At 35.6% G+C, this 72,089-nt stretch overlaps 2 protein-coding genes across 3 annotated transcripts; one reads left to right on the forward strand and one right to left on the reverse strand.

Annotated features, from left to right (window-relative positions):
- Positions 1–6,942: 6,942 nt before the first annotated feature.
- LOC138699530 (bromodomain-containing protein 7-like) lies at positions 6,943–28,378 on the reverse strand. 2 transcript variants are annotated; one of them, XM_069825492.1, is made up of 11 exons: positions 27,950–28,378; positions 27,391–27,692; positions 27,031–27,229; positions 23,938–24,197; positions 22,625–22,950; positions 17,857–17,971; positions 17,579–17,762; positions 13,107–13,242; positions 12,128–12,426; positions 10,591–10,770; positions 6,943–7,650 (listed from the first exon to the last, which is right to left on the reverse strand). In XM_069825492.1, the coding sequence occupies exons 1-11, from the start codon at positions 28,002–28,004 to the stop codon at positions 7,175–7,177; spliced, it is 2,532 nt and encodes an 843-aa protein (XP_069681593.1). In that variant the 5' UTR covers positions 28,005–28,378; the 3' UTR covers positions 6,943–7,174. The 2 variants fall into 2 exon arrangements, with proteins under 2 accessions (XP_069681593.1, XP_069681594.1); XM_069825493.1 differs by having other exon boundaries at positions 7,027–7,650; positions 27,391–27,545; positions 27,950–28,147.
- Positions 28,379–29,649: 1,271 nt separating this feature from the next.
- On the forward strand, positions 29,650–52,401 carry Ctu2 (Cytosolic thiouridylase subunit 2). The gene is made up of 9 exons (XM_069825494.1): positions 29,650–29,839; positions 30,749–30,823; positions 35,122–35,321; positions 35,432–35,684; positions 36,415–36,550; positions 43,111–43,242; positions 45,373–45,531; positions 49,259–49,603; positions 50,965–52,401. The coding sequence occupies exons 1-9, from the start codon at positions 29,769–29,771 to the stop codon at positions 51,061–51,063; spliced, it is 1,470 nt and encodes a 489-aa protein (XP_069681595.1). The 5' UTR covers positions 29,650–29,768; the 3' UTR covers positions 51,064–52,401.
- Positions 52,402–72,089: the final 19,688 nt, after the last annotated feature.

Below are 72,089 nucleotides of genomic sequence, written 5' to 3' on the forward strand. Positions count from 1 at the left end.
AAATACGCTCACAAAGTCACTTTTCCCAAATCAAGGAAAGCTTCAATGATTCCAAATAACAGAAGACCGATTAGTCTACTGAACATTCAAGGAAAAATTCTAGAGAAAATTATTGCAATTAGTTTTCTACCAATTCTTCAAATTCCATCAAGAGTACAAAAGCCTCAAACTAGGAAGCTGCCTGGAGAGGAGAAGTAGTAGAGCTAACGGAGGGGGCCCACCTAGGCTCCGATACTCAGGTATAGTCATATTATCTGAAAAGTTGACCTCTTGACAATGTATTCAAGATGTACCCTCCCTATGCAGCCTTCTCAACTGTTATTAGAACTGAGCTGTACCGTTCTAGTCCACAGTGCACAGCAGTAGGCGGACAGTGGTAGGGGAGAAGTGCTCTATGCGCCTGCGCGAACAAGACAGCTTGCTAGTTTGAGGCATCTGTACATCACGAACAGTTCGGCTTCAAGAAACATCATTCAACAATTCATCAACTTAAAAGAATCAAAACCCATATTACAAATAACTTTCAAGCCGACCAACATAAATAGCTACATTTCTTGATATAGCATATGCTTTTGACACAGTTTGGCACTCGGGTCTTTTATTCAAATTAATTAAACTGCCAATAGATGATAGCCTTATTCACCTAATACATAGTTTCTTAACAGATAGAACTTTTCCAGTCAAAATGGATAGCACATTATCAACAATCAAGAATATCAAAGCCGGAGTTCCACAGGGTTCCATCTTAGCACCACATTTATATTCAGTTTATGTACATGATATTCCATTGATTGCTGAATTCAATATGGGATTATACGCAGATGACACCACCTACTTCACCAGTGACACTTCAATCAACATTGCACAATGTACTATGCAAAAACAACTTAAAATATTGGAAATGTGGCTAAGAAACTGGAGAATAAAAGTAAATATAAGTAAAACTCAAGCCATCATTTTTACCAGAAGAAAGCCAAAAATGCCAGATCACCTCAATCTCTTCTCCGAAGATATGTACTATAAACAATCTGTCAAATATCTCGGCATTACACTTGATAAACAACTTCGATTTCATCACCATGTTGAAGCAGCTCGTAACAAAGCATTAGCCAGATTCATTTATCTATATCCATTGTTGAAGTCACCTTACATCAAAACTTCCCTTGAAAAAAATCCTTTACACTTCTGTTATAAGATCTCAAATGACCTATGGCTGCGAAATCTGGAGCAATGCAAAATTCCAAATTGTCAGACGTCTTCATGCTATACAGAGAAAAGTATCCCTAACTATCAATGGTGCAGACTATAGAACCACCAATAAACAACTACAAGACATCCTTGAAATAGAATCATTCTACGACATTATACAGAAATTTACAGAAAACTTTCATAAAGACTTGCTGTGCCACCCCAACAAGAGTATAAAATAACAACTACTGTCAAGATCGGTCACTTCAAATAAAAATATAAATGTTCCTGCTTGTTAACTATCTCTGTTAAAGTAAAAGCCTTTTCAGTTGACACTTATGTACCATACATGTTCCTGTAAAAAAAAATAAATAAATAAAATAAATATATACAACTCTGAACAGGTCTAGTTGGTCTATATCGATTATTTCGTTTGTATAGACTGTCGACAACTGATGACCATGATAAATATATTATAGGCCTTACGACCTTGACAAGTTCGGAACAAGGCAGCTAATTATAGTTGCCACGTGGGCAAAGTGAAGAGATAAGATAAATCACACCTTTCTATTGAATAGAATTCAGTCTCTCGGCCACTGACTGGCCAGACAAAATCTCTTCTGTTTTTATATATTATTTTGTCGTGAATATTATTTATTTTATCAACTGAGTGTATAACATAATTTATCCGTTAATTGATATTTTACCGATGATAAATCTAAAGAACAATGGAAAATAAGGGACTAAACACTGAAAAATAAATAAAATAAAAAGAGAATTTGACGTTCATAATTATAATATGTTGTCGGAGTTTTATTATACTTTACTTTGAATTATTTTAACTTGCACCACAAAAACGTATGAAAATTAATGTTAACATTACCTATTTAGTTATGATAGTAGTATATTGGAAAATTTGTGCATATAGCCTGATTACAATATATGTTGTTGTTGTTGTTTTCTAATGCCAGGCGTTTGACAAAGTCATTTGACCTCTTGCACTCCAATATTTTTCAAAGATATTATCATGACCAGCCACTGAAGCACAGATTTTGAGGTGTTCCGAATCCATTTCTTGGTTTGAGTTGCACAATGGGCAGTTAGGGGACTGATATATTCCAATTCTATGCAGGTGTTTTGCCAAACAATCATGGCCTGTTGCCAATCTAAATGCAGCTATAGACAATTTTCGTGGTAAATCGGGAATTAACTGTGGATTTTGATGCAGAGAGTTCCATTTTTTCCCTTGGGATTGAGTTATCAAATTTTGTTTGTTGAAGTCTAAGTATGTAGATTTAATAAATGTCTTCACAGAGTAATACGTAGATTTAGTAACAGGTCTGTAAGTAGCAGTGCTGCCCTTCTTTGCTAAAGCATCCGCATTCTCGTTTCCCAGGATTCCACAATGGGATGGTACCCATTGGAATACAATATATAAGTAATCCTATCCTATCCTAAGCAATGGTAGTCTTGTTTATTTCATACTTACATGTTCGTACAATTATACAAAAACAATAATAATCTAGTTTGCAGCCTGTGATATTGTCTCGTATAGGCCTACTTATGAACAAAGAAGACTACACTGGAAAAAACTAATGTTTTCCTTGGAAATAACCATGTAACTGAGCTTAAATCTGACTTCACAGATTCATTATATATACAAATAAAAACCGCGAGAAAGAAAATTCCCCTGATCTCATCCAATCCAACGCTTTCAATAAATTTTCGTAAATTAATCCCAGTGCTTTTTTTTAGTGGGTTATTTTACGACACTTTATCAACATCTTAGGTTATTTAGTGTCTGAATGAGATGGTGATAATGCCGGTGAAATGAGTCCAGCGTCCAGCACCGAAAGTTACCCAGCATTTGCTCATATTGGGTTGAGGGAAAACCCCGGAAAAAAACCTCAACCAGGTAACTTGTTCCAACTGGGAATCGAACCCAGGCCGCCTGGTTTCGCGGCCAGACACGCTAACCGTTACTCCACAAGTGTGGACAATCCCAGTGCTCCAAGGTTGCCCGCAGGATCCAATCTCAGTGGTAGCAAGATGGTTAGAAAATTAGAGGAAACGGATGGACGAGGAGAGAGAAAATTGAACATGAAAAATAGCCAGTTCTGAAATCTGCTACCACTGGTTACCCCCTGTGGGCGCCCTTGCAGTGCTCCCATTCTAAAAGCCTTACCCAAAACTCACAAGAACCCATTAACTATGAGACTCATAGCAAACAGTCACAATATACCTAATCGAAAAATTAATAAATTTCTACATAACTTCATAAAACAACATATTTCATTGGAAAATACATTTACCATTAAAAACACAAAATATTTAGTAAAATTGCTAACAAAATTAAAACCTTCAAACAAAACCAAAATGTTTTCACTTGATGTTTCAAATTTGTATATCAACATTGACAAAACTTTGATCATAACATGAACAAAACTTATGGCTCATTCACAATGAAAATTAAACATAACGTAAGCGTTAACTTAAGAATATAAACGTTACAGTAAAATCAATAAGTCATAAGGCTCATTCACAATGAACATTAAACATAACCGTAACATAAACACAGAAGTTTGCGCCCAGGCTACCAAATGGGACCATTCACAATGATTCACATAAGCATTGACATAAACATTACCGTAAGATGTTAACATGAAAGTTTGCAAACTCCAAACTTTCATGCTTATGCTTACGTGATTTGCAAACAGAACACAATCGTGAAGCGCTGAAGTATACGACAATATGGGGAAATGGCGTTGTTGTTATGTTTCCATGGTTACCAAGTATGTTTGCGGTTATGTTTATGTTCCCATCGTGAATGATGGTATGACTTCTTGATTTTACTGTAATGTTAAGTTAAAGTTTACGTTATGTTTAATTTTCATTGTGAATGAGCCTTAAGTCATAAGGCTCATTCACAATGAACATTAAACATAACCGTAACATAAACACAGAAGTTTACGCCCAGGCTACCAAATGGGATCATTCACAATGATTCACATAAGCATTGACATAAACATTACCGTAAGACGTTAACATGAAAGTTTGCATACTCCAAACTTTCATGCTTATGCTTACGTGATTTGCAAACAGAACACAATCGTGGAGTGCTGAAGTATACGACAGAATATGAGGAAATGGCGTTGTTGTTATGTTTCCATGGTTACCAAGTATGTTTGCGGTTATGTTTATGTTCCTATCGTGAATGATGGTATGACTTCTTGATTTTAATGTAACGTTTATATTCTTAAGTTAACGCTTACGTTATGTTTAATTTTCATTGTGAATGAGCCTATACTATCATTCACGATGGGAACATAAACATAACAGCAAACATACTTGGTAACCATGAAACATAACAACGACGCCATTTCCTCATTCTGTCATATACTTCAGCGCTCCACGATTGTGTTCTGTTTGCAAATCACATAAGCATAAGCATGAAAGTTTGGAGTTTGCAAACTTTCATGTTAACGTCTTACGGTAATGTTTATGTGAATCATTGTGAATGATCCCATTTGGTAGCCTGGGTGCAAACTTCTGTGTTTATGTTACGGTTATGTTTAATTTTCATTGTGAATGGGCCTTTACTGACACCCAGTTAAACCCAAAGTTGATAAATCAAACAATTCATTTATTGAATGTTTGATAGAATCCTATACTCAGTAACATAAGTTTCAAGATAATGTGTACATTTTCTTTAAAAAAGCTCTTCATATCTTTACTATTTATCTTTTACTTTAGTTTCCAACATTTCTTTCAGTGCGACGAAAGGATTCCCAATTCTGCTTTCAAACAGTGGCGCCAACTTATATGGGCTCGTGTGGTCCAAGCCCATCCAATAATTTATCGTGTTATCATTATACTTATGATATTTAACCCTAGATCAGGGATTTAACTTATACTGTACCTCAAATGTTTGAGCCCACCCAGTGCATTCCATAAGTTGTCGCCACTGCTTCCAATAGTGCCACACTCACCACTGCAATAAAACAGCTTAAATTTATCACTTACCAACTCACTACTACATTCCACGTTCCAATCCTCAATCTTCTTTTCTTCTCTGTTGGGTTGCTTCATAATGTGTCCTTTCCCAGCAATCCCCTCCTGGATATCCGAATGGGGGAATAGTTATTGTACAGAATCTTTTACCATGGAAAGACTCATCATGCCGTGTTTGCAGTTTTTCTTAGGAAAGATAAATGCAGTAGCTTCCCGTTGCTTTCCGCACACCACTCTCTCTTTTGCAATCTTAAAATAACACAGGGAGCCACAGTGTGGAGGTGAGGAGAGTGGATATGACTAATTACGCCCTCCGGAATTTTCACCACAAGGATTAAATATCAGTTCTATCAGGGTTTTTGACCTGATCAGAGACTGGGAAATCGCAATTAGTTTTTGCCCCCCCCTCCCCTCCCCGAGCCAGGAGTAGATGTTTTAATTTCAGAGTTGTACAGGCAGATACACTTTCCCGAATAATGCCTTTGTTTTTGTCAGTGTTTTGTTTTACCTTTATAAGGTTCGTTCCAACAACAGTCAGGAACCGTCCGTAACTATCGTGAGCATGTGCAGTACAGAAAAAGCGTTCCAACACAATCCGAACCAGTCCTGAACCGGAAACATGTACTGCAGTCGGGCGTCCCAACAAACTTTTGACACGGGTTCGGAACGGTCAGAAATACTCAGTGCACTGAGGCATGTACGGAAGAGTACGTCAGACGCGCATGCGCATAAGCTAACCATCTCCTGGACACTGAAGAAAGACATGATCGACTGTTCACATCAGTGAGGTTAAGATGAAAAGTGACACTGCAGGCGAATAATAAAACTAGAGATTTATTTAAATTCTCGCCAAAAAGAAAGAGAATGGAAGTTATTTGGATATTGAAATAGTTAATTACAATTTCAACATGCAGCTTTGATTAAAAGTATAATAAATAACGTATATAAATTAATAATTAAAACAAAAAGAATCATTTTTAGATGAGAATCCCCCAGTACACGACATTGAATTATCAGAATTCTTGCCTTCCATATTTTTTGTCATCTTTTTATAGAAAATGATCGAAATTCTATTTTCTGCAATTAGAATTAGCTGCGAAACGATAATAATTAAGCATCCCGTTCTTAGCAAAGATGATCACAGTTATGGCATCTCTGGATTTAGTACATAACGATCCATGAAAGCGTTCCAACAGCGTCCAGTCCAGTTTCAATCCCATAGCAGATGCTCAACTAGCGCACGCGCATAAGATGGTACAGGAACCGTACATGAACTGATCCATGAACCACTTGTTGGAACAAACTTATAGTAAATCTTTATTTCAGTTTTCAGAAGGTTTGTGTTTTTCTTATCTCCTTAGGAACAATCAAAGAATAAAGTTCTAAACCCTATTTTATATACACACTTCTGTGGTTTGAATTCTTTATTTAACATCCTTTTGAACAAAGAAATCTGTTCAGACATGATGAGACATGGCAACAACGAAGCAATGCTGAAATAAAAATGGTACGGAAAAGTCTTAGTATTCGAAGAAAGCACAGTCACTACACCAAAAATCACATAGAAATGATGGGGATCAAATCCCAGTCCTTCTGGTTAGAAACCGTCAGCAAAATGACTAAGCATGATTAGCCCAATTTTGGCTTGGAGCCTTTAGAAATTATAACCACAGATTTTAGCACAACGTAATGTGGAACAAACGAAAATTAAAATGGGCAGAGTTCATCTCATATTTCCCATTATGTTAGTTACAAACATTAAACATTTTATTCGAGATTCTAGAACTCATGTCCATCTCGGAATTAAAATTTTTTAACATTTCCTTTAAAAATGAAATAAAAATCACGGTCACCTGTTATATACACATATCAGACTTCTGTCTTCGAGAAAAAATGCAAGAAAAACACAATACCAAGCCTTCAAACAAGGTACAATGCCCATCGGAATGAGGTGAAATTACTAAGTTCAGTTAATTCAGGATTCTGAGAGTATTTCTTCTATAGTCCTGTCGTCTTGTAATGGCGAATTACTAAGAGCAGGTTCACTTTCTAGAAATTCACGTAATTCTGATTCAAGATCAGGAACTTCTGGTTCTTCCTCTGCCTCAGCTTGGGAAGACGTACCCTCAACGTCAACTTCTTCTACCATAGGCTCACTTGGTGTAGATTCATTAAGAATTCCAGACACTTCTGTATTTGAAGTGTTTCCAGGTCCATTTTCACAGGTTGATGTCACTCCATCAGTTGTGTTAGTGCCAGAATTCTGTCGCTGTTCCCCATCATCATGATTGACATCTCCTGGTGATGTCTCTGCATCTACAACTTCTGCAGGGGAAGAAGGCGATGCTGCAGGTAAAATTCCCATAGCCTTTCTCAAGGACTGAACTGGAGCAATTATGACTGGGTCCACCTTCTTGGCCATATCCTTGAGGCTTTCAGTAATCTTCTCCGCTAGAAACAGGAAATACATATTTCAGTTACCTTCGTTCATAGAATATGCACATCAGAGGTCTGCATCGGACGTTTTCGCTCGAGCGCCAAGTAGTTCATAGCATAATCCGATAGGTAGCGCACATGCATGATGGGTAAAATTGTCGCGAGTGATAAATCCTCGAACGGTATAAGCCGAGCATTAGACATTTGTTCTTGTTACAGTGATGAACTGAGTAGTAACATCATAGATGTTTATCATTTCAAAACTTTGCAGTGTTTAACTAACCTCTCCATAGTACAACTACAAAACTTGCTTTAAAATGTAATATAAATGTTGTACGTAAATGTTTTTTTTTCCACACAGGAGTGATTTTGTTTTTGCCACATCTGATAGATGTTATTGGATGTAAATGTAATTATTATAAACGGAGAACACAATCACGATAATGCAAGAAATGTATAAAGTTTTCTAGTAATAATAATAATAATAATAATAATAATAATAATAATAATAATAATAATCTCTAATAATTAGTTGTATCAAACTTTGCGTCTGTAACAGTTGTGCAGCATGATTATTCGTTTTATTCTATTTTCTGTGACGTTATCTCTGTACTAATATTATTAATTTACTGCTATATAATAATATTTTGTAAAATGTTTCTACATTGTCGCAGTATATAGGCAGAACACTATGTATGGACCTATCATATTATACATGTGGTAAATCAAATATTGAATAATTATTAATTAGGAATAATAACTGTATATCGAAGTTTTTCATACTATTTTATTTACAACTTCATGTTACTGTTTTGGTACGTTCCATTAGACATTTGTCATAAACGCAAAAAATAAAGCCTTATTTTTACCGTGTGAGCAAAACATATGTGTATCTTATCTGTCGCCTTCCATACAAGATAAGACATGTCGGTGAGATGACCTTGTACTGTGCTTCTATTTATTGCGAGTGTATCACGACCGATCGTATCTCACTCGAGGGTGCGACATTCGACCAAGTTCAAGCGAGCGATTTAACTCCAATGCAGCACTCTGATGCACATAAATACCAACCTTTTTCTGAAACCAGACATTCACCTCATGGTTGGAGAAAACCTCGGGAAAAAACCCAACCAGGTATCAGTTTAAGCGGGAATCGAATCCACGCCTGAATACAACTCCAAATCGGCAGACAAGCACCTCAGCCAATTGAGCTACGCAGATGGCTGGCTGTCTTATTCTGGTCCTAGGTGTTAACGTAGAATTTATATATTTTTGTTACACTATGCCAAAGCAAGTGAAATTACATTTATTACAACAGTGGATTGGAAATGATTCCATCTTTACCTTACTCACGACTTTTACGGAACCCAGAGGTTCACTGCCGCCCTCACGTAAGCCCGACATTGGTCCCTACTCTGAGAAAGATTAATCCAGTCCCTACCATCAAATCCCACCTTCCTCAAATCCATTTTAATATTATCCTCCCTTCTACGTCTCGGACTCCCCAAAGATCCTTTCCCTCCGGCCTCCCAACTATATGGGCTATTCAAATTGACCGAAATATAGAGAAAATTGACCTTGCAATTTTTAAATACAATGAAACTTTTCCTGTCCGCAGACAACTGTGATATAATGCTTTGTGCGAAGTTTGAGGCATCAGAACTTAATAGTGTTTAAATTAATAATATTTAAATTTATCGTATTTTCATAAAATTAGCAACTTTAAACTATTGTGGCTCCGAAACCCTTTCACCCAATGATCAAAATCATGGTTTATTTTGATGCTGAGAAGTTAAACTTTATATTGACATGTAAACAGTTTTTCTTACTTTTTATGGAAATGGAGAAATTTAGATTTTTCTTCATTAAGATGCCTTTGGCCACGAAAAAATATTTTTAAAATATATGGTTAGATTCTGCATTGAAAGTACAAATAAACACATATTTTTTACTGGTGGTACGTTGATAAGAAAGTATTGAAAATATCAAATAAAGAAAATAAATAGTATGCGTGTGAACTAACCAGATGACTGTGAGTCGGGATGTAGTCGAGATAAGCAAGGCCAGGAGACAAACACGTGATGTGTCGTCTAGCAGTCATGGCTGGGCTAGCTTTATCACAAGTTTTCATAAACACAGGAGTAAAATGACGCCCAATGCTCGCTTATCTTCAGCTCTCGGCCATTGCATGCGATACTGTGCCGTTCAAGTCTAGGCATGTGAAAATAATTTATTTAATACCCTCGAAACTTATTGCCAAGCCACTAAGCAAACAATGCCAAATCCCTCTTAATAATGCAAGGTTTTTTCTCAATATTTTTTTACATTTTTACAAATGACCAAAAAGCCTAAAAGCAAGTAAAATCAGATTATCTGTATCTCTGTGTACAATAAAAATAAGGATTACTTCATAACCTAACCTACCAAATGTCAGCTTCAAAATAAGCTCTCGTTCAATGTTCTGCAGTAAATGGTTCCAGAGTTCTGAGCGCTGAAAGAGGCTTGTTTTTATAAAATACGCTAAATTTGTCACTCAATAATACAAAAACCGTTTGACTTTCGATAGTATATTTTTGAAAATCCACTCCCCTCAGCATATAGTATAAGTAGGGAAAAAATTAGAGTATAAAAATGCGAGGTTTTTTACTGATTGATTTCATATGGAATAGCCCATATGCATTTCTGGTTTCGCCCATACATGCTACATGCCCTGCCCATCTTCCATCTTTACCATCGAGGGAAAAGTTATTTAAAACTGACTGCAAGCATACATTTTTAACAATGAGGCAATTTTTGCGATCCCTTTCACAGTTCGAAAAAAAAAAAAAAAAAAAAACCTATTTCAATAACCTACAATGGGCTAGTTACAAACCTAAAAATCCGGTCTCTGGTCATTACACACAAGAACTATTTGCCAAAAGAATAAAAATTTGAGTTGCCTGCTCATTAACTCACCAAGCTGCACTTCACTGTCGGACGGCTGTGCCACGTGCGACAGGTGAGCTGGTGGAGTGAGACTAAGTCTATCACTCTGCACCTGCTGCAACTTTTGTAATAATGCTGATGTCTGGTCTAGCCGGACTTGCATTGCTTCCTCTGCAGCTCTCTGCTCATCTTTTACTTGGATGTCTTGTTCTGGAATGTAAAAATTTTTCAACTAGGCACAAAAGTAAGAAGTTCTGTACATACTGTACAAATCATCTCTTTAAATGACAATCCGTGGTGAGAATAAACATGAGTATATAGTATATACTGGACTTTTTTAAATATATACTCTTGTTAGTAAGAATAAAAACATTTGAGTACCTACTCATTTTTTATTACATACTCATAACATGGAGGCATAGTAGAGTATACTCAAGTGTCCATCTTGTACAGAATATATATACTCATGCTTGATAAGAATAAAAGCTAGTATATTCTCATATTTATAAGTTCGTTCTCATGTTATTCTGAGTATGGTTTGTAGCAGGCTCAATTCTGAATATTTGTTGATCTGTGTTCAGTTTAAAGTTAAATACAAAAAAATGGCAGAATTTATGAACGATGTAGTACCTCATGGAGAAATATAGAAAAAAGACGTGAACTTCAGAAGCCTTTAACACTTCACAAAAGTGAATGTGAAAAAGGTTAAACACGTATTTGTTATTCATAAAAAAACATAGCCTATAAAAATATGAATGGCTAACAAATTATAAGATTAGACTGTATTGTTAAATATAATTAACAATTACAGTTTATTTTGTAAAATTTGAATTGTAAAATGCAATTACTTGTAACTTTAAATTATATATATAACTCTCTATAATAAAAAATAGAATTAGCATAACTGGAATTCTAGAAATGGATTGTAATCTCTATCTAACATCCCGTAATGACGATTTCCCAGTACTATTTTCTTGTTTCCTGTTTATTAACATCACTTATCTGATTCACTCTCTCTTTCATGTTTATTTATTTATTTATTTATTCATTTATTTATTTACTTATTTATTTTATTAATTAATTAATTAATTAGTTTATTTATTTATTTATAAAAAGCAAAACACAAACCACTACAGCATGCGGATAGCATGCGAAAAAAAAAAAAACTGAGCATCACGGTACAATGTGGTCAAAGAGGATAGGTAATTCGAGTACATACTAACTTTTAAACTATCAAGAAGGCTGTAGAGATAAGTATATATTCGAGTTAGGTAGAATGTCTTTATTCTTACGAATATGAGTATGTTCTAGTGGTTACGAGTATATAATCACAGGAAGTGCTCATACTCAAAAGTATAAACCTTGAGAAAGTACTTAAGCTCTATTCTTACTACCCAATAAGTTTTGTTTGGTGACAAAAGGACGTAGTACAATAAAACTCAATTTAATGACACACAAATATTATTAGTGATGATGGCATGGAGAGTTTCAGTTGCTACAGAAATATTAAAACAAATTTTAACAATAACATAAAGCTCAAGTTGTCTAACACAGGTACATAACTTACCCACTATATCAAGGAATTTTGTATCAATTCCAAGTTCAGAAAGAGACTTAAGTGCTCCAAAGTCCACTTTAATATCCTGTTGAAAATTTGGCATTTGATGCATCTTGTCATCATGCACACCCTGCATGGCAACAGGTTTGCCTTCGAGCAGCTGTCTAATTCGCTCTTCCTCCTCACGCAATCTCCGTCTCTCCTCCAATATACGTTTTGTTTTGCGATGCTCTCCTCCCGTCAGAAGATCCAACAAATTATCCACCATTGTGAGGGTGTAATCACAATCTTTGGAGAAGTCCAAAATACTGCAAATTAAAATTCAAAATGTATTAATAACTTCTATGGGGGAAATCAATATTTTGTGTTAACGAAAAAACCATTACAATCGCAATCTCATTTCTAACTTCATGTAGAATTCATCATCATCATCAGTATGCGTAGACACACCTGATTTTCACGAATTTCTGCTAATTGAGTAAGAGGGTTACAGGTATGAACGAGACTTGTTCTGTAGACATGTTTCATGATCGCAATTTGTCGCGAATTTTGCTCGTTCTTACCATTTTTTTTTAAATATAATTTGGCAATTTTCTATTAAACACGATTTATTCACGAATATATTTAATCAAACACGATTTCTTTATGAATATTGTTGAATCATACATTTTCATCCGTCAAGAAATTCCATTATTATATTTTCAACAATGAAACATTCGAAATAAACACGAAACTGGGTTTGTCTTTCATGTTTTATCATCTGTAAAGCATGGGTGTTCAACTATGAACAATGAAAATCTGTGTGTTGCACACTGAGACAAGAATAAATATGTGTAAAATATATTTACCACATTTTCAGCTAGAGTACGCAATGCAGACTAAGAAATAAAGTCGAAAAATGAATGTTTTATTACCAGTATTGGAAACTGTTCATACAATTTCCGCATTAACATATATTCAGTAGACATGGCCTAATAACTGGTCTTACCTTTCAGCATATTGAACACATGTTTCATCGCCATACGTCTGGTACACCAGATCTGATTCTTCTTTTGTCAGATTAGCAAAAGTAGAATCATAAGATGGAGCATATGAGCCAAAAGCACCATAATACAGTGGTTTAACTGTGAAGAAGAAATAGCAAAATATAACAACATTCTGATTTCAGTACGATCTCCTCCAGATATTTTACAATTATTATCTTTTTAGCCAAAAAATCTGGTGTTTTATTTCCTTTATACTGTATATACTCGCGTAATTTTCGAACCATAATTTTTAAACATCAATTTTGGACTTCATTTTTTTCCCCACGTAATTTTCTCATTCAAATATTTAAGTCCTATTTAAATTTTCTTTTTACTTCCATTTTAACTGGTCATTCCAGTACCAGGAGGGATGTTTTGCAAAGCAATGCACCAGGTCGTCTTTTTCACACCTTTTCAACCCAATCCAACATTAACTCGCAATTCATCCACCCTTTTTCCTGGCTACCACATGTAATAATAATAATAATAATAATAATAATAATAATAATGTTTTATTTTCGCTGGCAGAGTTAAGGCCATAAGGCCTTCTCTTCCACTCAACCCGCCTTAATCACTACAATACATATTTAAATTACGAATATTTACACTACACTTGAAAGGTTCTCCAGCAATATTCTTCAGTTAAGTTTTAACGACTAGTAGACTACATATTTATTTAAATTTAGATAAACCTATAAGGTAAAATAGTAACTTAATTTATGAGCTAATTTAATTCAATCAATTATAATTAATTTGAGATTTGAGATAGCTAGTAAAATGATGAAAATTAATTTAATATAAGCTTACTGGAACTATGTTACAGGGAGAAAAAAAATATATATATATAAATCTAAAATATATTTCTATAATGAGAATATTAATGTAATTGCCATTAGAGGTTTTGTAAATCTATTTAGAGAAATTAATGATAATAATAAGAATGGACAGATGTTAGTTTCATTATATGTAATAAATATTAATCAGCAATTAATTTGTTAAGTAAGAATTTATGTAATTTTGACCTAAATGAAGTTATTGTCCAACAACCCCTTACATCACTCAGTTCCAATTTCTAGCAACTGGAACTGTATAAGATGAAGAATATAAAGATGTCTTGTGGTAGGGTATAATGAGTAAATTTTTATGAGATCTTGTACTTAGCTGATAATATGCGGATAAATTTTGAAAACGAGAAGCCAAATAGATTGAGGTAACAGTGCGCAAAATTTGAAATAAGAGAACAAGAGAATGCAGGGCTCGTCAATCGCTTAGCCTTACACCAGCAGGAAACCTGACTCCATTTGGAATGGTCTTCCTTTGGAAAATGATATATGGCAGCCTATGAGGGTGATTTCTGAGGCAAGATTTATCAGCAGTCATTCTAAAATGAGTTTAAAGAAATTTATTTAGAAATACGCAAAATTACGGTAGAACTTAACGCCGATCTTTTCTTATTTGTTTAAGAAAATCGCGATTTTTCCGCAGTTGCTTTGGGTTTTTATTCGTTCTTAATCATACCAGTGCAGCCCTTTGAAATAAAATACTGTTCTTCATAATGTCATGTCATTTTTTATTTCCTCGCATAATTTACGCACCCTTACTTAGGAATGGATTTTTTCTCCCAAAAAAGTGCGAAAAATAAATACGCTATTTTTTTTCTGTAGTTTAGTTAGGTAATAGATCATTTTCTTACAATCTTCAATTTTAGCCCCTTTTCTACACTGTTATGAAATATTATAACTTGTATGGCTGCCCCAATCTGATAATATGACAACATTTTGGAATTGATTTAATCCATATGAGAGATTTTGCAAATATATATAAATAGCAATAACTTCTCCTTCAAAATTGCTGTATATTATCCTACAGAATGGTAAACTGAAAAGAGAGGACATGTTACCCCCAGCTCTTCCTCCTCTTAGGCCCAATTGTATAAAACTCCCTGACTAAAGATAAACTTTGATCGAAGATCAGAAAATGAACCGAGTTCAGACACTTCTCCTATTGTATAAAACTTTTCTGCGATCAAATTACCTTGGTTCAAATGCAATTTAAGTTCACGTGAAAAGGATTTGGCAACATCGCATGAACAGGTGAAGTATGTGCTGCGCGGATCATGTTGTACAAGTTTGTTCAGTGTTGCCAATCTACCAACTTTAACTCTTTTTCAACGACAATTTCTTTTAACTTTTATATTGCTTAAACAGGGATTTAGTGACCTTTTTAGCACCCCATAGTGACAAAATTTAATATTTCTTTGTTGAAAATGAGAAATCTAGCAACTTTCCAACTACTTTTTGGCGACTTTCCGTACACTTTGTTGGAGACACTGGTTTGTTTTGTGCATTGTAAATGATGACAATAAGAAGAAGGTTGACTGTTCTCCAAATTGTTATCATGTTATGGTGTTTGATACTGCTAAACATAATAAAGCTTTATAAACGACAATTTTCGTTTAGTAATACAGTTAATTGAAAATTTATGAATGTACCATCATATCCATTAATAATTGATGGTTGTTATAAACATAATATAATTATAGGTTATGTTATTTGAGACTGCTGAACATGATAGAGCCTTATAAAATATAAGAATGTTTGTGTATTAACGCAAGAAATTGAAAAAAAAATATATATAAATGTACCTTCCATATCTATTAATATTAATAATAATAACGGATATTTTATTTGCACAATCTGTCACTCGTATATTTCAAACAGAAAAGAAATAACTGAACTTGGATCATCTAACTTAATCGGAGAAATTTCTTCAGTCAAAGTTGACTTTAGTTTAAGACAAATTAATCTCAGATTAGACTTTATACAACACAAAATTCCAAGTTCAGCGAGAACGAGGATCAATTTAACGTCTGATCTAAGATTAAATGGTTTATACAATCGGCCCTTAATGTGATATAAGGGATCCATCTGTATAAATTTCTGACCACTCCTTATGTGGGTACCTTGTCTCAATAAAATTGTTTCTACAGCCAGAGTCTTCAGAACTATTTATTTTTAACATCGTCCATGAGGGCCAAACTGTGTTCTATATGAATAGTATTTAATGTGTTGTCTTTCATTAATAAATTTTCTTTCCTTTGAGGAATACTTAAGCGGCCGAGATGTAGATGGGAGGATAATATTAAAATAGATTTGAGGGAGGTGGGATATGATGGTAGGGACTGCATTAATCTTGCTCAGGATAGGGACCAATGGCGGGCTTATGTGAGGGCGGCAATGAACTTCCAGGTTCTCTAAAAACCATTTGCAAGTGATTTTATAAAACTTTACTGTGTTTTTTATCTATCCACAGTTTGGATACATATTTTTATGCTTGACCATGCCGAAATGTAGTAATTATACACCTGGTAGCAGCCCTTTAATGGACCTCATTAAAGTACACCTATTCATTAAAGGTCAGGTGTTCCACCAATCAGAAAATACCATTGTAGCAATATGAAAGCGCAAGTATCGATTATTCTCGGATATGCAATCGAAAGACAACTAGTTCTGTTACTATAATAATTAGCGTTAATTGTAAATAATATTCAAATGCGGATGCTTTAGCAAAGAAGGGCAGCACTGCTACTTACAGACCTGTTACTAAATCTACGTATTACTCTGTGAAAAGATTTATTAAATCTACATACTTAGACTTCAACAAACAAAATTTGATAACACAATCCCATGGGAAAAAATGGAACTCTCTGCATCAAAATCCACAGTTAATTCCCGATTTACCACGAAAATCGTCTGTAGCTGCATTTAGATTGGCAACAGGCCATGATTGTTTGGCCAAACACCTGCATAGAATTGGAATATATCAGTCCCCTAACTGTCCATTGTGCAACTCAAACCAAGAAATGGATTCGGAACACCTCAAAATCTGTGCTTCAGTGGCTGGTCATGATAATATCTTTGAAAAATATTGGAGTGCAAGAGGTCAAATGACTTTATTGTCAAACGCCTGGCATTAGAAAACAACAACAAATAATATTCAAATAAATTCAATTTGTCATCTCGTTTTTCAATGTCTAATTCAATTTCAAGGTTATATCAAGATTAATGTTTATTTTACTCTCTAGATTATATCACGGTCAATGTCGACATTTGTTTCTCGGAAAAAATCAATACTTTCGCGTCTGCGCACATCTCACAATTTACGAGGTATAGCACAAGGTCAGTTCCGCTCCTCAGTCAGATAAGAATAACATGAATACTTATGAATAATTTCAAGTTAGAAATATGGTCGAGCATAAAAAGTCGTATGAAACTTGACTATACTGGTAATTAAGATGCTCATATGAAAATTATGAAACTTGCTTGCGCTCGTTTCATAAACATACTCGCGTCTTAATTACTACCATTATAGGCTCATTGCATAATGTACTATTATAGTTGGGGTCAAAAGGAATTATATAAATGATGAGTGTTACCTGTTTTGGCAACATTACGTCTGTCCTCTCGGAATCCCTGAAGTTGACCAGTTCCATGTGTGAGCTTTCCAGTCAACATGCCAAGTGAAATAGGCCGTTCATTTGTTCCTGGCGTCACTCCATCACCAGGAACGAGAATTGACAGAGATGTGCTACCATCTTTACGTTGTCTCAGAAAACCCAGCTACAAAGAAGAAAGAGATTATGATCAACTCTGTAATTCAAGTAATCTGAAAAAAGTAAGTAATCAAAATATATAATGAAAAACATGCACATACATTTGTATTCGGTCGTTTCAATGTCAGACGCTCAGCAGCTGCCTGGGCTGCTCTCTGTGCTTGTTCCAGGATTTCTTCTGGAGTTAGATCATCAGGAATAGCCTCAAACTTCCCACTGGATATAAAAGAATACACTGGCTATAACCAAAGGAATCATATCACAATTAAGAGAGGAGATAGGTGAAATTTTGATCATTTTCAGTCAAAAGTCGTATTTTAGTTTTTTTTTGTGAAAAATATATCAGTAATCTCTTATTTACTTATATGTAGAACAAATATCAGTGCTGTGTGGCACTTGGAAAGAAAAATTACGTCATAATTAAATGGCTGCATCTTTGAATTTGAATTCCATGCAAACATTACAGGCTCTTTTCTCACACATTTTTTTTTTCAGCACATTTCATGTTCAAAGTGTAATGGCTCTTACAATTTTCATGGTAAGAACATGACATTTTTACTACATGTTCTACATACAGCTTCTATATACTGTGGTTAACGAAACACAGTAATTTTTTTGATAAACTAAATACTTTCGAGATTAAAAAATAAAATGCGCCTATTTAGTGAACACTAAAAATTTAAATTTTGAAGATACCCATAAAAAAATTATCTCCACTTATAGATGTAAATTACAAATTCTGGACACTTAATTCTTTTCTAATCATATCAGAGATGTTGTACAAAATACTTATGCATGAATTAAATTTTGCAAAGAGGATATAAATTTTGAAAATATGCCATTTTTTAAAATTTGAATAACCCAAAAACCATTCATCTTATCATAATGAAACCTATACGTAAAAATACTTACAGCTAGGGGATGAAGTGTACAAAATATGAAATTTCTACCTTAAAAATCATAGAAAATATAAATTCCACCCACCATCCCCCTGAAGCTATATCTTTGATGACTTGATGAATGGACAGGCCTGTCTTGAATTTTGCTGAATGACGTTTGAAGGTTTGATCAGCAATTTACAGGCCATCTTGAATGGTTTACCAAGTTAAATTATTTCAACTTGTCTGGATCTTAATGACATCTCCTTTTGAAGAACCTCGTAATGTCTTATTGCATTTCTTTATCATCATCATATCCCTCACGTATTAGACCCTACAGGATCTGTTACGGTCTCATGCCAGCACTTTCGTGGTCTTCCCAATTTCCTCTTTCCTCTTGGTACATAAGTAAGAATCTGTTTAGGCCATCTAGTGCGATCCATCCTTTCGACATGTTTTTTTCCACTGAAGTCGATATTGTTGAACAAAATTAACTATAGGATCCATTTTGAGTTCCTGCAATATGTCCACATTTTTACGGTATTCCAGCAAAGAGCATCCCGCTGTTCATCTCATGAACCTCATTTCCGCTGTCGTTAGCCTTTGCTCATCAGCTTTTCTGATTGTCCATGCCTCGCTACCGTAAGTGAGGACCAGTCGAGCTAGTGTTTTATATACCTTTAGCCTTGTATGTTTCTGAACATGGGAGGATTTGAAGACGGCATTAATGACGCCAGTGATTTCTTTATATATGCATTTCTTTATATATGCTAAAAATCTGATTGCTAGCCAGTGAGGGTGACTCGCCCTTCCCAGTTCCGAAGCCTCATTTCTATCCATGACTCTCTCTCCTTCACTATTAGTATATGTTGCTGTTGTTTAGTCAACTATCCCAAGAAAGGTTTGAACCTCAAACATGTGATACCAACATGGCACAAATTATGAGAACAATTGTTTACATAGACCACCTATGAGGCAACTAGGCCCCCTTCATTGCATACGTTGCCGATTAGCTACATATTCCACTAATCAGACTTCAGATTTAGACAAACAAATGTTTTTCCTCTGACACATATCGTCAAGTGAGATGTACGCCTGATAATATGGTATACGAGGTCTGTCTAAAAAGTATCGGACCTTAAATTTTCCCGCGCAAAGTAGTGATTCTAAGGCGGCGCCACTGTGCATGGTGGAAGGAGGAACTGTAATGCGCATGCTTGAATTTTTTCACTGCATTCGCTTGTGCCAGTCACTGGCTGGTGGTCGCCAAGTAAGGTGCTGTTCTAAGTGTTTGTCGGATTTAGTTTTCTCGCAAGATGACTGAACGAATTGAGCAAAGATACTGCATCAAATTTTGTCAAAAGCTTGGTGATTCTCAAAGTCAAACAATTCGTAAGATTCAGCAGGTGTTTGGGGAAGATGCGATGGGTGTAACACAAATTAAAGAGTGGTTCAACCGATTCAAAGATGGCCGCACATCAGCGGAGAGTGAGCAGCGTTGTGGCAGGCCCCAAACTGCTCGGAGTGCAGCTGTTGTTGAGAGGGTGCGAAATTTGGTGATGGCAGATCGTTGTTTGACTGTGTGGGAGATTGCCGAAGAGGTTGGAGTGAGTAAAGATTCTGCACATGCAATTTTGCGTGATGATTTGAACATGAACCGAGTGGCTGCGAAATTCGTGCCCAAGTTGTTGTCCCCGGAACAAAAAGACCTCCGTCGTGACGTTGCACAGGACCTTCTGGACTCCGCCAACACTGATCCTGGGTTTCTGAACACTGTGATAACTGGAGATGAGTCATGGGTGTATGGGTACGACCCAGAAACAAAAAGACAGTCGTCGCAATGGAAGCATCCCGAGTCTCCAAGGCCGAAGAAAGCGCGGCAGGTGCGAAGCAAAATCAAGGTGATGCTGACTGTTTTCTTTGATGTCCGTGGAATTGTGCATCACGAATACGCACTGGAAGGACAAACGGTGACATAGGAGTACTATCACGATGTTCTCCGGCGACTCCGTGATGCAGTTCGGCGCAAAAGACCAGACATGTGGACGGCGAACAACTGGCACTTGCATCACGACAATGCCCCCGCACATTCATCCCAATTGATCCACACTTTCTTGGCCAAAGATGGAATTACAACCATTCGCCAACCTCCCTACTCTCCAGACCTGGCTCCTTGCGACTTCTGGTTGTTTCCAAAATTGAAGACACCACTGAAAGGATCCCATTTTGAGAGTAGAGAAGAGATAATGCGGAACGTGACGACGGAGCTGAACACCATTCCAAAAGAAGACTTCCAGAGGTGTTTCCGGCAGTGGAAGGATCGGTGGGCTAAGTGTGTGCAAGCACAAGGGGCCTACTTTGAAGGGGATTAGGGTCCCAACCCCGTCAGGTATTTGAAATATTTTTTCTGGCTAAAGGTCGGATACTTTTTAGACAGGCCTCGTATGTTATGGTCTGTAAATTTTTGTTTACTATTATAATAAGTTAAAATGTCTTCAAATACATTTTCAAGGATGTTGTATATTTTATGTTCTGATTTTCCATTATTTTTTTATATGCTCACTAAGGACTTTCCTCAATTTTTTCAGTAGTATTGAAAATAGACAAAAAGAAAAGGGGAAGTTCTATATGCGAATTTATATGGTTAAGTATAAATTTTCCTATTCATTTCAGAATGACCATTAATCAGTCGAAAACTAAATACATGGCTTGTGCAAAGGCAATCCTCAAGAATATACATATATATATATATATATTTTATCCAATGCCACCAGGTTGTCTTTTCGACATTTCTGGTCTTCTCTCCTGGCCGTGGCTTAGTTGTAACCCACTTCTGAGGTTGGGGCGCCTGGAAGGCGGAGTTACATTACCCCGATGATGTGATAGGATGATTATGATAATGTGGTGCCAGGAGAGGTCTTAAATCTAAACTTAACCTAAATTCCAGACCATGGACGAACACAGCAATAATCCCCTTTAAGGAAAAATTCCTGTGCTCTAACCGGGAATCGAACCCGGGACCTCATGAACTATAGTCAGAAGCTCTGACCACTAGACCATGAGGCTGGTCACCCTCAAGAATATGCCATCCTCAATAACAATAGGCAGATATGACTTCGAGAGAGTGGATGAATTTAAATACCTGGGATCAACAGTTACTCATTTTAATGATATTTCTTATGAAATAAAGCAGAGGTTAATGGCTGCCAATAGAGCTTACTTCGCCTTAAGAAAATTACTTTGTTCAAGAATTTTATCTCGTACCACAAAGATAACTATCTATAAAACACTTATAAGACCTGTACTAGCATATGCTGCTGAGACGAGGTCCCTAACAAAAAAGGATGCTGGAAATTTAGATGCCTTTGAGAGGAAGATACTCCGTAAAATAATTGGTCCAGTATTCGAGAGGGGAAGATGGAGGAGGTGATATAATAATGAGTTATATTCCATCTATAAAGATCCGCCTATTAGAAGAATAGTAAAAGCAGCAAGGTTAAGGTGGGCTGGGCATGTGGCATGGATGAATGATGTAGAAATTCCTAAAAGGATATTAAATGGAAATCCTGGGGGCCAAAGAAGCCGTGGACGACCAAGAATAAGATGGTTGGATGGAGTTGAGGAAGACATATGTAAGATGGGATACAGGAATTGGAAAGCAATTTCGCAGGATTGAGACAACTGGCGGAAAATCGTGGAAAAGGCCAAGGTTCACAATGAACTGTAGCGCCAAGAAAGAAGATTCATTTCAGAACAACGAAAGGATTGAGGTCCTCACAGTACACTCCACTGTTTACTCATGATATGCTACTCATGCAGCATTGTGAGTCACAGTGGAATGTGATATCACAAATTTTTGTCACTGCCAATAAACAAACATCTGTACACTCCTGCATTGTGCAATGGTTCCTGAGGGGTTGCAGTGCCAAGAAGAAAAAATATTATTAATAATTCTATGATAAAGTTAACAAAACAAATTACTAAAACTTACAGAGGTCTGTTAGCATCTCTCAGCTTTCTCCTGTGTTCTCGCCGGAGCTCTGCTGCCTCCTCGCCTTCCTCCCCGATAGCTGCATCTTCCGATGATTCTGTTTTAATGCCTCCAGACACTTGTGACAACTCCTCAAAGCCCAAATCAAATCCAAGTTCCTCACGACTTAATTCTGCCATATATGTCAGAACAGAAAGGAGTGGCTTCAATTTATCTGGACTCATCATCTTCAGACCAACATGAAGCAATTTCTTAGCAGCTTTATAATAGATAGTTTCTGGATGATTGTACACCATTGCATTATTGCACATTAATTTAAAATCCTCCTGTTAACAAAAGAAAAGAATATATATTCATTAGAAAATATAACAAACCCTGCTCTTGAATGGAAGGGCTCTGAGCAAAATTTGTTACTAACTCATGTCAAAATTCAACTATGACATTCTCGATCATAGATATTACCATCAAGAATAACGAATTCTAGCTTACAGGTGTCCATTAACCAGGTAACATTCCTCTAATACTTAATTTTATAGTCCGGGTCAGCTTACTTCATACCCTAAGTGTGAAACCTAAGTAAGCTGACTCGGTCTATACATAATTTCATCAAAGTATATATCTGTGGCCGGGAGGAAAAAAGGTCTTAAGTAAAAATTTTATACTTTTCAGGAGAGCAGTAGAAAGATTGAAATTGGTGTCAATTATAGAGTTCTTTTAATTAAGAGGTTTTTCCTGGATATTATTTGTTTATATTTCTTCTAAAATAGGTAATGTTGCTCATTTAACAATTTTCTTGATTATTTCCAAAAATAGCCGCACTTAAGCCCTTTTAAGACTACAACCCAAACTGAGAAGAAAGGACTATTTAAACATAAGACCTTTTTCATGTCAAAATAAATGGGAAATGTAAATTATTAGGAATGAAAAATAGGTCTTAAACAATATAGGACTGTTTACCTGCTGCTTAAAGTTCTAAAAGGAAAGGACATCAGTATGTGATAAAATAGCTAAAATGCAAGTTTGACTTTTTTAATAGGGAAGCATGGAAAGTAAACATGTATTCTTAAGTCCTTTATTCTGTGTGTGCTTGATTCAAAAAGTACTTAGGACATTTGGTAACGATGTATAAATCCAGTCAGGAGTCTTATTTGACTTTAGCCGTTTTACCAGCTTGTAGAGAATTGTTTCCGCTTTCAGAATGCATAAAAATAAAATTTTCACAAAAAATTGACTTAAGACCTTTTTCCTCTGGCCACAGATATTTGTATTACATAAGCATAAAGAAAGCTTTCCAACAAATTGCAATGACTTACAATGTATTCATTAAGAGTAGAATATTGGTTTTCATCAATTTTCTGTTTCATAGTGCTGAAGTCCATAGGCTGGTGGATGATTTGAGAATATCCTGGGGCAATATGATCTGTGACTGGCCAAGCAAAGAACTGTTGAGGATCTCTCTTTTCTAGCCCTTTCAGAAGGTAATCTAGAAGCTTCTGAAGAGGAGAGCGCTCCTGACGTTGACGTAAAACACATGATCTTGGCTCACGAGAAATTCCAATCATGCCAACAGGAACTGTGAACAATGAAATTTTTATTATCTTCATAGATATAACATCATCCTACAACAAAGATAACAGACATCAAACTTTGTAAACTGTAGTTCAATACAGATATATTTTCAATATTTCATATAATTTTGAAAGAAGACATGCACAAATGTCAACAGATATACTCAAAAATTGAATCTATACTTTGAGACAAGTCTTAGTGACCCTAGAAATTACCGGTACTGTTCTTTCTTTTCTATTTCCTGTATGTTGCGACTCTTAAGCTGTATTTGCAAGGCAAGTTTGTTGGTCAAGGGAAATATATATCAATAGTAACGTTATTCAAGCAATGAGGAGAGTGGGCAACTCTAAAGGTGCATCTACACGGTTAAACTTTGCCTTAGTAAAGTAAATAATTACCATCTATGAGAAAGATCGTGTATATACTAGCGCACACTGATGGATCAGCCATACCAATATAACTTAAATGACATTAGGAAAGTTTCACGCCAGTATACACAAGAATTTTTATAAGTGTTAATATCACAATAAGCACCTTTCGTATGCCTTGCATATACGAATCTGTGACAAGTTAGATTAGGTTTCCGTACTTTAGACTTTTGGTATGCCTTGCATTTACGAATCTGTGTTAGGTTTAGTTGAGACTTTTGTTATGCCTTGCATATACGGATCTGTGACAGGTTAAGTTAGCTTAATTTAGGCTTTTGGTATTCCTTGCATATATGAATCTGTGACGGTTAGGTTAGTTTAGGCTTTTGTTATTCCCTACATATACATTTTTTGGTAAATAGAAAGCGAGTTTTCGTAAGGTCGAGGATCAATGACATGTTCAGGCTCTTCGTATGTCTTGTTGTACTTTTTTTTTTTTTTGGTAGACAGGTCTGCCTAGGAATTGAACTCCATTCGGAATGAAAGAAACCGAGCCTTTAAGAAGTAGGAAGCTGTTTCACAGCACAGAATAGTGGACGTCAATAATGGTATATTGGCAATAGTTCCGAAAATAAAACAAATGAATATCAATGTAGCAAAACCGTCAGCCCAGCGAATAGGGATTATAAAGAATGGACACTTTGCGTCGGTACCTTTGATGTAGCCGGGCTGATTTCAATGACCTTCAAGCCAGCTAGAGCGTGAGATTCTGCTTTCTCCCTAGAGTTGGCGCTAACATCACACCAGCTAGCAGTCGACACAGCAGAAATATAACACATATAATAAACACATCTAGGTACATTATGTACTCAAATAAAATAAATTGGATCCATAAAACAATAAATCCGTCATTAACTATAATGTCTAGACTCTAGAGTTCCTTTATAATGAGAATTGAGACGTTGACCCCAACAACAATTAAAATATTGTGACAGCGACGTGAGATTCGAACTCACGACCAGCGTCCCGCAAGAGAGAAGATCGCGCGGAGCACTTTGGGATGGCGCGCGGCGGAGAAGGGAAAGGGCCAACGCGGCGAGAGAGTGGAGGGAGAGTGCGCGCGCATCTGGTGCTGGTAGAGAGGAGAGGGCTCTGGATTTTTCTGGAGTGCCATCTCTAGAGACGCGTGGAACTTTCGAGCCTACGTCGCTGTGGTTATAAATTAAGGACGCGAAGGAACGACAGTAGTTTTTCAGTTAGTGAGTAAGCCAGAGCAAGCAAGCCAGTCTTGTGTGCCGGAGTTCGACTCGAGTGTGCGTCCGCATCTGCGTCAACATCCGAAGGCCTGAGTTCGAGTGCAGTGGACCGCAGTTGGAGGGACCTGAGTTCGAGTGGAGTGGACCGCAGTTGGAGGGACCTGAGTTCGAGTACAGTGAACTGTCTCTGAAGGTCTGTGGTTCGAGATACTGTGAACTCGAGTGACTGAGATAGAAGAACTGTGAACTGTGAACTGAGAACTGATAGTTCTGATTTGTAAATAGTGCTTTGTAAATATTAGTTAAGATTAACAGTTCATTGTTGTTCGTACTAGTCCAAGTAAATTGTCATTTTCGTCGGTGGAGTTTTATAACGAATATTGTGTTGAGTGAAAATCCAATTGTTGACGAGAGCGTTTAAGGCGAATTGTAGAAAGAAATTATTGTTAGAAGAATAAATTACATTGTTGTTACTAATAAAATTCACAATATGTAATGATTTGATGGCACTGAAAATGGAAAAACAAAACTCTTATGAGAAGTAAAACAATATACCTATATTATATTATATACAAAATTTGATACATAATTTTATAATGTATTATATTATTTTATAATATGTTGTTGTTGTTTGTTGTTTTCCAATGCCAGGCGTTTGGCAATAAAGTCATTTGACCTCTTGCACTCCAATATTTTTCAAAGATATTATCATATAATTTATTATATCTGAAATATAAAAAATTATTATTACAACTAGTTCGTCACTGAGAAATAAGGAAAAGCTGTTAACTTGAATTTATTTGAAGCAAAGCATTACTGGATTATGCAATAAGGTAGGCGATGTTTGAATCCTGTGTCTCAACTCTATTCTCAATTATTATCTTAGCCTATGCTCGATTACACTAACCTCTAGCGCTTGAAAGTAGAACTAAACGCTGGCGCACAGAGAAACAAAACACAGGAAAGTTCGCTCAGTGTCCATTCTTTATAATCCCTATTTGCTGGTCAGCCTGCGCTAGTATCCCTAGATTTTCTAACGCTTTTTTTTTTAACTTGATGTTGTAGGCCTACATAAGGAATTTCAGTATTACCATGATCCTCTGATCACTGCCACTTTCTTATGTGAAACATATAAAATAGAGTAGTTTTATTCTGAAATAAATGTGCTAGGAGATCAATAGCTTATCATTCACAATTAACATTATACACGCACCTTGACCTGGATGATGTTGATGTATCCCATCAGCAGACATTCCATGATTCTGAATACCTTCTCCTACAATATTGGGTTTCATATTACAATTACTACCATCTCCGACCACTCTCTTTGGAAGTGGTGGATCGGAAAGTGATTCTTCACCCATACTGATGTCATCCTGACTGGATTCATCACGAGGACGCTTTCTCTTTTCCTGCAAATTTCATTAAATAAAATAATTGAAGTGTTTAAAATTAGAAAATCACAGAAAAATCAAAATTTGCAGACCTAACTTAACTAAAAAAAAAAACACTTAGGCTTATCTGATAAGTGACAGCTTTAGTTACAAAACTTATGAACAAAAAAAAAAACTACCTTATGATGATGTTTATGTTTCTTCTCATGTTTGTCTCTGTCTTTATCTTTCTCTTTTTTCTTTTTCTTCTTTTTTGCCTTTTTATGTTGCCTCTCCAGATGTGAATCTTCCCGCCCGTGGAATGAAGCTGCTGATTGTCTGGATTCTTCATCGCCTGTTGTTGGAGCGACACTATAGTTGTTCGAGTGCACTAGAGGAATTGATGGACCTGGAGAATCGCTACTGTGTTCAGGAGTCGATGAGCTACCAACCTTCAGGATTAGCTTAAGCCCGGGCGGTTTCTCAACTCCAAACTGTTTATCTAAAAGCATAATTTCAGGTTTAGACTAAGAATTCTTGTAAAGAGCCTAAGTCACAATTTTACAAAATTGAGACCGGTATTGAATCAGTCAAACTTGAGGCATAATTCAATACATTAGGCATCTGGTTAGAGCTCTTGAAGAAAATGCAGCTTAGCACTTTCCTCTCCCACAACAGCCATCCTCCAGCCTATGATAAATACAATCCCAAGAAATTACAAATAGTTGCACACCTTCCATCACCTAAACATCGGCTTACCTTCGTATCGATCCCTTTTGTCTGATTTATGTTTCTTGTGTTTCTTTGATCCCATTCCTGCAGAATCAATGTTGGACACTTTAATTTGCCTCTGATTTCCTAATAAGTATTTACACTTTATGAATGAATAGCATATCAGTGATATAAATGGTGGAAAAGTGGAACATTCATAACACACAAATACAAGACCCACGCAAACACTGTCGCCATTTGTATTATCACGGCTTCATGAATTACGATATTGTTAGTTAGGGAAGTATTATCATTTAATAAATGATTTGTAAGCGATTGATATATTTCAATGCAGACTTATATCCACTGTAATTTCCAGAAAATTATTCTGGAGGGTTTTACTGACTTTGGTGACCAATCAAATTAATTTATTCATGACACTGCTTTTTCGATTATGCGACTTATTCAGTAACGTACGTATTTTCAGTGTTGCCAATTCAGCTTCTTTCCAGCTAGATCTGGCGTTTTTCAGTATTAGCCTGGATCATATAATATACCCAGATAGGTAGGCCTTGTAGGCTTTGAGATTAACAACTTTTGTCAGGTTATCTACGCTGCCATCTAGTTGTTACATAAGGAGTCACGTCATAATTCCCACTTGAATTGCATTAGCGACTATACTGCCATCTCGTGTTCGTTTACGGCGGACGAGTGGCGATCCTGGCGGTTGTTCTCTTCACAATGCTGCCGATTTTACTATAGCGATGAGTTATCTATCACATAAATGATCTAGGGTATTAGCACAGTCTACTACCCTAGATCTAGGCTAGTACATACGAAGCTTAATACGCAGGAAATGTGCATCCAATGACAGTTGAACTTTAGTTGCTAGCCATTAGGATCGCTACTATCGCACAGTCTATTGTTCCTAGTACTCTCAGTTGCTAACCGCTTGGAGCATTGTATCGCCCCCCCCCCCCCAAAAAAAAATCACCTCAAACTTCGTGACTGTATGTACTATACTTGTTTTTTTTTTAAAGATGGGACATGACAGCAAGAGGAGTAGAATAGAAGACAGGGGCTCAAGAGTCGGATTAAGTGTAATCTGTCAAGAAGCTTCTTTTTACCAGCAGTGGAGCGCCACATGCACAAGAATGGCGGTATTTTCAAGCGACTTCCTGCACCGGAAATAGCGGGAATTTCAAAATACTTCTTTGCACATCCCCGTTACATTCATATATTTCTACTCCTCTTGCATGACAGTTACGCGGCCGAATTTGGAACTACAGTCCCATGTTGCCAATATGGACTACCACGCTGCAGCTGATGGAAGCCAGCAATTGTCGTGAAGATGGCTGACGTTAAAACATTCACTGACAATTTACGCGGAGGTAAGAAAACAATACAAAAATCGACAGAGAATCAAAGACGAAACGTACCAATGCTAACATTGTGTGCACAATAAATGTCGCCAAGCGAGCTATTAAGCACTCGCCAAGAGGAAGTGTAAGTTTGGCAATTCAACCGTTGTTACCATAGCAACAGGCCTACCACGCTATGTGACATTCAGTTATTTTTGCGATCGCAACGCACCTGTCATGACACATCTTTCAAAAAAACAAGTATAGATTTGTGATATTAGTTTAGTGCATAAAATTGAGGAAATTTGTATTGCTGATATAGGGACTTAGCGGGTATTTTAGCACTCGCAGCGGTAAAATATTCTCATTTTACATTGACAATATAGCAATTTAGCGATTTCTGCACTTTCACAGCGGTTTTTTACTTTTTACGAGTCGAGTTGGCGACACTGCGCATTTTAAATATGGTGAATTCTGGAGTTGTATATGGTTTTAGGTTATAAATCATGTGCTCAATAAATGATGCTGAATTCGATAGTATTGAACAATGCATGGAGCAGAAACCACCTGTTACCACGTACGTATATTGGAAATGTGTACTTTAAAATCGATATCTTATGAAAATCTCTAAATTCTAATTTGTGAGATAAGTGAAGCTGTGGGTCCCAAGTCGTAGAGGAAAAGAACTTTGCCCCTTAAAGAGGGTTGTTGCATGCAAAATTTGTCGGCCGTTTCTAGCCCAAGTTATATTTCGATGCTGAATAATTTATGAATTTGAAAGCATTGTTACATAAATTGATAATTCTCCAGAAAACCTACACTGAAAGAGGCACAATTTGCTTCACTGGCTTTTGTGAGATGTATATAGTCATAAATACCTCGTTTTGGCTTCCAGCCACATATACTTTCAGCAGAAAAATCGTTTGATACTTACATGTACAGTATATTCTAATGTACTGTTGTACATTACTGTTACTCATTAGGTACTAACATAGCTAACATGCGAAAGGTGTAGGACAAATTACTAGAGAAATGGGGCTACAAAAGTACATTAAAATAGACCTGTACATGTACAGGTAGGCCTAAGTGTCAAACGATTTTTATGTTGAAAGTATTTGTGGCTGCGAACTAAAACCACATGTTTATCACTATATATATATATACCGGTATATATATATATCTCACAGATGCCTGTGAAATAAAAAACAATTGTGCCTCCTTTAGTGTAGCTTTTCTGGAAAATTACCAATGAATTATTACTACCGGTATATATGCTTAATTTTCTCTCTCTAAACAGTCTAAATTGTATGTTTTACTATAAACATTATTATTAACATTAACAATAGAAAATCGTGTTTGGGGGAGTGGGGAGAAACTTTATAAATTTGATGATTTTCACTCCCAAAATTACCTCCGGATCTTTCCCCGTTCCCTAATTTCGCCAAAAATTTAACTGGTTTGATGTAATGTTATCCTATACTTCCAGCATTGGGAGCATATGCAAGAAGTGCAATGAAAGGAGAGCAGACATTGTCCTCAGAATTCGAGATGCATATTGCAGGTAAACTGTGATGATAGAAATAGCCTATAATGCTTATATTTTATCTTTCCATGCTCGGTAATGTAGAGCAGATGTGGTAGTACACAGTGCAATTGCACACATGTGAGTGTGGAAAGATAAAATACACACCTCAACAAAAGTTTGGAATACTGCCGAAACGTATATTCAGAGATATTTCATGCCTCATTTACATAGGCACTTTATTAATTGTACTATCAGAGCCGTTATATTCGACAAAACATTACAGGCATGTTTTGTGTTCATATCTTAGTGATGTGACCATACCGCTAGTGCTGTAGTAGATGGTGCATTGTTCCATGTGAACAAACGCATCAGTCAGTTTGTGTTCAGTCTTGCAGTGACATGCCACGTAGATGAATACAAACGTTTGATAGGATTCAGATAGTGGCTTTACTTTCGGCAGGCCATACACAGCAAGATGTTGCCTATAGGTTAAATGTCACACAAAGCAGCGTGTGTAAGGTATAGAGAAAGTATAGAGAGAGGGGAAATGTGAATGATAGGCCTTGTTCTGGCCATCCCCGCATTACACCACGCCAGGATCGTTACCTCCAAATGTCGGCTCTCAGACATCCAACATCAACTGCCAGAGCCCCTAGATATGACCTCTCCCACAGCAACAGGGGTTCGTATCGCAGATCAAACAGTGCGCAGAAGACCATGAGGTTGGTCTTCATTCCAGAAGGCCAATGAGAAGCTTTGGACTGAACCAATGGAACTGAGCTTATCGAAGGAACTGGGCTCTTGCTCATCAACACTGGACCATTGCAGAATGGAGTAATGTCATATTTGCTGATGAGACCAGGATTGGTTTGAGACCTGACACCAATTATACAAGGGTATAGAGAACCTCTAGATGACGTCATCAATGTAGGCATTTCCAGAAAGTCCACTAGTATGCTGGCAGAAGTGTTATGTTCTGGGCAGGAATAATGATGGGACAGGAGACTGCTAATACCCATCCAAGGCAAATTGAATGGCTCTCGATCAGGGGCGGCTCTACAATAAGAACTGCAGAGCTGCAGAACCGCCATTTAAATGGACCTGAAAAAATTAAAAATGTAAAACGTGCTTTTATGTAATCTACTTCATTGTTTCATTTATTTTTCCAATTCATTCTCCTTCGATTCGAGATTTTACTGTCTGTAGGAGCCTTGAACTGCTCGAGAATTTTAGCTGTAGTGTACTTTTCGGATCTGTGATCGGCAGTTCCTGGAGCTCAACGTAGGGTAGTCGGCAGCAGAAAACTGGTTTTCTTCACCGTCTCATAAGACTGCATTAGAGCTGCAACCATAGCAGCTCTCTCTGAATATACAAAAGAACCGTCAACACCCTCATCTCTTTATGACCTGCGTTAGAACACATAGGCTTCTGGACTACTGTATATCATTACAGTTGCAGTGTGTTATAGTACTGTGGATGGTGTGATGTGATTAGTCAGTGTGTCTAAAGAAATATTTTATATTAAAAATGAATGAAATGAAAACCGAATCGACCAACCCTTTTCGAAATTGAAAGAGAAATTGCATGTTAACTTAAGAAATTAGGACATCCTACACAAAATTTAAATATTGAAATTTCTGGAAAAAGTCGAGGAAATCATGTAGCCTACTAGTCATTTTAATACCGAAATGTGTAATGGAAACGATTGGTTTTTTGCTGCGCTCATGAAAACGCTTTCTCCCCCACCCATGTATTCTGTTTAGAGGAGAAAATACATGGACAAACACCGGAGTGAAGGATTTATTTAATTTGACTTAAAAAACTAGAAAAGCTTGTGGGGCACATCTCCACTAGGTGACTAGTTATACCCGGTGGGAGAGGTGTAGCGCACGGTTGGTTGGAGTACAATTTTGGGTGCACAGTCAACTTCGAGAAGGGGCTGTAATTACACGCGTTATCCGATTTAGATGCAATAAACAGCATGCATTTGCTAAATACACTATTTTTCATGCAGAACTGCCAACCTTTGTAACTGCGGGCCGCTACTGCTCCCGATACATTCAAGAAATGCTAGAACCATTGACCCTTCAGAATTGCTGTCGGCAATCACTTCGTCCTAGCAGATGACAATGCAAGACCTCACCATTATGGGGCAGTGTTTCGGTATCTCCAAAGACACAACATCACTCGAATGGACTGGCCTGCACAGTCCCCAGACATGAATGCAATTGAGCATGCATGGGACATGTTAAAAGTGGTCATTTCAAAGCATCCCAACCCACCTGATAATGTTCAGGAATTTGCTGCAGCTGCAATAGAGGAGTGTGACCGTTTTCCCCAAGAAAACTTGATGACCTCATTCGGAGCATGCTTCATGGGGTGGAAGAACTCATCCGTATGCAAGGTGAACATCAGTGGCGTAGCATAAAATTTTGAGCAGGGGAAGCTAACTCAAATTGTCTTCCATGTACATATGAGAAAATGTATTGCAAAAATATAGTCTTAAAATAAATAGTAATCAATGTCAAGTCAACAGTCCGAAGATTGGTTGGAACATCATAAGTAACACCAATAAGGCATCACCTCAAATAGTACATAGTAAATTATGATTTCATGGTTTACACATATCTCTAACAAATAGACATGTATACGTATAATTTAACACTAGCTCACTCTCTGTCATATTGAGAGAAATCACAATATTAATGGTCAATAAATACAATATTAGTAATTATGTAAGTATGCGTCTGTCTTGGTTGTGGCCTTCATTGACAGCAAGGGAGTCGGTCGTTTCTTTTTAAATTACACTTTTGTTCATAAGTCAGTCTTGATAATGGAATTGTCCTAAAAATTCAAGTAAATTAGTGCCAGCAACTGTTATTTCACTCATTATTTATTATATCAGTCACAATGGACACTAACGCTTCAACTAAACACAACTCACGAAAGGGATAACTCAGAAACTAAATTCTTTTCAATGTTAAAGCTAGCTTCTTGCGAGCCTTGCGACCAGGGTAGTTTTGTTAGAAAGAGATGGAAAATCTGCGGGGTGGGTTACACAGAAGAATGAGAGTATTGGAAGCTGGTGTGTGCAGGCTTCATATTTACTGCTGCATTACAAATCATCCTGAGCTGCCGCATCACAATATTTAACGCCTAAATATAAATTGTATTAAAATTAATAAATAATTTTGTTCATAAACTGCAGGTTTGTTATAAAATTATTATTAACTGGAGAAGCTGAGCTTTTTAGCTTACATTGACGCTACGCCACTGGTGAACATACCAATTACTAAAGACTGCTAGCACTGTGAGATAAAGAGATTTTCAAAGTTTTGTTGTCAGAATTTAAGTTCAGAAGATTATCTTTTTGTTTGTATATTTTTTGTATATATTGTTCAAAATGTTTGATTCAGAGAGAATTATGCTTATTTTGTTAAATAGTTATTGTAAAGCCATCAAAAGATTGACTGTAAGAATTCAATTTAGTCGTATCCTTGTTATTGCAAACTTTTGTTGAGGTGTGTATATGCACTGTATTATTAACATGATTCATACGATGGTGATTCTTTGCTTATGTTATGTCGCAAATATTACTTTAACAATATTTTCTTCAAGTCCGTCATAAACTTATCTTATATTACAATGTGATGTTTTTATTTCATTTTACTAGACGAACGTTTTCGGTTTTATAAACCATCTCCAGATCACTCTTACCTCTATTGAGCTCTTGTGTTGATGTGCAATGGGTTACATTAACCATATTGTATTAAAAAGTAAAATATAAATATGAGATAAAACATTAATGAATACACATATTTAAAATGATGATGATATATTAAATTAAATTAATCTAAGTTGAAGGTTTTGCAGCTTATACAGTCCTTTCAGATGCGAAATAATTATTTTCTTATGACCTTATACACAGTGACCATCATGAGACTGCATTTACAAGTAGTTGTTGCATAATTATAAATCACTGAATTCATTGGATAGTCAACACAAGAGTTCTATAGAGGTAACAGTGATCTGAAGATGGTTTATAAAACCGAAAACGTTCATCTAATAAAATGAAATAAAAACATCACATTGTTATATAAGATAAATTTATGACGGACTTAAAGAAAATATTGTTAAATTAACAAAACTTAGTGGAACAAGAAATGGGTATAGAAAGCAAATATTACTGGTAGAACAACCTAGCCTATGTGATGTTAATAGAAGAGCAACATAGAAATAACAAGTTTAATTTAAAAATAATACCGCCTTATAGTTTTCAGAAAGTCAGCTTGGTATAATTTGCGTTCAGTTAACTAATTTTGTCTTAATTTCAGGGAATGTTTCTTGACAGCAGCAACCCACAAGTTCAGAGCTTCTCTTGGAAAATCAAAGCTAGTCAGACCACAAGATCATGTCCTTATTGCATTTTCAGGAAGCCAGCCTTCTGTTGCATTGCTTCATTTAGTGAATGCGGGACTGAATGAAGCTAACCATAAGCGCTTATTATTTACATGCTCTGTTGTTTATATTGATGGTGAGTAAGATTGTTGTATGATCATAGATGTTAATATAAACCCATATTAAAATGTTCCAAAATACTGTTAATAGCTCTACTCATATATGACCACTTACGTTTCTTTGTAGAAGGAAATATTCTTGGATTATCTCTGGAAGAACGTAAGACAGTCTGCACTTCCATTGTTGTGCATGTGGGAAAATTAAATCTTCCCCTCTATATTGCATCATTGGAGGACTGTACAGAAGATTCAGATGTAAGATTGTATAGCTGCAGTGATGAAGTATATGATGTGCACAGTAAAAATGAAGAGTGCATGAAGAAATTAATGAGTTCTGTTCACAGTTTAACAGCAAAGGAAGATCTATTACAGAAAATACGGTATGATTGCTTTGTGGTTGCCCTTTGAATGATGTGATTTTGTCATTATACCTAATATATTTAGCATAACATTTGAAATTTTATTTTAAAATTTAAATTATGATACATCTTGATTACACAACTTTTAACACTGTATCACTTCGGAATATATATGATAAGACTTTCTTGTGTTAAATTCTAATGTACCTTGTTTACATGTTTCGACCTATTTATGGGTCATCCCCAGAACTGGTCGTTGTTGGTCTTGGCGCCTCTTGTTTTGTTTCCTGTGAGGGTGTGTTCGTGTGGTATAATGTAGAGTCAAAGAGGTGTGTGTTCTGAAATTGAGTTGTGTGTTGAGAATTTCGTTGGGGTGTGTTTTCGTGTGTCTGTATATCTCATATTGTTCTAGTGTGTTTAGTTCCTGGCTTTTTGTTTGGATGTGACTCCTCGTTTTTAAACATCTTTCAAAGAACATGGATTTTCTCCATAAATATTGTAACAACCATTTTTAGACGAGATGAATAAAGATTTTAAACAGATTAATTTTCTAAGAAAAAGCTTTTAGGAAAGTTTTACAATATTCCTGCTCTGTTAATAATCAGACTTGGCAGAATTTATTTTTAACTCTTTTTCCGAGCCAATCTTTTAATCCTGAAGCTATTATAGGTAAAAAAGAAATCTAAACCTTGTAGTTGATGACAATAATGATTTATGAGTGATTTACTGATTTATTGTTTCATATTTTTAGGAATCGACTTCTATTGAAGATAGCTAAACAACTGAAGTGCACGAAAATATTTACAGCAGAAACTGCAAATCACTTGGCTGTTAAGATACTAAGCAACGTGTCTGTTGGACGAGGAGCACAACTTCCATTGGATGTCGTAAGATCATTAATAATTATGTAATCATATGAACAGTAGAGCTTACACTGTGTAAAATATCTAAGGCAATTAAATTCTCAGTTAGATGTTGTTATCTTTTAATTAAGTTTAATAATAATTCTTTATTTATACTGGCAGAGTTAAGGCCATAGGGCCTTCTCTTACACTCTACCAAGTCACAAAGTATACAAGCAGTTAAAATTTAACAAAAAGTTAAAGAACAAAATACGAACATATTACAAAAAAAAAAAATAAAAAATAATAATAGTAATAATAATAATAATAATAATAATAATAATAATAATAATAATAATAGCATAAAATCGACACTAAACAACATGAAAATAATACCATAATAGAAAAAAAAAAGTGAAATACAGTGGAATATAGTGAAAGCAAATCATTTAGTACAAATGGTTAATATGGAAAAACGTAAGGAAGAATATATCAAAATGGAATGTAATAAAATAATAATAAAAAAGAAAAGAAATACGAAAATTAAATAACATTCACGATAAAAAGGCTATGATAATAAATTCATTGGCTGATAAAGAGAACAAAAAGGGGAAAGGAAGGAAAAGGAAATTATAGCCTATATTTTTACAAAACTATGGCAGAGAAAAGGGCTTATAACTGAAAGGAATTAATTCAAAAAGTGCAATTTTAATTTCTTTTTGAAACTAGACAATGTCCGACAGTCTCTGACATGTTGTGGTAGAGAGTTCCAGAGATGAGCTGCAGAGATGGTGAAAGATGAAGAGTAGAAGGATGTTCTGTATTTAGGAATGGAGAGTGTGATATGGTGTTGTGAGCGAGTATCTATTTCGTGATACGAGGACAAATGTTGAAAACGAGACGCTAAGTAGCTAGGGTTAGAGTTTTGAAGAATATTGAAGAGTAAAGTGAGAGAGTGAATAGTTCTTCGCTCTTTGAGATGGACCCGGGACAGCATATTTAGTGAAGGTGTGATACGGTCAGATCTACTGACGTTGCAAATAAATCGAATACGTGCATTATGAACACGCTGTAGTTTGTCAATTTCATGTTAAGTTCAGTGTAGAGAGTGTCACAGTAATCAAAATGAGGCATCAAGAGCAACTGCACTAAATTCTTCTTGAGAAGCAACGGAAGGAAATTTCGAATTCTTTTTAGTGCGTGAATTTTCATAAAAATTATTTTACATATGTGTGTGATTTGAGTATTCCAACTTAAGTTTTTGTGTGTCATAATTAAGTTTTTTAGCGTAAAAATGCACATGCACATGACATTCGGAAATCTGTTCACATTTTCTGTTAATGTGGTGGCATCATTAATTACAGTAGGCTGTGGATGACTGAAATTATAGGTTTGTTCCAGCATGGTTCGGAATCGATTCTGAACTGCCTGCTTATGCGCAGGAGCTCAATGTGTGTATTCCAACAAGACTAGAACTGATTCAGAGCCGATACTGAACTTCCAGTTTCCTGTTTCAACATGCTTTAGAACTCGTTCGGAATGAGTGAAATTGGTTCTCGATTAAGAACTGGGAATTCAGAATTGTTAACGCATGCGCAGATGGTTTAATCTGAAGTTATGGTTAAAATGCTTCGAGACTAGACAGGTTAAAATAAAAAAATAGTCGAAAATGAGTGATTTGGAAGGTAACAATGATACAGTAAAACCTTGCTAAAACGTACCCTCTATAAAAAGGACACCTGCACAAACGAAAAATAAATTTGGGAACAGAATGATTTTCTATGTAAAATAATACTTTAAAACGGAAAACTGCCTAAAATGGATCATTTTAAGCGTAACTGTTGCTAAATTCTTTCAAACCATTTTTAATTTTGCAATAACACTGTACGAAGCATGACATAATTTTTTTGTGTGACTGTACTTGCAATGATCTGGAAGACTTTCGCTATTTTTTGTCAGGGGTTGGGGGTGAAGTTTCTTTAACCATGTCACTATTCTGCGCTTATTGTCAAGGACCCGACAGGTTACTGACCTCCTCTATCCTTACTTCTTCCAACCCTCTTGCATTTTCTTTCATTTATTCTCAGTTTTGTGCTAACAAGCCAATACAGTGATAAAGGACAGTGCGAGTAGAATAAAACTGTGAATAATTGTATTGTAGTGTCAATTTAGTTTCACATTTCCGTTTATTTATTCCGAGTTTTGTGTTAATATGCTAATACAGTGTTAAATAACATTGGCAATAAAGTAAAACTGTGCGATTTAATAAAAAGCCTAGATGACTAGTTCTATCATGGAAGAGTGGCTTCATAATTTTAATGGAGCAATGAAACGTCAAGGTTGTAAGGTCATACTGTTTTTAGACAATGCTACCTGGCATCCAAGGATTGATTTGTCTAACGTGAAGTTAATCTATTTCACAACTTCAGTTACACAACCGATGGCTCAGGGCGCAATTTACACTCTGAATTGATGCAGGACGCGAAGGAAATCCTACAACATTTCCTTCAAAAAAAAAAAAAAGTCGCAGCAAAGCATTTCAAAAGAAATGTGGGGGCCAAGAAACTAGGGTGCAGAGAGAGGGAGAGAGAGAGGCTGCAATTACGTAAGTTAATAAGTATGAAAATAAAATTCACTTTGCATGTACTGAACTGTAGCAACTTTTATTTCAAATTATTTCTTCATTCTGTTCTTCCTACAGTGAGCATATTGCAGTAGTCTATTCTTAGTTTTGCCAAAACTCAATCCTTTGTAAAACGAAAACCTGTGAAAATGGAAGAAAAATTCTGGAACAATTGCTTTTCGTTTTAGGGAGGTTTTACTGTATATTTTATGACGAATTAAGTTCGAAAGATCAATATAATTTTAATATGAGAAGAAACTCCGAAGGTCGTGAAAGAACAGTTCAAGAAACATTCCAACAGCGTAAAATCCCGAACTAGTTCTGACACCATATACAATTGGTACATGCATTTGGTATTAGTTTGGAACACGTTCTGAATTGCTTGCTGGAACTAACTTTATGATATGTTTAAAACAACGTAGTTTCGAATGCAGCCAGCTGTGATGAAACATAAAAGGAACAATTTAATGTGACATCATAATTAATTCATTATTTTCGTACACAAATGGGGGTGATTAATAAATGCGTGGTGTCTAAAGATAGAAATAGTTAAGTTAACATTGTCTAATTCTAAAGTACTGTACTTTAACTATGGTATTAATTTCCAAATGAACTCAATTTTCTGTAATGACATTATTATTCATTAATTTCAAACAACTCACCGGTGTCATTCATATTGATGTGCACATCGTTTTGACTATCAATTGTATTGTCGTCTCGAAACTAGGCCTCATGGAATGAGGAAACAGTGAACTAATTAACGAGAAAGTTCTGCCTTGTTAAATTAAAATATGGAGAGTATAAAGAGAGAAATGAAACGAAATATCAAAATTTTATTTCAAATACCAGACATCCATATAATCCCATCCATGCTCACAATAACAATTACGAGCAGCATTAACGTTTCACACAATTATAGAGATTTGACGAATTCATGTCATTTTTATTATTAGATAAGAAACTTCTGAGTGAAACAATGTTGTTGTCTTTTCACCTTCAATATTTGAAAAAGTAATGTTATACTAGAAACTAGAAAAAGTGCAGATGTTGATGTCCTTCTTATTGGTCTTGTGAGTACCATGCATGCCATTGGATAAAAGGTTTACAGATTCGAATGAACCATTGTAACTTGTGTGTCTACACCCCTTGCTACAGGCATGAGAGCACCGAAGTTGAATATGTTGTTGTTTTCTAATGCCAGGCGTTTGACAATAAAGTCATTTGACCTCTTGCACTCCAATATTTTTCAAAGATATTATCATGGTCAGCCACTCAAGCACAGATTTTGAGGTGTTCCGAATCCATTTCTTAGTTTGAGTTGCACAATGGACAGTTAGGGGACTGATATATTCCAATTCTATGCAGGTGTTTGGCCAAACAATCATGACCTGTTGCCAATCTAAATGCAGCTACAGACGATTTTCGTGGTAAATTGGGAATCAACTGTGGATTATGATGCAGAGAGTTCCATTTTTTCCCTTGGGATTGAGTTATCAAATTTTGTTTGTTGAAGTCTAAGTATGTAGATTTAATAAATCTTTTCACAGAGTAATACGTAGATTTAGTAACAGGTCTGTAAGTAGCAGTGCTGCCCTTCTTTGCTAGTGCATCGGCATTCTCGTTTCCCAGGATTCCACAATGGGATGGTATCCATTATCCATTGGAATACAATTCTTTTATTGACTGATATTAATTGAGAGAGCATTTTAGTTATTTCTGCTGTTTGAGATGAAGGTGTGTGTTTAGAGACGACTGATAGAATAGCTGCTTTGGAGTCTGACAATATAACTGCATTCTTAAATTTATTGATGTGGCATAGAAGATTCCTGAGACATTCACTTATTGCAATGATTTCTCCATCAAAACTTGTTGTTCCATACCCAAGAGATCTATAAAGTGAGAAGAGACAGCACGTAACACGTGCACCGGCACCTTGTTCTCCGGAGATCAAGGATCCGTCAGTGTATAAATGAAGCCAGTTTTGTGGAGGGTACATAATGTTAATTGCCTCTAAAGAAAATTGTTTCATTATTTCAGTGGTTACTTCTGATTTCAGTATTTCTTCTGTTGAATTTAGATTATATTCTATATTTAATAGAGTTAAAGGGTCTGGTTTAATTTGTAAGTTTTCTTTTAAATTCGGGATATTGATTTTCTTTTTAATTCTTGAACCATGGATATGAAACTTTTTTGAGTTTTCAGTCTACAGAGAGGACTGTATGAATGCCAATTGTTTCCTGGTAATCTGATAAGTTTTTCATATTGAATCAGTGCTTTTTCTTGTATTGTCATTTTGATACTGTTAATATTAGTGAGGAATCTCATAGAATCTATTGGAGTTGTTTTGAGTCCACCAGTAATGAGCCTTCGTTTATGAAAGGTGAAGTAATTAAAATTTCTCCGCAGTATGTCAGCACTGGCTGTATAAACATTTTGTATATAGTGTTCAAAGTATTCCTAGAGCATCCCCATTTCTTTCCTGCTAGTCTTTTTAGAAGGGACAATCTTTTACGAGCTTTTTCAGAAGTTGAATATAAAATTAGGTATGTTGCTCAGCTTCTCTCAGTAATATCTCGGCATTAAGAACAGATATAAACTTTTGCAACTACTCATTTGATTTGTAATCGTGAATTCTACAGTATTAAAATGATAATAGACACGTACGATATACTTTGAGTTATTGTTGGGACTAATTTCGGAATGATGATTTATATGAAGAGAAAATACATTGCATGCTCTTCATTAACTAGTTCTCTTGTCATAGACCCATACTCTCCATTTAAATCCGAAATAAAATTTAATCATTCAAATCAACACAATTAATTGTAGTTTCATTCCCGAAACTGGGTGGCATATTCTACATGTCTGTGTGTCCTTAATACAACGTAGAATTTTTAAATTTTCATGTAGTATGTATGTATGTATGTGTATATATATATATATATATATATATATATATATATATATATATATATTGTGAGTTTTATTAGTAACAACAATGTAATTTATTCGTCACAACAATAATTCCTTTCTACAATTCACCTTAAACGCTCTCGTCAACAATTGGATCTTCACTCAACACAGTATTCGTTATAGCACTCCACCGACGACAATGACAGTTTACTTGGACTATTACGCACAACAATGAACTGTTAATCTTAACTAATATTTACAAAGCACTATTTACAAATCAGAACTACCAGTTCTCAGTTCACAGTTCTTCTATCTCAGTCACTCGAGTTCACAGTATCTCGAACCACAGACCTTCAGAGACAGTTCACTGTACTCGAACTCAGGTCCCTCCAACTGCGGTCCACTGCACTCGAACTCAGGTCCCTCCAACTGCGGTCCACTGCACTCGAACTCAGGCCTTCAGATGCTGACGCAGTTGCGAACGCACACTCGAGTCGAACTCCGGTACACAAGACTGGCTTGCTTGCTCTGGCTTTCTCACTGACTGGCTGACTAATCAACTGAAAACTGCTGTCGTTCCTTCGCGACCGTAATTTATAACCACAGCGACGTAGCCTCGAAGGTTCCACGCGTCTCTAGAGATGGCTCTCCAGAGAAATCCAGAGCCCTCTCCTCTCTACCAGCACCAGATGCGCGCGCACTCTCGCTCCACTCTCTCGCCGCGTTGGCCCTTTTCCCCTCTCCGCCGCGCGCCATCCCAAGTGCTCCGCGCGATCTTCTCTCTTGCGGGACGCTGGTCGTGAGTTCGAATCTCACGTCGCTGTCACAATATATATATATATATATATATATATATATATATATATAGTTATTGTTTGTAGCTCATTATTAGTTATTTAAGCCTAGTTAAATTTCGTCTTGTATCAAGTTACCACTCAATAGGCTACAACACAGTGCTATTATTAAACACAGAAATATTCACAACTACTTTGTTTCATGCTTGGAAATGTGTCTGCAACGTGTACATTATATACTGGTTATTAATGTACAAAATTTATGTTTCTTACAGGGTTTTTGTGATAATCGTGATCCTGGTGTTATGCTTCTTCGACCAATGAGAGACTTTATGAAGAAAGAAGTTGTGTTTTATAATGCCTTCAACAAAATAGTATCAATAGCTGTTCCATCATTAGGGACAAAGGTTATATATTTTCTTAAATATTTATGCTTATATATATTATATGCCAATAGTCTGTATAGCTCAGTTGAACAGAAAATAGGCCATTTTGATTCTGCGTACACTACTTTTAACACTTGAATATAAGTAATTGATTAACTAGCGGACTTACTCGTGTTAATTATGTAAGTTTGTGCGGCTTACAGCTGTTTCGGTGCTTATCACACCATCCTCAGAGCCTACTAAATCTTGGCGTCATCTCGAACTTCTCTGCCTGTTATGTGGGTGCGTTTGATTGTTGAAAGGTGTTGAATAGTGGAGTCAAATAGTGTGTGTGTACTGAAATTGATCTGTGTGTTGAGAATTTGATCGGGGTGTGTTTTAGTGTGTTTGTATATTTCGTATTGTTCTAGTGTGTTGAGTTTTTGGTTCTTGGGTTGTATGTGTAGGATTTCCATGTCTGCGTTTATGTTATTGTATGTATGGTTATCATTGGTTATGACAACATCATAAGAATGACAAAACAAAAACTTAACAAACACAAAAACACGCTAAACACAAACACAAGAACACAAGAAATACATCACACTAACATATGAAAACAAAAGCACACATAAGATCGCATCTCCATTCAGAAAGCAGAAATACAATATAGCATACAGAACAGAAAACACACTACAAAGACATCTCAACACACAAAAACACAAACAAATAAATAAGACCACACAGGTGTATACAAACTCACATGTAATAGTTGCGACAAGTTCTACATTGGACAGACAGGCAGATCATTCCAAACACGCTACAAAGAACACATCAAAGCAATAACCAGAGGACACAATACATCTACTACGCCGATGACATAACCAATGCTAACCATACATACAATAACATAATTAGAATAATAGTAGGCGCCAAATCTAGGGAATTGTGTAGGACTATTTTCAAAAAACTACAAATAATGCCCATGGCTTGTCAGTATATCTTTTCATTAATAATCTTCCTCGTAATCGTGAAAACTTTGTAACTAATTCAACAGTTGATAACATAAATACACGTCAAAAAATGACTTTCATACTCCATTGGCAAGTCTATCATGCTATCAAAAAGGAGTGCGTTATATGGCAGTAAAAATTTTTAATAGCCTCCCCATCGATATAAAAAATGAAACTCAAAACATAAAATTATTTAGGGCCAAATTAAAGAAGTACCTAATTTCTCACGCCTTCTAGTCTGTAGGTGAATTCATGACATTCAATAACACTTCATGAAATTGATACTAAAACTATGTGTTGTACTAGTAAACACTTAATGAAATTGATACTAAAAGTATGTGTTGTACTAGTAGACTATATTGTAAATCTCGTCTGTATATATTTCATCTAGACTGTGACTATAAATTAAGATTTTATAATAGTATTAAGTTTTTTGACTTATTCCATATTCTAGCTGTAAGCATGTATGAATACTATGGAATGTTAATAAATACAATACAATACAATACAATAAATGCAGACCTGGAAATCCTACACATACAACCTAAGAACCAAAAACTCAACACACTAGAACAATACGAAATATACAAACACACTAAAACACATCCTGATCAAATTCTCAACACACAGATCAATTTCAGTATACACACACTATTTGACTCTACTATTCAACACCTTTCAACAATCAAACGCACCCACATAACGGGCAGAGAAGTTCGAGATGACGCCGAGATCTAGTAGGCTCCGAGGATGGTGTGATAAGCACCGAAGCAGCTGTAAACCGCACAAACTTACATAATTAACACGAGTAAGTCCGCTAGTTAATCAAATACTTAGAAAATAGGCTTAAAAATTGCACTTACTCCATGTTCGACATACAATTAAGTCATCACACAAAGAGCACACTGATCTGAGCAACTTGGCAGCTGGGATTCCACAGTATGTACGCACTATTAGGCGAATAATCTATCTAAAGATTAATTTTTTTGGTCCTACAGAATTATCTGTTGTGGTTACCATTTGTTATTAATGGAGAAAAATTTGCTCTGGCGCCGGGGATCGAACCCATTTCACTACTTATAGAGCCACCATTGCTAACATTAATGAAGTGATACTTGTCTTCAAATTGTGTCGAGTAATGTCGTTTATGATTTTGCAGGCTGGCTCCCATGCTAGCATTCAAAAGCTGACAGAGAAATTTGTCACAGATCTTCAGGAAGATTTTCCATCAACTGTGTCCACAATATTCAGAACAGGAGACAAATTAAGTTTGGGAACTAATGAAACAGACGAAGACAATTACTGTGTACTCTGCCAGGTATGTATATCTCACATTGAAGCATTAGCTAGAAATAGATACGTAATTCTAAGGTAAGAGTAAATGATAGTTCAGAGGTGTGAGTTAATATTTCAATAGAGACATGCTTTTTGCATAGTCTCAGTCATCTTCTTTCACGAAGTCCTTGTGCCTTTAGATATATTGTCTGGTCCTTAAGTCATTTCTATATTGATTTGCCAGTTTATGAAATGGATGGAAAGAACAATAAAAAAAAACATATAGGTTATTATGATGAGAAAACTGTTGTTTAGCCTACAGTCTAAAGACAGATTGGAACCTCAGAAATGACACCAATAAGACATCACTCATGAGATAACTAAGCCAGGAGATAATGAGGAAGGGTGACCAATTTCTTTCCCCCTCCATTGCATACATTGCTAACTAGTAAAAGCTAACTAGTAAAATACTTCACTAATAGGAAAACAAGTGACTAATCATGAACATGAACCAGTTCAAGCTTTGGACCTACTGAGCCATTGCTGTCTTTGTGGTTTCAGGCCATCCTTTTTAGGGTCTTCCAATAGATTGTCTTCTGAAAGATCGAAAATCTAAAGGTAAGCGTTCACTACATCGTATCACACGCATCGGACAAATCGCACGGATCGGAAAAAGACTATCTTTGCTGTAATTGTTATGTAACCGTGTTCACTACATCGTATCGGATGCATCGCCTCTCGGCAAATCCGTCCACGTTTCTCGGATGGGCAACTTTTCCGATGCGTGCGATCATGGCCTTCTTTAATAAATCAATTTTAATTGGTCAACTGTTACTATTATGTTGTGCCATGTTCAGTGTCGCGCCAAAATGGCAGACGGAAAACTTATTTGGCGTGTAGAAAATTGCGAAGAATTATATAATTTGAAGTGTTCCCATTACAGTAATCAAGTCGTTTCTTGCAAATATATTATGTAACCAATATTTCTTTCGTTTCTTCCTCTTCAATTAAGACGCATGAAGCAATTACAAATTCTTATTCGCTAACAGACGTAATTAATAGACCTAACCTCAACTCCTCTGCTTTCAGTAATATCAATATCATACGACGTCATGTTTTAAACAGCTGATAGGGGAATCTGATGAGGTGAAGCCATTACAGTGAACGCACTGCACTTAAAATATCCATTGCATGCAATTCGTACGAGGAGTGCGATACGATGTAGTGAACACTTACCTTAAGGCTGCTTTTGGCCATCTGCTCTTCGGCATTCTTTCTACATGAATCCTCCAGCTAGTTCTGTATTTACACAGGAAATCAGTCACTGGTTTAACTTCCAGTTACTAGTTCATTTTATTGCAGTGAAGTCTCAAATGGTAGATAATAATAATAATACTCCGTGGCGCTACAGCCCATGAAGGGCCTAGACCAACCAGCCGGCTGCTGGCCTCACGCCCACATGCCGAAGCAGAGGTGGACGACCGTCCAACCAGAATGGAGGTATTGTGTGGTTAGCACGATGATCCCCCCAGCCGTTATAGCTGGTATTCGCAACTGGATTTCGCTACCTATCGTCGCTCCCCAAGTGCATCACAATGCTGGGTGGGCACCGGTGCCATACACTGGCCGAAATTTCATGAGAAAATTTCTTCCCCCATGAGGACTCGAACCAGTGCACATTCCGTAACGCGAGTCATAGGCAAATGGTAGATAGCCGGATTTATAAAAATAATGATGACTAGTGATTATAAATTATTTATTATTACAGTAGAGTTCCGATTATTCAGACTATACGGGCTGAGGGCAATCCAGATAATACAGAGGGTGAGAGCGCTATGTTGTTTTTGATCCTGTAATCTTAAAGTGACCAAGATCGGACCCAGTAATGTAGAAAGGCATTACTCACATGTACATAATAAACGAATCTTTATACACAATACAATATAGTACGTAATTTACTTTAAAAAACTTTGTTATTGTTCATTACTGTATACATATATTGAATGAATGAATGAATTTAGCCATTTTGTCCCTTAAAGGGCAAGGTCTCCTAAAAGAGGGGAGGCTCATTGTTTCTCACCTGGTGAGCCATTCCAGGTGAGGTACATTATTATCTGTTTACACTTCTTTACCACTTTAGTTTTTGTGTCCTATTATCTTTACACTTTTATACTCTTAATTGTTGGTTGTTGTTAGACTAAGGGCTGGTTCACAATAAACCAGGAACAGGAACGAGAACGAGAACGGAAAAAATGTTAAAATAAATATATTTATTTTAACATTATTTCCGTTCTAGGTTTATTGTGAACCAGCCTTAAGTCCTAGTTTTTTCCACATGCCAATTTTCAGTATGTGTACATATTTATTTTATTCTAATGTTGTATCTTTAAATTTAAAAAGATACAAGCTAGCCTAGTAATATAAAATACTATTTTCTTAAAAAAATATCACCAAATCGTATTTCATTTATTTATTTATTTATTTTTTGGAACAGGGGCAGGGCGTCATTAAGAAAATGTGACATTTGAAGAGAGATGTGGTCTCAAAAAGTTTGAGAACTCCTGTTGTACACAAACTATCATTTTAACTGCAGCTAACTCAAGTTGTTGTTAATCATTAATGATCAATCAATCTTCTTAATGTATCCAGCTGTTTGCTGACAACATAAAGTCCACTATAGTCCACTCTAGTCTATTCAGTTGTTTTTCACGAGAAATGAGGGATATTTTGATCAGTGTTCATTATAGATGCCTGTTGCTTGTAGCCAGAGGTGGGGTGTAGTCAATATATACTGCAGGGTTGTGTCTTCTGCAACTGGTACTGATGATTTTAATTTACTTCTTTTGTGGTTTATGGATGGACAGTATAGAAGAATGTGTTCCAGATCTTCACCATGATAATTACACCACAGACAAATAGGATTATCAGAAATGTGAAATAGGTGTAGGTACAATTGAGTGACAATGTGACTTGTTCTGGCTCTTGTTAAAAATGTTTGAACATGTCTGGGCAAGTTTTTGTACATGTCCAGGTCATTTGATTTCTTTTGTACAGACTGTAAAATTTTTCCTTTGTCAGAAGAGAGGCAATTGTTGATCATAGGTTTGTAAAATGAGACTTCACTGAAGCAAAAGCATTGGATAGAGATATCACTTGAAGAGGTCTCGGTTGCAAATATGTTACCTGTTTTGCAATATTATCGACTTTCTCGTTTCCAGGTATACCACAATGACTAGGTATCCATTGAAATGTTATTTCCTTTTGGAATTCTTTTAGTTTACTTAGTTGTTTCTGAATTGGAATAATTCTATGTGCATATAGGTTTGGTACAAATTTAATTATATTAAATATAGCCCCCTTGGAATCGGTAAGTATGCAAATAGATTTTTCAGAAATTTGAGTAACACACTGAAGAGCAGCATCAATAGCTAGCAATTCAGTGTCAAGACTTGAGGAGGATGAACATGGTTGAAATAACTTTCTTGATATTTTGGAATATAATACCCTGCTTCTGATGTCCCATTATTAGGATTTAGAGATCCATTTGTATAAATTTGAAGGTGATCCTTATATGTACTGCAGAGTAGTTCCATGGAATCTAACTTAAGAATGTATGGAGGATCATTTTTGGAATGATTTCCTGGAATTTGTATGCTATGTTCTGGAATCACCCATTTCCATGGAGGAATTTCGTTCACAATTGGAGTTTTAGCAATGAGTGTGTCTGTGATATAGATTGGTATATAACACACTTTTCTTTCTCCTCATAGGCTCCATTGGACACAACAGTTTCAGGATCATCAGCTCTCCAAGCAACAGAGTTCTCTCGTAAGGTTTCTGCTCTTGGACCATCAGGATTTGATAGCAGAACAATTGGCACTCTACAGAATGACCTGTCTAGAAGTAAAGAAAATGCACAAGAAGTTCTCAAATCATCAGATACCGAAACTGACTCTACACAATGTTGTAATACTTCAACACCCATTGTTGACAAGAACAGTGAGTGTTGTAGGACAGGAGAAGACTGTCAATGTTCCAGAAACAATAAAAGTGTCACATTGCCAGAACTGGAAGTTTGCTTATGTTATGGCTGTAGACTCATAGCTAGAGAAATGGTTTGTATCAAGAATTCAAGTAAAATGTAAATTTAATATATAAATAAAATAGAACTAAATATGTTTTACTGTATATTCACAATAGGGACACCATAAAATGGTGAATACATCAAAGTCAGTAAATAAAACTACTGTAATTCGTGAAAAAAGTCGTTATTTAAATATGTAAATTGTAGAAAAAAAGTTTGAATTGAAACATAGAAATCACTTTATCGATCATCACAGTCAGAAGAACTTGAGTTTTGTCAGTAGCACAGCATGGCTCCATTAAAATTTAACCAGTAGCGGCCCGCAGTTACAAAGGTTGGCAGTTCTGCATGAAAAATAGTGTATTTAGTAAACGCATGCTGTTTATTGCATCTAAATCGGATAACGCGTGTAATTACAGTCCTTTCTCGAAGTTAACTGCGCACCCGAAATTGTACTCCAACCATACATGTGCTACACCTCTCCCACAACTAGTCATGTAGTGGAGATGTGCCCCACAAGCCTTTCTGGTTTGTAAGTCAAATTAAATAAATCAAATTAAATAAATCCTTCACTCCGGTGTTTGTCCATGTATTTTCTCCTCTAAACAGAATACACGGGTGGGGGAGAAAGCGTTTTCATGAGCGCAGCAAAAAACCAATCGTTTCCATTACACATTTCGGTATTAAAATGACTAGTAGGCTACATGATTTCCTCGACTTTTTCCAGAAATTTCAATATTTAAATTTTGTGTAGGACGTCCTAATTTCTTAAGTTAACATGCAATTTCTCTTATAATTTCGAAAGGGGTTGGTCGATTAAGTTTTCATTTCATTCATTTTTAATATAAAATATTTCCTTAGACACACTGACTAATCACATCACATCCCCACAGTATTATAACACACTGCAACTGTAATGATATACAGTAGTCCAGAAGCCTATGTGTTCTAACGCATGGCTCAAGAGATTAGGGTGTTGGCGGTTCTTTTGTATATTCGGAGAGAGCTGCTTCGGTTGCAGCTCTAATACAGTCTTATGGGACGGTGAAGAAAACCAGTTTTCTGCTGCCGACTACCCTACGTTGAGCTTCAGGAACTGCTGATCACAGATCCGAAAAGTACACTACAGCTAAAATTCTCGAGCAGTTCAAGGCTCCTACACACAGTAAAATCTCGAATCGAAGGAGAATGAATTGGAAAAATAAATGAAACAATGAAGTAGATTACATAAAAGCACGTTTTACATTTTTAATTTTTCCAGGTCCATTTAAATGGCGGTTCTGCAGCTCTGCAGTCCTTATTGTAGAACCGCCCCTGAATTTAACCCAGATAGAATAATGATTTTTTTTAAGCTAGGATGTAAGTTTTGTAATTTAATTTTATTTTCCACAGGACACTCCAGAACTGCTGCCTGCAGAAGTAATCTCAAAAGCGAAGCAACGGCTAAGTTATAAGGCAATGAGAAAAGAGATTGAAGATTTCTTATTGTGATTTTTGGTTATACTAAAGACTTTAAGGTGTTGGTCTGTTTTGTGGAGAGGAGTTGTGAAGGCAGTACTGTTTGTTTGTATTGTGTGAATTTGATTTAATTTATAACCATCCAAAATTTTATATTGCATCTTGCACAGATTTTAAGTATCTTTAATGAAAATGGTCACAAAACATTGCAAACTTCCTTCACATCTTCAGATTCTTCTTTTAATGTTGTAATTTATGAAACAAATGTATTATATTTTAATAGGATATTAGCTGAAAATATAGCCTATGTACATTTCTTATATTATATTACTTGCAAAAAAAAAAAAAAAGATTATATTGTACTAAGACTATACAATGGTTTGATCTAAAAGCTTCAAGATTTTTTAAATACAAGAATAAGAATAATTCAGATACTCATAGGCAGTGCTTTTTTTTTTTTCTGGAAAAAAAGTCTGTGGAACACTGTAAAATATTTATAACAGCTGGGAGATATTACTATCCAATGCACTGGAATTTTGTCATTTTAAATCTCCTTTTTTTCTAACTTTAAGACTTCCAAGGCCTAAGCAAAGAAAAATGAATTATTAATATATTTCTCAGTTTCATACTGAAAAATATAACAAAAAGTCCTGGAACACTGTTCTGGCACTTTCTGCCAGGAAAAAAAGCACTGCTTATAGGATAACTAGTGCCCATCTCCTTGAAAGCACTCTCATTCTGATGTAATCTAGCGTTGCCAGTGTTCCTGCCACATTTGAAAGCACTTTTGGAAGTCACTTTTCTAGATCCTGTTTAGTTTCCTCATCATATTTTATTGAATGGTAGGAATGTCACCGAACCTACGACCTTTGAACTTCATTTTTAGTCTGGGAAACAAAACGTCAGTGGCAACCAAATCTGGTGAGTAGGGAGGATGGGGTAATACAGGGATTTTTTTTTTTCGGCTATATGTTCTTAGAGGAGCCATTCTGAAAGAGCTCTTTGCATTATCTCGTGCAAATGCATTAAACTAAAAAAAAACTGTGCTTAACAATTTCAGCATCTCTCTCACACTTTCATTGTTTTTACGCAAAATTTAATATGCACTCTTTTCTCCTGTGCAGTGTTCATTGTTCGCCCAATAATTGCGTTGCAACTCACTGACGACAAGAGGTTGTAGCCCATTTTTTTTTGTCTCAGAGGGTTGAAGTTTGAAATTCAGTTTCAATAAACCCCATCCCTCAACCCCTAGAAATAGTAGTTGGCTAGCACAACCAATTTTTTGAAGGGTGACTATTTCTTGAAACTTTTTGATCAGACCTCATAATGTAATTAATTTTGTTCATAATAAAGTGCTTTTTTATTGTAAAACGAGTATGGTTTTTCTCCCACATATCTGGATTGGATGTTTGTACTCCTTAGCTCTATTTGTCCTATACTTGTTAAGTGATTGCCCTGCACCATACGACTACAAGTATATTACTAAGGAGACTAGCAACAGCTTTGGTTATGTACTAAACAAGTAGAAAACAACTAAAAAGGAAGACAGGAGGAAAACCCTGGAAATGCTAGTAGGCCCTATAATGGTACACAGAGGATAATGAAAGAAAGAAGATATTGGTAGACTAAGGCTATCAGGAGAGAGACTTACGGGAGTTTGGGACTGAAAAACAACAGTTGTCATAAATCAAATCATGATGATGATGATGATGATGATGATTTGATATTAGAAAATACAGGACTCTAAAACAGTACCACAGGAATGGTATAAGAGTTAAAATGCCCTATTTACTTACTTACTTACAAATGGCTTTTAAGGAACCCGAAGGTTCATTGCCGCCCTCACATAAGCCCACCAGCGGTCCCTATCCTGTGCAAGATTAATCTAGTCTCTATAATCATATCCCACCTCCCTCAAATCCATTTTAATATTATAAAAAATATAAATGCCCTATTTAAAAAAAAAGGGGGGGGGGGACAAATTAGACTGACATTTTTACAGGGCATATATCCTACAAAATATAAACTATTATCCTATAAAAGAGACTCAGGCCATAATGTGGAACAAATACTAGGGCAGTTATATAATCCACCTTGCATACGTGACCAACTGCACTCCTGCATTTAGATCATATTCAAAGCACGCCTATTATAGTAGAGAAAGAGAAAAGGAAAGGTTGAGCATCCTCATGACGATAGAGGCAAGCAAGAATTCCTACACAGTAAGGGCCATTCTGATTCATTAATTAATAAATTCACTCTTTATTAAGTCACTCGTTGACTCACTCAAATAATTGATTGATTCATTCATTGATTTATCTACTCACCTACTCAAATGTTTGTTTGTTCGTTCGTTAATGAACTATTTCATTAGTTTGTTAACTCATTAACTTATTCAATAACTCATTAATTGATTAATTCATTAAATAATTCAATTAATCAATTCATTCTTTAATTAACCGATCAATTACTTCATTCACTAATTAATACAATTCAATCATTGATTCATTCAATGATAGGCTAATTAAATAATTAATTCAGTCATTCACTTCTTCATTCACCAATTCATTGATTAATTCATTAATTTACTAATTAGCTAATTAATTTATTAATTAACTCACTCGACTCACTGATTCATCCATTCATTGATTTATCCACCCACCCACTGATCTGTGCGTTAATTAGTTAATTTTTTAATCGGTTATTTAACGACGCTGTATCAAGTATGAGGTTATTTAACTTCGATGGGATTGGTGATAGCGAGATGGTATTTGGCGAGATGAGGCCGAGAATTCACCATAGAATATCTGACATTCGCCTTACAGTAGACCTAGTACTTTTGTATTAAACAAATGAAGTATTGCATAGTGATACAAAAATTATCTTTTAGATCATATAAGAAGAAAAAGAACTATGGAGAATTGCCTAACTTACAAATATTCTCGATCACGTCATAATTCACACAATAGAAACAAAAATATTTTTTGTTTCCATAAAAAATATTCCTTTCTAAATACAAAGTCAGACACGCCTGAGCTTTATGCTCAAAATCTCCTCATTCACTTTTAATTTCCGTTAAGCCTTACATCTGAAAAACTGAATAATTCACATTTATCTCATCTTTTTACCTCGCTGTGGTTCGTTCATATGCCATTCTTTCATGCTAAAATGACACAAACGCACGTGACTTAGAAATTCCAGTCCAGCCTGTGCTGACATCTTAAAGTAATAATTCGAACTTCTTGAATAGTTCTCACCGTAGAAAAATAAATACAGACATCAGACTTTTCTGCATAATACTGAAAACTGAACTAAGTAGAATATATTATGAATTTTAAAATCAGCTATATAATATGTAATTAAGCTACATGGCGTACGTAGAATTTCGTCAAGGGCAGTATCGTTTTATTTTTAAATTGTCGGCATTATCGGGATTTTCAAATGTAAATTATTATTATTATTATTATTATTATTATTATTATTATTATTATTATTATTATTATTATTATTCATAGTTTTCTGCTCAAGGACAAGTCTTTTACTGCAATCCCACCATTCTCAAATCTTTCTTATTTTCTGCCTTCCTCTCAGTCTCCCCATACAATCCATATTAGGGTGAATCGAAAAAATTAAATTACGAATTAAAAAAAAATGTAGTGCGGAAAAGTTGTCATTATAGCTAACAATTATGCACACAAAAAATTAGAGCTCCAGATTAAATTTTCACCGAGGCGCAAAGCCTTCCAAGTTTTATAGAACTCACTAAAACTTAAAAAAATTACATTCTGTAATACTGAATATTAAGAACATTCAGATGTTATAAATGTTTGTATAGATGACTGAATAGACACTTCCAAACTGACAACGCAATATATTTCAAATCAGGGTGCGTACTATGTAGAGGGAGGGAGAGAGGGAGGGAACGAGTGAAGATAAGGGGTGGTTATCACTTCTGCTTTCTGTCACAATTTCCCTTTTTTCTGTTCGTTAGTTTCTTTCGCGCCTTTGATTGTAGTGCACTGTATGTGTGTTTTGATTGTTGCGTATTATTTCTAACTGCGAAATTTTCACCAGTGAAAACAAAGAAGAAGATATAATAATAATAATAATAATAATAATAATAATAATAATAATAATAATAATAATAATAATAATAATAATGGTTTATTTTAACTGGCAGAGTTAAGGCCATTCGGACTTCTCTTCCACTCAACTAGTATGATAGAAAATTATACAATGCTATGAATATAACATAATTAATACAATACAATTCAAAGCAATACAATACTACAATACAAGACAATATAATACATAATTAATATAATACAATGACAATTCTTTTTATCTTATAATAATTATGTAATAATAATAATAATAATAATAATAATAACAGTAATAGTAATGATAGTCATACCTAAATTAAATTAAATTATTAAACTCGATCACAATCATAATTTCAATTTGACTGCGCCCGTAAGAAGTCGTTTAGCCTTTTCTTGAAAGTGGTTATTGTTTGGCAGCCCCTTATTTTCTGAGGTAGAGAATTCCATTCACGGGGGACTGAGACAGTAAAAGAGGATGAATAGTGGGATGTTCTGTGGGCAGGAATTGCTAGGATTTGGCTCTCCTGTGACCTGGTGTTTAGATTGTGATTGGAGGATAAGTAGTCAAACCGGGAACGAAGATAATTTGGAGTAGAAGTGTGGAGAACTCGAAACAGAAGAGACAGCGAATGAAGTGTTCTACGGTTACTAAGTTGCAGCCAGGATAAAGATTTGAACGAGGGTGTAATGTGGTCAAATTTGTGGGCATTGCTGATGAATCTGACACTCATATTGTGCACACGCTGCAGCTTATTCGAAAGGTCAGTTGTCAAGTCTGTAAGTATTATGTCGCAATAAATCAAACAGTGGTAGTACGAGGGTTTGCACTAAAGTCTGTTTTAATTCTGGCGGGAGGAAGTTTCTGAATGGGTTAAGAGAATGCATGGTATAGCACACTCTCTTGGATATTTCCTTTATTTGGCATTCTCAATTTAAATTTTCATCCAAGAAAATGCCGAGGTTTCTGACGACGGAATGGTACGGAATAGTGGCATTATTTACTGTAATAATTGGGATATGTCTGTTGTTCATTGTGTTCAGTATATCTGTCAGGGCGGAGGAAATTTTTGGTGTCCCAAAAGAAATGGATAGCAAAACACTCCCGACCTATAGATGTAATGAGGTATTATTATCTCTACCCTCGCATAGAATTAAAAGGTGAAGGAACTAAAGAACCTGCGTGTAATTGCAGAAAAAGTAGTGAGTATATGGAAACATGCTTCGATCCCTGTCATTAATTTCCATGAAAACAATAACAGATATGATATTAAATTGTCATAGTAAAGTGAAGAATTGATTAAAAACAAGAAAAAGCAGGAAATCTAATGAATCTAAACTGGACTGTATTAGATGTAACAGCCTAAGACTATTTGATATTGCAACATGTAAACGTCTTGACTTTGCGAACTGCAAATGTGAAAAGTCGCGAAAAATACCAGAAAAAGAAAGAAATTTCCTGGCCGATCAATGGACATGTAGAAAAATGACGATTGGAAGTCTGGACAATGTAGTAACAAAAAGCTGCAAAAACAAGAGGAAATAAGATGCATGAAACGTAAAGGAAAAGAAGAGCTGAGCCTGCCTAGAGAGAAATAAAAAATAGGTTGCAGCCGCCAAATTACTCAAGGAACGACCACTCATATAAATTGAGGGAAAGAAGGCAGAGGACGGACACTGGAAAGTTTTCTTTTCTCAATCGCACTATCAGGGACTGGAATGCTTTACCTGCAGACTTACTAAAGGCTTTACCAACAACCAAAAATGCATTTAAAAATAGGCTTAAGGACCTTACTAATAGACGGTAATTATACACAGTAGTTAAAGGGTGTAAATTATATGTTATTGAAGTGTTGTATCAGTGAAGAAGTATGTCGTGTCAGTGAAGTGTGCTGTGTAAGTGAAACGTGTTCCTGTCAGTGAAGCTTTACAGTTTATAGTGGCAGTGCAAAGAATTTGAACAGTGAAATGTTTTTGAAGTGTCAGTGAAATCAGGATAGAATCAGTGAAATGTGTCGTAGTTCCAGTGCAGTGAGTGAGTTGACAGCGGAATGAGTGTAATGTTGAAAGGTAGACTACTTGTGCAGATATGAACATATACTCGTGGGTTTTAGTTCGATCTTAGTTTTAAGATACAAATTAGAATATTTCAAATGTTATTTTAAATGATCGTTTCATTTAATTTAGTATATTCCCTGTTGTTGTTATTATTATTATTATTATTATTATTATTATTATTATTATTATTAGTATTATTTATTAGTATTATTATTAATTGTATTTTTAATTAATAAGTTTATTATTGTCATTATTGAGTGTAATTAGTCACCACTGCCACCGGGTATATACCCATTGCAGCGTGAATACATACATACATACATACATACATACATACATACATACATACATACATACATACATACATACATACATACATGCATACATCTATTTCTCCAGAATGCCACACAACAAAGCGGCTCATCGGGAGGAAATAATTCTTCGGATTCAGATTTCACTTGGAAATATCCGCTGAAGTCTACATCAAGACCTGCAAACCGAAAATGCACTTCGCAGATGAGAATTCCTCTGCCAGCAGTTTCAATTACCTCAGCAGTGTTGAAGATTTTAAACTAGTACCTAAAGAGGAAGAAATCAAATTAATATATAAAAGCAAAATTCAACGAGAGGTAAAGAAAAATTGTAGTGCTGACCTTGAGAACGAATTAGAAGAAACAAAATTTGTCATTCATTCATTCATTCATTCATTCATTCATTCATTCATTCATTCATTCATTCATTCATTCATTCATTCATTCATTCATTCATTCATTCATTTATTTTATTCCATAGATCTTACATGAGCAATGAAGCTTTAAGATGTGGAACATGTCAACATTTTACAATATTACAATTACAATTTTTACAAGTTTTTATAGTTTTACAATTTAGCAATTTTCTACAATTTTTACAATTTTGTACAATTTTTTTTACATTTTGGCGAGATGTAGTGAGATGAGATGAGGTCCGAGGATTCGCCAAAATATTACCCGGCATTTGCCTTTTCGGTGGGGGAAACCTCGGAAAAACCCAACCAGGTAATCAAATTTCGACGGAAAGAAACAACTCGAAAGCAGCCACCTCCCTGACGTGAGTTCTGGGTCGTTACAGCCTGTAAATATTGTTAAGAGTTCTGTTCAGTTATCTCTCTACTTAAGTAATATTACAATTTTTTTAAAGTAACAGAAAATGTAAATAATACAATGAATATTAGTCTGTAGCAAGCAAAGAACTGCGAAGTTATTTAAATATAGATTTAGATAAAATTCTTAAACTTTGAAGGTAATGCGCTCCGGCTAGAAATCTTGGTATGAGGACTAGATTTGGTAGAGATAATAATTAACCCGTAAGACAACTTTTTAGATCCCCACATTTTTAAACATATTTAATCGCCGATTTTGATACACCCTAATCCATATATCTTAATGTCGTCTATCATCCGACAAATTCTTCTGCTCCGAACTCTTCTCTCGTTCACCATTCCTTTCAGTGAGTCTTTCAGTAGACAGTTTCTTCTCAGCCAGTGAACTAATCAATTCCTTTTTCTCTCTCTGATCAGTTTCAGGATCATTCTTTCTTCATTCCAACACAGCTTCATTTCTTATTCTGTCTGTCCATTTCATACGCTCCATTCTTCTCCATATCCACATTTCAAATGTTTGTATTCGCTTCTCTATACTTAGTCGTAATGTCCATGTTTCTTCCCATATAATACTATACTCCAAACAAAGCACTTCACTAGTCTCTTCCTTAATTCTTTTTCCAGAGGTCCGCAGAAGATGTTTCTTTTTCTGTTAAAAGCTTCGTTGGCCATTGCAATCCTTCTTTTGACTTCCTGGCAGCAGCTCATGTTACTGCTTATAGTACACCCCAAGTATTTGAAGCTGTCCACTTGCTTTAATGTCTCATTTAGAATTCTCAAGTTTACCTTCTCTATTACTCTTCCTAAGACCATGGTCTTCGTCTTGTATACATTTACCTTCATCCCATACTGCTCACAGCTGTCATTTAGCTCCAGTAGCTTAGTAACTTATCTCCTCTTCTGTTAACAACGCCATATCATCAGCAAATTTTATAGGGTAGATGAGGGTAATTGTAAACAAATGCTGTGAGAAATACAAAACAGTCAATATAAAAATTTTAATTCGGGGGAATATTTAAATTAACATGTTGGCTAACCTACAAAGCAGTTTGGCGCCAAATAGGAGTAACTGCTTAGTTGTGAACGAATGTTTTGTAAGAGTCTACAAAAAAAGTTGAGAAAGAATTTTGCTTCACCTTATTTTTGGCATTGTAAGTAAACGTAAAGTGCTATTTTTTAAGAATATGTTGTTTTTATGAGTAATGTATAGTAGTTAACATTTATTAAGCTTACAATGGTTTTGAGATCTCCCATAACCTCAGTTCATTAAATTATGACGTGTTCACATTTGCCCCATAGTTTTAATTGCTTGGGGACAATTGTAAACATGTTTTTTACTATGATAATTATATATAATAAAAGTAATATAATACAGTTATATGAACACTTTTTAATGATTGAATAAAATTAATAAAATCGGTTAAAAACCATACATGTTTCGGAGGAATGCTCCTCCATCTTCAGTGGTAGTATCACGACGCTGCTACAGTTGTTCGACCGCGTAACGTAGCTTAAGGAAGACTGACCACTGAAGATGGAGGAGCATTCCTCCGAAACATGTATGTTTTTTAACCGATTTTATTAATTTTATTCAATCATTAAAAAGTGTTCATATAACTGTATTATATTACTTTTATTATATATAATTATCTTACTCATGAACACTGTTGCATCTGACCTAACTTATGTAATTGTAAACATGTTTTGCTATGGTTACATTTCGTACTTTTCAGTAATCAAAGACACCCCCACCCGACTACACTGTAGAGGATTTAGAGAGGGTTGTCACAGATATGAAAAATAGTAACTATAGTTATCGTGAAGCTCAGGAGAGGTCATTTCATCGTCATATATCATAGGTTAAAGGAACGAAATGTACCAGTGACCAAAATTGGAGTTGGAAGGAGTACAGCTCTTTCTTCTGAAACAGAACAAAAAATGTTCAGTGTCTGATAGCCCGTGCGGAAATTGGTGTTTATAATTACTCCCTCTCAAAGGGGTAAATGTAAACAGGTGGGGTAAATGTAAACTAGCAATTAAAAGATGAAAAAAATTCAATCTTATTATTTTAAACCCATTTTCAGGGAAAAGAAAGATCTAAAAATAACACAATGTTTCTTTGTCATGCTTACCGTTACTGAGGGTTGTGTAATGTTGAAATATATTTGAAATTAGTGAAAAGTGTTTACAATTACCCTGGTCTACTACCACCACCACCACCACCACCACCACCACCACCACCACCACCACCACCTCCATCACCACCACCACTACTACAACTCTTCCCGTGTTCAATTTTCAAATATCTTAAATTTCTTTCACAGATATAAAGCTAAGGGTTCATATTATATTAATATGTGAAAAATGAAGTAGGTATTTTTTTCCCTGGAACATCTGTGTAACCTCCTTTAATTATTCCCCTTCAGTTACGTACAACCCAGATTTTACTATGTATTGCATATCCACCGATCCATTTGCTTATCTAGAATTTCATAAGATCTTCGAGTAATCAAATTATTCCCCTTCAGTTACGTACAACCCAGATTTTACTGTGTACTGCATATCCACCGATCCATTTGCTTATCTAGAATTTCATAAGATCTTCGAGTAATCAAAACCAATTTCTTCTGGCGAGAAACCGTTAGCTAATTGAATCACGACTGGTTCTAAATAACAAAGAGGGTAAGTTTCTGATATAAGAAGTCTGGAAACTATTGCTTAGAATGCACGCAGTATCTCTTCCTTCGCGACAGGTGTCCAGACCTTCCAATATTCTGTTGTTTTTCTCTCAAAACTCAGTGTTCTTATTTTAAAATTCCGAGTGGAGTCGCTGGCTGCGTTTCTTCGCAGAGCTTTCCTCGAACAGAGCGACATGTGTAACACGATGTGGACAACGGAATATAATAGGGCCGATGGCATGATTTAGTAGCCCGGCAAAGGGTTCGGCTCATTATATGTTGGACAATGATTTACTGTCCAACTCCCAACTGCAATATGGATGAGATCGGATGTTCTTTTTGGAATGTTTCTGCTTTCGGCCCGGCCAGATTTTAGAGTTCTCTGACATCATTAGACTACAGACAGAACAGACGTTTTTTTTTACAGTGAAAAATGTTTGTTGTATCTCCTCACCCCTTTGGCGATAGTGGAACCTGCAGTATGATAACACCTTTCTTTTGTATTATTATTATTAAGTTATATATAGTTAAGGTTACATCGAAGTGAAATTCCATTTTCTAAACAAATAAAGAGAGAAGTCTGAAATTTTGTACAGTTATTGTACTCCATGTAAATAAATAGTATGTATACCAAATTTCATCTAATTTGGTTTATAATTGTGTAAATTACTAACTTTTTGTAAATAAAAAACATTTTTTTAAATCACTATTATTCCTACAAATTTCAACATTTTTGCTTGAAACTTTTAAACACACCAAAACGAAACATACTAGCCAGTGTTTTCATTTTTTTACCTCTCAAAAATTTATATTGTTAACTCTAAAACCAGTCAAAAAATTAGGAAACTCTTGCAAAAATAATAACATTAAAAAATGTAAGGCTTAAAGATAATTCAATTTGTATGTTTTGTTACACACATATTAAAGAAGTTTAAAAAAATTATTAATGTAGTATAGATTTTGTAGGAGAAATAGCATTTTTAGCGAAACAAAATGTGCAAAAACAAAAGCAAGCAGAAATGAGTTTGAAATATTTGAAATTAATATAAATATATGCATATGCCTTCTAAAAGGCGCTCAAAACATGCAATGGAAAGAGCAGAAATGCATGAAAATTGTCCCATAGTTTCCTTAGATCGTAAACAAATTTTTAACATTAAAAACTATTTTTTATAAAAGACGGGACGGGATTCCACAGTAATATGCACTGTTGGGCGAAGAATCTACGTAAAGATTAATTTTTGGTCCTACAGAATATATCTGTTATGGTGACAATGATTATTAGAGGAGAAAAATTCGTGTAGCTTAGTGGTTAGATCACTTGGTACGTAGAACCATGATATCTCTGTTGACTGTGTTTGTAATCTCTGTGTAAGTGAATTTCGTGGCTTCAGCTTGTGTTTTACGTTCTCAGAAGGCAATAAATACAATAAATGTGAGTTAAACTTTCCTTTTCTGCCATGAAATATAATATACCATTTTTACAATGATTATTAGAGGAGAAAAATTCGCTCCGACGCCGGGGATCGAACCCGGGTCCTTGGTGCTACTATCTAAAAAAAGAGCTGATTTGTTAAAAAGAAAACAAATATTGAAAACGCAAAAAATTGCTACACTTCAAAAAATAATAAGAAAAACAACTATGGCAGGATAAGAAACAAACGTGTTCGAGAAATGTGCTAAATTCAGTCAATAAATGGTTGGGTAACAGGAAGGAATGGGGACAGATTATCAAAAGTTGTACGAGATAATATTCCGACTGACAAGAGAACGCTGGAAATATCCCGAAAAAGATAGAACAACTCACTTTCTAATAGGCTAGAAGCCTAGGATTAAGAGAAGAAGAAGAAGAAGAAGAAGAAGAAGAAGAAGAAGAAGAAGAAGAAGAAGAAGAAGAAGAAGGACAATCCCGTGAAATGGTGGAAAACATTGGGCAGTATTTTCTTTCTGTTAATATAATTAACTTCAGAAGATTCTTCAGCTACATTTAACTTTCAGTTAAGACTAAATAAACTAAAGTTAATGTTTATACAATCAAAAATTCACAGTTAAGTATAACGCAAGATTAATATGAAGTCTCAATCTATTATTAATTATACAACTGGTCCAGGAGATTTTAGGCGATATGTAAACACGTTATTATTGTGGGAAATGGTGTCACTCTGAAACCGGCATTGTTTTGGAAGTCAAGATTATACTTATGCTTTTAATCTGTTCACAGCGCTGGGTATGACAACAGCTTAATCGGTTTCAGAAATTCGGTTTATATTACAAGCGCAATATTGTATTATTTCGCGGAAGAACATTGCTGATGTGACAGACAACCAACTGAATAAATAAATCAGCACAGAAAGTAGCCTACGCGAGAGAGAGAGAGAGAGAGAGAGAAAGGGAGAGAAAAAGAAAGATGAAGGAGGAGGGAAAGGGGGGAACGCAGAAAAAGAGAGAGAGAGAGCGAACAATGCAACAAAAGAAAATTCATGTTCATGCACTGACATCACAATGGTACACAGGCTGGTTTATTCTTTTCTTCAGTCATCAGAAAAACATTAAAGATCTGAAGTTGTTGACAATCCTTACATCGAAAGCACGCACATACACACATGTACGGATTGTTCACAACAAGATGGCTGAACTGCGCAGTATAATGATGACTCATCATCTCTGTGTTGTTGTGTGTGTTTGTGCGGGCGCTTGTATGAATACAGTTTCATTTTCAGATCTTTATACTAGTCTACGAATATTATTTAGGGTTTAAATTGCAAATGGTATTACTGTGTTAGTAGGCCCCTACTGAGGTACTGAAGTACAGTTGAACTTGTTTATAGCGACCACGGTTAGTGCGACAACTCGGCTATAGCGACAGTCATTAAGAAGTACGGTTTTTATATTTATCAGATATATATGATTTACTACTTTTATAACAACACATTTTAGAAAGCATCTCGTTTATAGCGACAATTACCAACAGTGTAGGGTCAAGTAGGGCTAATATAATACAGTAAAAAAGTCGAGCTAATTTGTTAACAGACTTTAAAATGTCACAAAGACTGACAAGCAAATATTCTGATGGGGGCAGATAAAAAAGTATTTTTTTTTCTTCCACCATGTTAATAATGTGAAAAGAAGTACTTATAGAAATTTTGGCCACTCGACCGCAATTACGAGGGCTGTAAAAATAAGTTCGCCCAGGAGCCGTTAACAGAAAGAAAACACAATTTCATTGAAAAATTTGTTGAAACAAACACAGAAATTGTTGAGCTATTTTTCAACATGTCCCCCACCGGAATTGTGATCGACCGAGAGGTGCAGACGGTTGTCAAATGCTGGTTCCGATCCCAAGCGGCTGACTTCTACGACACAAGGATACAAAAATTGATCCAGTTGTATGACAAATACCTCAATTCTAATGGGGATATGTTGAAAAATAGCGCAACATTTGCTATATGTGTTTCAATAAATCTTCCCATGCAATTTTGCTTTTTTTCTGTAAACGGCCTCAGAGAGAATCACTTTCTGGACGGCTTCGTAATTGCGGTCGAGTGGCCAAAATTTGTATAAGCACTTCTTTTGACATTAACATAGTGGAAGAAAAGAATTTAACTTTTATCGGTCCCCATCAGAAGGTTTGCTTGTTAGTAGGTTCTTTTACGACGCTTTACCAACAGCTTACAAGCAAGCGTTCTGATGGGAGCAGATAAAAAAGTTAAAATTTTTTCTTCCACCATGTTAATAATGTCAAAAGTAGTGCTTATACAAATTTTGGCCACTTGACCGCAATTACGAGAGCCGTAAAAAAATAAGTTCACCAGGGACCGCTAACAGAAAAAAAAACACAATTTCATTGGAAAAATTTATTGGAACGGACACAGCAATTGTTGAGCTATTTTTCAACATATTTTCCATCGGAATTGAGACATTTGTCATATCATGGGATCGACAGAGAGAGGTGCAGACGCAGTCAAACGCTGTTTCCGATCCCAGGCGGCTGACTTCTAAGACACAAAAATTGTTCCTATGGTGTGACAAATGTCTCAATTCCAGTGGGGGATATGTTGGCAAATAGCGCAACAATTGCTGTATCTGTTTCAATAACTATTTCTATGCAATTGTGCTTTTTTCTATAAACGGCCCCAGCGAAAATCACTTTCTGGACGGCCTCGTAATTGCGGTCGAGTGACCAAAATTTGTATAACCTCTTCTTTTGACATTATTAACATGGTGGAAGAAAAAAATTTAACTTTTTTATCTGCCCCCAACAGAATGTTTGCTTGTTAGGTTATTTAACGTCTGAATGAGATGAAGGTGATAATGCCGGTGAAATGAGTCCGGGGTCCAACACCGAACGTTACCCAGCATTTGCTTATATTGGGTTGAGGGAAAACCCCGGAAAAAACCTCAACCAGGTAACTTGTCCCGACCGGGAATCGAACCGGGGCCACCTGGTTTCGCGGCTAGACGCGCTAACCGTTACTGCACAGGTGTGGACTTGAAAATGTTTAAAACTACGATTATGGAGTACATTTTATGCTCTTTAAGGAGCAATATTGAACAAAGTTGAAAAAAAAAATAACAGCCTCGTAAATGTATTAAAAGAAATTATAGTCTTGTTGAAAACACTTTGATGTGATACTCTGTTACTTTTGTTATTGCTCTGAATGAATAAAGATAGAATAATTTTTAAATTTTCCTTTTACTTTTACTCATTTTCTCTCGAAATAAAAGCTGTGCATATTGAGTAGTCTAGCTGTAATTAGTGTAGGAATGAGAAGAGATATTATAATACGTTAGGAAGATTATTATTGTACTGTACTATGTTTACAATGAAATAAATTGACAACGTTGATCAGTATTCTAACTTAAAGTAATTTATGCTCGACCATGCCGAAATGTAGTAATTAAACATCTGGTAGTACCCCTTTAATCGACCTCATTAAAGTACATCTATTCATTAACGTTCAGGTGTTCCACCAATCAGAAAACACCATTGTAGCAATATGAAAGCGCAAGTATCGATTATTCTCGGATATGCAATCGAAAGACAACTAGCAAAACGTCACAGAGGCTGGAAATCCAATACTGTCGCAGAAGGTTATGTTCTGTTACTATAATAATTAGCGTTAATTGTAAATAATATTCAAATAAATTAAATTTGTCATCTCGTTTTTCAATGTCTAAATCAATTTCAAGGTTATATCAAGATTAATGTTTATTTTACTCTCTAGATTATATCAAGGTCAATGACATTTGTTTCTCGGAAAAAATCAATACTTTCGCGTCTGCGCACATCTCACAATTTACGAGGTATTGCACAAGGTCAGTTCCGCTCCTCAGTCAAATAAGAAAATAGCATGAATACTTATGAATAATTTCAAGTTAGAAATATGGTCGAGCATAAAAAGTCGTATGAAATTTGACTATAATGATAATTAAGACGCTCGTATGAAAATTATGAAACTCGCTTGCGCTCGTTTCATAAACATACTCGCGTCTTAATTACTACCATTATAGGCTCGTTGCATAATGTACTATTATTACATCTTGAAGAGTATTTAATAATTTCTCAGCTCTTGAGGGATGTTTGAATTGACATGGCACCTACAATACAGTTACAATGTGTAACTAGTCAGGGATGTATTCAATGGAGGGGGAAAGGAACTGGCCACCCTACCCCTTATCTCCTAGCCTAGTTGCCTCATAAATGATCCCTTATTGCTGTCACTTATGAGGTTCAGATCTTTTTTCGGACAGTTGACTAAACAACAACAGTATTTTTCTAGATCCTCAGTGAGTCTCAGAGATGTTATGGATGAAAATTTTATATTCTACCTTGTGACTATCAGTCTTCATCTTCTCAAAGTTGAGTTTATATGGCTGATATATGTTCGATTAAAGCAAAAAAAACGTAATGATTAATGGGTTCCAACAGTTGGAGTACGCTCTGCGAACCTTCAGCTCAAGGAATTCTGGTCATTGTATCATGATTTGCAGACGAACATTCATTGTTTGTTTGTGTAAATACGTTTTATTATGTTAGATTTGTATGATGAATGTTACGACACAAGAAATCTCTGAAGACAAAGTTTTCGGCAAACCTTTGTGTTGCTACAGCTACAGATCTCGTCTCCCCGCTGTTTTTCCTCTCCTCTTCGAGGAATCATTCTGATGTTCACTTGTTATAACAATGATGATGTAGAAAGCCGAATAAAAACATTTGCAAGCCACAGGGCGACTGACATAACTACACATCGGTCAATTAAAATTAAACCCATCAGTCATCTGACATCCAAACTTTTCAGTTCTCTCCGACACTTTCAACATTTATTGTAAAGAGTGAAAAACTTAGGTAATATAATATAACTTACTTTCTTACTTACTGGCTTTTAAGGAACCCGGAGGTTCATTGCCGCCCTCACATAAGCCCGCCATTGGTCCCTATCCTGAGCAATATTAATCCATTCTCTATCATCATATCCCACCTCCCTCAAATCCACTTTAATATTATCTTCCCATCTACGTCTCGGCCTCCCTAAAGGTCTTTTTCCCTCCGACCTCCCAACTAACACTCTACATGAATTTCTGGATTCGCCCATACGTGCTACATGCCCTGCCCATCTCAAACGTCTGGATTTCATGTTCCTAATTATGTCAGGTGAAGAATACAATGCTTGCAGTTCTGTGTTGTGTAACTTTCTCCATTCTCCTGTAACTTCTTCCCTCTTAGCCCCAAATATTTTCCTAAGCAACTTATTCTCAAACACCCTTGATCTCTGTTCCTCTCTCAAACTGAGAGTACAAGTTTCACAACCATACAGAACAACTGGTAATATAACTGTTTTATAAATTCTAACTTTCAGATTTTTCGACAGCAGACTGGATGATAAATGTTTCTCAACTGAATAATAACAGGCATTTCCCATATTTATTGTGTTTAATTTCCCCCCGAGTATCATTTATATTTTTTACTGTTGCTCCAAGATATTTGAACTTTTCCACCTCTTCAAAAGATAAATTTCCAATTTTTATATTTCCATTTCGTACAATATTCTCGTCACGAGTCATAATCATATACTTTGTCTTTTCGGGATTTACTTCCAAACCTACCTCTTTACTTGCTTCCAGTAAAATTCCCGTGTTTTCCCTAATCGTTTGTGGATTTTCTCCTAACATATTCACATCATCCGCATAGACAAGCAGCTGATGTAACCCATTCAATTCCAAATCCTCTCTGTTACCCTGGACTTTCTTAATGGCATACTCTAGAACAAAGTTAAAAAGTAAAGGTGATAGTGCATCTCCTTGCTTTAGCCCACAGTGAATTGGAAAGACATCTGACAGAAACTGACCTATACGAACTCTGCTGTACGTTTCACTGAGACACATTTTAATTAATCGAACTAGTTTCTTGGGAATACCAAATTCAATAAGAATATCATATAAGACTTCTTTCTTAACCGAGTCATATGCCTTTTTGAAATCTATGAATAACTGATGCTCTGTACTCTTATACTCCCATTTTGTCTCCATTATCTGTCGAATACAAAATATCTGGTCAATAGTTGATCTATTACGCCTATAATATAACACATAATTAATTTAATGTGATGAAAATAATAAATAATAATTCTTTAACACTTTCATGCTGCGAAATACTGACAAACATTACCAACCTGCAAAAATCGCTTTCGAAATTTTCACGGAAACCCACGATATCAATAGCTCTGATATCGAAATAGTTATTTATGCAATTTTAATTGTTAATCAATTAGAATCAAGGCCAAGGATATGCTGAACTAATTGATCTTCCATGTTTGTATCGAGAGTTATGCCTTTTCCTATTAGTCTGATATCAATGAAAATTAAAAATTAAAATATAAAATTTAATTAAGATTGGTTCAATGGAAGATGAGTAGTTTCATATATGCAGGTAGACACAGAGAGAAAAACAGATAGACGGACAAAGTGGCACTAAAAGCTCTATGAAGACAAGACCCAAAAAGCACAAAAATATTGAAAGAGACAGCCCCCCCCCCGGGTTATCTAAGAAGAACCACAGTGAAATCGACGTATGTCAAGATCTCTCTTAAAACACAATGTCGAAATCTCTCAGAGTTTCACCTTTATTTAAAAGACGATAGCAAACCCGAAACAAAGATAATTTTTTAGGGTAATCACTTTGGCGCCTTTAATAACCTGTAAAATGTAAAGTGGAAGCTCTGAAGTTTGACAGAAATCAAGTTCGACATCCTATAGTTCAACTGTTTACGTAGGAGAATTAGACACACTCCTATACGGGCACTAAGAAATGGGTTTGTCATTTGAATGGGAATTGGTTCTGTGTCTTGTAGTGATACTTTTGTTAAAGGAAAAAAGAATATTTTATTGATTAGGACATCCATATCGATCACTAATTTTAAATTAATGAACTCTTCTTTTTCTATTTGAGAATTGTACCGTTTGTGAGACGGAACTGTCGAAAGCCACTGTGGTACTAGAAACGCATACACAAGTATTGGGGCGGGCAGGAAATGCAAGTATAGCACTGTATTCGTTGATGGATAACCAATAAGAATTTGTATTCATTTCACCTACCATACCCACTATCCTTATTGGACTGAAATTTCAATTGTTTTGTCGAACTTAGGAGAGTCCGCTGTATATATATAGCCTACAATAATTTGTACATTACTCATATCACCCACATCCAGCCAATCACTGAGCTACGCCGAAGTTCAATCCACAGCATCGGATCGAATTCTTCTCCTCTAATGTTTTTTTTCCCTTTGTGGCCTGACTCCAAGTTCAACATATATTTTGATATATATTAAGTCAACAGCCATTATACAAGGAGCGCACTCAATTGAGTGACTTGGCGGCCAAGATTCCACAGTAATATGCACTGTTGGGCGTACAATCTATGTAAAGATTAATTTTCGGTCCTACAGAATATATCTGTTACGGTGACAATAATTGAGTTATTAGAGGAGAAAAATTTGCGTAGCTTAGTAGTTAGATCACTTGGTACGTAGAACCAAGGTCCCGGGTTCGATAACCGGCGCCGGAGCGAATTTTTCTCCTCTAATAATCATTGTAAAAATGATATATTATATTTCATGACCGAAAAGGAAAGTGTAACTCACATTTATTGTGTTTATTGCTTTCTGAAAACGTAAAACATAAGCTGAAGCCACGAGATTCACTTACACAGAGATTAGAAACACAGTCAACAAAGATATCATGGAATTCGAACTTTTTTCATTAGGAACAGCGGTCGTAATGGCTACTTTTCTTAAAAGTGCCGAGATCTCCTAAAACGACTTCATTTAAATAAGAAAATAATGGGTCTCGATTTGAAAACTGCAAACTATAGGTTAACAACTGGCAAAACTCCGTTGTAGGAGGTTACTAAACCTTACCGCTGTGCTGGAGACGAAGTCTGAGTTTTCCCTCCATTAATCTGAACCATTGTCGTTGCTGATTGACAAGTTATCTGACGCATCACTGCTATCAGTACGCGCTACTATTGGCTGACAATTAGGAAGGAGGAGGTGAATAGTATATTGTGTCACTCTTTAAGATTGACGCAATTACATAGCAACGGAGTTTTCTAAGTTGTTCCCCTATAGCAATTCAGTCGAAATCGGCTGCTAAATTTGCTTCTTAAAGATGAAGTGATAAAAATGAAATTAGATAGTTCGTATGTTCCAAAAATGTTCATGTTAAGAGTCATTATCTATCACTTACATAATTATAGCGTCAATCTAAAGATACTTAAGATAAACACTTAATAGTACATTATGCAACGAGCCTATAATGGTAGTAATTAAGACGCGAGTATGTTTGTTTATGAAACGAGCGCAAGCGAGTTTCATGATTTTCATACGAGCGTCTTAATTACCATTATATGCAAGTTTCATACGAGTCTTTATGCTCGACCATATTTCTAAATTGAAATTATTCATAAGTATTCATGTTATGGTTATCTAAGTGAAGAGCGGAACTGACCTTCTAAATTGTGAGATGTGCGCAGACGCGAAAGTATTGATTTTTTCCGAGGGATGAATGTCATTGACCTTGATATAATGCAGAGAATAACATAAACATTAATATTGATAACTTATAACCTGGAAATTGATTTAGAACTGAAAAACGAGATGACAAATTGAATTTATTTGAATATTATTTACAATTAACGCTAATTATTATAGTAACAGAACATAACCTTCTGCGACAGTATTGGATTTCCAGCCTCCGTGACGTTTCGCTAATTGTCTTTCGATTGCATATCCGAGAATAATCGATACTTGCGGTTTTATAATGGTACAATTGTGATTTCTCATTGGCTGAACAACTGAACTATAATGAATAGGTGTACTTTAATGAGGTGCATTAAAGGGCTACTACCAGGTGTATAATTACTACATTTCGGCATGGTCGAGCATAAATATCTATTCGAGTTGCTTATTATTTAAAATTGTGCCGATATAAATATTGGCTAGCATTTATATACCGTATTCTTATATGAGGACTTTATGTAGTCATTCACGTAGATACTTATTAATGGAGAAATATTCGTTCCTTCCACAGTGCCGGCCAAACTCTCCTCCTTTGTATCTTCACCTCTCGGGTCTCGGCATAGCTCAGATGGTAAGAGCACTCAGCGCGCCAAGCCGAGGGTCCTGGGTTCGATTCCCTGTGTCGGAACGAAGTTTTCCCCATTAATAAGTGACCAGCATTTGTATTAGAATTTCATAGTCATGCTTCCGATCTTAAGCAAACGAAATCTAGTTTTCTTGTACGACAGATTTCTTGGTAAATATCCACTAAATGATTCTCAGTTTGTAACCTAATTTTTATTAATATATTTCTAAATTACACTTCTAAAATTCAAAGGAAAAAATACTTTTCTTACGTTCCAATATTTCTAAATTGTTATCATGCTTCTAGAATATGGTTTAAATCTGAATTTAAGACTTCTCTAATACAGATATTGTCAAGATGGCGGAAAAGAATGCTGTTATTCATATACGAGTAAATTAATGGCTAAGTAAACTGGCATTAAAATACCAGTCCTACCAATGT

Source organism: Periplaneta americana, chromosome 5 (genome assembly GCF_040183065.1).
Source record: "Periplaneta americana isolate PAMFEO1 chromosome 5, P.americana_PAMFEO1_priV1, whole genome shotgun sequence".
Lineage (NCBI taxonomy): Eukaryota > Metazoa > Arthropoda > Insecta > Blattodea > Blattidae > Periplaneta > Periplaneta americana.

Excerpts from the sequence above, each read along its gene's own strand:
- LOC138699530 (XM_069825492.1), bottom strand. The coding sequence starts at position 28,004 with ATGGGATCAAAGAAACACAAGAAACATAAATCAGACAAAAGGGATCGA. Across the intron at positions 24,198-27,030 it reads TCAACATCATCCAGGTCAAG|TTCCTGTTGGCATGATTGGA; the intron begins GTGCGTGTATAA and ends CATTGTTCACAG. Across the intron at positions 13,243-17,578 it reads ACGTAATGTTGCCAAAACAG|TTAAACCACTGTATTATGGT; the intron begins GTAACACTCATC and ends TCTTCTTCACAG.
- Ctu2 (XM_069825494.1), top strand. The coding sequence starts at position 29,769 with ATGTGCTCAATAAATGATGCTGAATTCGATAGTATTGAACAATGCATG. Across the intron at positions 29,840-30,748 it reads CAGAAACCACCTGTTACCAC|CATTGGGAGCATATGCAAGA; the intron begins GTACGTATATTG and ends CTATACTTCCAG. Across the intron at positions 36,551-43,110 it reads CACAACTTCCATTGGATGTC|GGTTTTTGTGATAATCGTGA; the intron begins GTAAGATCATTA and ends TGTTTCTTACAG.